Source organism: Lissotriton vulgaris, chromosome 3_1, assembly GCF_964263255.1.
Source record: "Lissotriton vulgaris chromosome 3_1, aLisVul1.2, whole genome shotgun sequence".
Taxonomy (NCBI): Eukaryota; Metazoa; Chordata; class Amphibia; order Caudata; family Salamandridae; genus Lissotriton; species Lissotriton vulgaris.
Window position 1 is genome coordinate 1470153292 of NC_141689.1, and position 72089 is coordinate 1470225380.

A 72089-nucleotide genomic window follows, 5' to 3' on the forward strand; every position below is an offset into this window, starting at 1 on the left:
CACATGGCACATGTGTACATGCACAGATGTGCATGTACACAGGAATCAGTATTTTACCATGGATTTGTATTCCATGGTAAAATACCGATTCTGTAAGCCATGTGCCAATAGAAAATTGGCTACCCACATAGCATTTTCGGTAATTTTACCGAATCGGTAAATATTACCGAATCGGTAAATATTACCGATTCGGTAATTATTACCGAATCGGTACTTATTACCGATTTGGTAATAATAACGATTCGGTAAAATTACCGAATATGTGCACCTACATCTCCCTAGCCCTTTACCGATCGGAAACGGCCGAAAATCGGTATTTTCAGCCAATTCCGATCGGTAAAGGGCTACCTACTTCTGGCCCTAAATCCTTTAAAGAATTGTCGAACCTATCCGCGGAGCGAGTTAGTCAGCTTTTTATGGCTACTAAATCAGGTTCACCACTTGATCCGTGCCCTCCCACTACTATACAGATGGTTCAAGATATTATTGCTGAACATCTTGCAAATATCTTCAATAGTATGTTTGCACCAGGCATATTTCCGAAAGATTGGAAATAGGCATAATTCTTGCCTCTTTTTATAAAAAAAATATCGTGATCACCTTGACACTAACAATTATCGCCCCATAGCAAGACTGACCTTTTGAGCCAAACTGGTGGAAAAGGCAATGTACTCAAAATTTGCCTCTTTTATTGAACAGAATAATCACCTGGATGTAACCCAATTTGGGGTCTGTAGCGGGCATGGCACTAAGACTGGCCGTATTGTCGCTACAGAGGAAATTGTTCCAGCTTGGATAGAGGCGACAGAGCGGCCTTGATCTTATCGGACCTATCTGCAGCTTTCAACATGGTCAACCACATTTGTTTGGTCGACCAACTGTGCAAGCTGGGGGGTCAAAGATTATTCATTAGCCCTGCACAAGTCCTTTTTGACTTATAATGTTCAATCTTTAAGCTTAGATGACCATGCTTCATAACTTTACATCTTACCTTGTGGGTTAATCTCTAAGCCCATCTCGGCTTACCATTTATGTCACCCCTTTATGGCACTCATCAGATCTTTTGGGTTATTATTAGTGTCTTACGCTGATGAAACCCAGATAGTGGTGTCTCTTTCCAACAGAGATCATGGCATTAATGAACCCTTTTGATACTGCATGTCTGCAGATAGTGACTCGATGGGCAATTAAATTCAGCCAAAACCGAGGTGATGCTGTTGGGGCATACTACATTTTTCTGGATCCCTTCGTGCTGGCTGCATGACATTGGAACTGTCCCAGTTCCAAAGACCAAACTAAAAATCTTGGGATTTGTGCTGGATGTTAGATTAACCTACAGAAATAAGTTCAATGCAGTCACTTCCTTCACCTTTTTTGTTTTAAATACTTTGAAGAAAATTAGTCATCTAATTCTATTAGACCAACTTAAAATAGTAGTCATTGCACTGTTTTCTCCCGCATTGACTACTGCATTGAAGTGTATCTCAATCTGCAAGTAAAACTTATGCAGAAGCTACAAACTGTGCAAAACTCTGCAGGCAAAATGTTTTTAGAACTACCTAAATTCCATTCTGCAACCCCAGCTTTGAAAGAGCTTCATTGGCTCCCCATAAAAAAGTGAGCCACTTTAAAGGCATTATGCATTGCTTAAAAAGCTTTACCTGGAACTGGCACTGACTATGTGAAAAATAAGTTCAAATGGTACATTCCCAATAGATTCTTTCATTCAAGCTTGGAAATTAAGTTACTTGTGCCCCAACATAAGCTGGTTTCATGGGGTGCATTTGCTTGGCCAAAAACACTGCACTTCATTGGAACGATCTGTCTTTCTATATAAAAGTGGCCCTTCTCTTTTTATCTTCAGGAAATAATGTAAAACTTGGCTTTATAATAAGTATATGTGTACCATTCTTGGTTTCAGGCTAGCGCCAAGACGCCTCAGGGCATATGAGTACTCTATAAGACTCAAAATCAAATCAAATCAAATGAGACATGATCCGCCAGAACCTCAATGTGACACAACAATTCCTGGAAGCTTGTTCCCAGGTCCTTGACATCACTCCAACCTGACACTGGCATGATTACACAGAGCAACAGGTAGTGTTGGATCAACTATCTGAAGACACAAGCTAGGAGGATGGATGCTTGCTTATGGACTTGACAGTGAGATAGGTTTTGGATTTAGGGCCCCTGGAGGCTCTTGGCCCCTTACCCCAATAAAGGTTGTTTTGGGTTGTGGAGGGGTGAACTGTTATCTTGAAAGTGTAACAGTTTTCCCCCAGCCCCGGTTATGCTGAAGGATCATTAACTTATAATACCCTTTCCACATGGGTTTCCCGATTGATATACTATTCTATTTGGGGTTCATGGGTTGTTTTATTCTTCTCTCAGGATAGCTTACTTTGGTATGCCTTTACTACCTCCTTTGAGTAACCTTTATACGATTCTAGTACATAGACACTGTGCTGTTAATATTCCCGCCTCTCCTGGCTCCTTCAATAAGACAATTTCTTTCATAGCTGCAGTCCCCTAATTTATCTTCAGAATATCAAAATGACCAGTTTTAATGTCAGAGGAATAACCCAGATAAAAGATTAGCTATTTTGTCATTGTTGGAGTGAGGCGTGGTATTTTGGCATTCACAAAGAGTCACGCTTTCATTCCTGCGGCTTGTATAGATTGAAGTTACGATAGTGCCCCCAACAATATTTGTCCTCATGGCCATCAAAAAGAAAAGTTTTTGCTCTACTCATCTCGTGGAGCTTCCAGGATGAGGTGTTAAGCATTATTGCAGATATTAGGGGTAGAATATTGGCATATCATATGAAAAGGTTAAGCAATGCCACTGTTTGTGCCCCAAATGACAACTGAGAAGAATTGCTAATCCAGGCACTCACAGATATAATGAAAACTCTAGATTCAGCAATCCTGGTGAGAGGAGATCTGTATATTGTGATACATAATGTACTAGATAGATATGGGCCATCATTTTGGCCAAACAGGGGCCTTCTCCTGTAAGGGGATAGCATGGTTAAAATAAATTGGTCCAGAAGACCTTTTAGAGGAGTATAAATTGCATTTAACTCCTTCTCAGGCACACCAAACATGAATCTATCAGGTCAATTGACCTTTGAGTGCTGGGTGTGAGATAGATCCCTGGATCATGGAAGTTGAGATATAGCATTGTACAGAAAGAAGCCAATATCTTTGCAGTGAATGTGATCATTGCTCTGTATATGTAGGACAACAACATAGGTGAAGTGTCTGTGGGTACTCTCAGGGTGCTCTAAAAGTGGTGGTCAGAAGAGAACTCTATATCAGCTAAAGAAAACTAACATAGGAGGGAGAAATAAGTGGAACTGGAGAGAAAAGCAAAAGAGCTGGAAACCATTCACAAGGACACTGGGGCCCCACAAGTTTTGCACCATCTAGGTGCTTCACACTCCCAACTCAAACACGTAGATCTCTAAAGGGCTAAATATGCATTCTTTCAACTACAACACAAGTTTTAACTCTGTGGCAACAAGTGGGGGGAAACGTTAGTGTGAAAACTGCAATCTAAGATGACAAAATACTTAGTGCACTCCATCATAGATGCAAAAGGTGAGGAGGTTACAGGGAATGGCCCATTTGTGGAGGCTTTTGGGGATTGTTAAAACACCCTTTATTCATCACAAAAACATAATGATGATGGAATTACCCCATAAATAAAAGAAACACACATGCCTGAATTGTGTTCTCTACAAGCTGTGACCCTTCAGAAATCTATAAGAATAGATGAAGTAATATCTGGCACAGCGAGACTAAAGCCGCTCTAAGCCCATGACTGGCTGGCTTTACACCTTTGTACTTGTAAGCGTTTTTTCAACTCTTAGATCCGATCTTACTGGGCTCTTTAACGCCTTTGCTAAAATTGGAACAATAACTCAATGTATGTTAGAAGCTTCCCTATCAGTCATCCCAAAACCGGGCTAAAAACAAGCAGCTTTGTAGCTCATACAGACCTATCTTGCTGATAGATAAATATAGATTGCAAGCTCTTCACTATTATTCCGGCTTCCAGACTAAATCATTATATGCCAATCTCATGGACCCAGATCAAGCTGGGTTCATACCACACAGAAATTAAAGAGATAATTCTGAATACATCCTCCCCCTTATAAGTAAGGTCCATAGAACCAAGAATAAGGTCCTGCTCCTCACCATTGATGCTGAAAAGGCATTTGACAGGGTCCACTGGCTCTATATGATTAGCACTTAGAAACATTTTGGCTTTGGGGATATGTTTTCCCATTGGAAACTATAAGGACATAGCTGCTCAAGAGCAGTGGAATTGGTAAATGATGCTTGCTGTAAATCGGTTTCCACACAAAGAGGGATGTGCCAGGGGTGTTTGTTGATGACTCTCCTTTTTGCCCTTAACATGAAGCCTCTGGCATAACACATTAGGTACAGTCCACTTATTTCTGGGGTGCATTTGGCTGGGAGACCCACACCATTAGCCTCAATGCTGATGATATGGTGGTGGCGCTGTCAAACCCTCTCCACTCAACGTCACCCTGACAGAAATGCTCCAACACTTTGAAAATATATCTGGGTTAAAAATTAACCTGCAGAAATCAAACATTTGAAACCTCACCATCTCCCCATCTCACCAACAATATGTGCAATCCCAATTTCTAATAATCTAGGCGGAAACCCCCACAGCATAGCTGGGCCTACAAACTGCAGTGAAGGCTCCAGAAATGATATCTATTAACTATCACTTGATACTTCAACAGGTAAAATGAGATCCATCTTTATGGCAGCAATACTTTCTGCCCTCGCTAGGATGAATTGCTGCTTTGAAAATGATAACCCTGCCAAGAATGTTGCTTCTATTTCAGATACTTCCACTTTAGCCCTCCTAAAACTGTAAAGGCTCAACAAATGAAATGTAATGGATTTGCTTGGGGTGGAAAGAAAGCACCAGTGCATTAATGCATGATCTATACACCTGTGACGGAGGGCTATTTGGGGTTCTCAACAATATCCAATAGCATCAGGGAGATCAATTATAGTCATAACTGTATGGAACAAGCCAGACACTGAAAAGCATTGGTGTTTTATGAGGACCTGCTCGCCTACCCACTTGAGGTTTATCACCGATCAGATTGACTTTGCGGCTTCTCCCGCTATGTTCTCCGGCTACATCACTCTGCCTCATCCCACTGGAGATTTTTAATGTCCATTTATGCAAATAAGTCTAAAAAAGGCCATCCTACAATGACGCTCTCTTCTCAGACAAGTCCTGCAGCCTTGCCCTATTTAACTTTACCTTCTCAGACACTTTTTCATAGAAATTCTTCAAAGTCCGAAGGATCTGAAAGGCACACTATCTTGGTCAGCCATTTTTTTTTACTTTGACCGGGTTTTACGTGGGTGGGTGGGTGGTGTGGGCTGGGTGATCTGATCTTTTAGGCACTAGTTTTCACTACAATATTTACTGATTAGAGTTTTGTAATTTTGATGTCAAATACTTTATTAAAATAAACTCTATTTTTCTAAATTGGTTTGGGATTTCTCTTGTGTTGTGTTTTCTGCATAAATCATTTACACATTGCCTCTAAGTTAAGCCTGGCTTCTTTTTGTGCCAAGCTACCCAGGGCTAAGCCCAGGGTAATTTGGTGACTATTTGTGTCACACCATGCAAGGGTTTGTGGCTGTTGCGTGACCAATGCCACACCCCAGTCAACCAACAACCCAATTTCTCACATTGATGTTCAGCGGTGTAGATCAGAAATAGTGCTTGTGCAGTACAATACAGTGATTTGTGAGACACAAAAATCCTACATCAGAGTGACTTTTAAAAAATATTTCTTAGTTGCGCTATTGGCTGTTTTCTCCCTTTTCTAAATTTAAGTGCCCTACCTTCCTTTTTGCATCACGTAGATTGATATGTTCAACTTCTACATCCTCAGCAAGGCTGAGTTACTGAAACTTTGCAAACAGAGGGGGCTGAAAGAAGTTAAGAGGGTTACCAAACTGGATCTCTGAATAGCTCTCAAGACCTTTGATGAGAGGAAAAGATGGGAGTCCACCTCAGCAGAGGAGGACATGGATTACAATGATGAGGAGGCAGCATAAACAGAGGAGGAGGAGAGACGACCCAGCAAATGACCATGATGCCCAGAATGGAGCAGGGAGCATTGTGTCTGCCAGGCCCTGACCCCAGAGGAGCAGGACAACAGGAGGGAGTAGAAGAATCTCAAACTGGAGCTGTTCAAGTAAAGGATGGAGGAGAAAAGGCTGGCACATGAGCTCAGTCCCAGAGAACTGCACATAAAGGTCAAGCAAGATGAATTCACCAATATTGGTTGCAGTGTACCAGCAGTGCAAATTGGAGATGTGAGGGTTCGCATACCCAAGGACCTGGTTCCCAGGTATTGTCAGGATCCTTGTCCTCTCTACTTAGTCTGTTGTGCATCAGTTTCCTGTGTTTCCAACATTTCCTCATTATGACCATGTATGTACATTATGTTATTTGGCTTTACCAGTGTTTGTTATGCCTCTTTGCCTTTTGCGCTATGGCAATGTATTGAACTTACCAATGCTTATTATGTGCGCGTCTCATTGGGCGCTTTCCGCTTTTGCCAGTGCTTGTTTGCCTTGGGCTTCGTGAGTTCCCATTCTGAGTTTGCTGCCGAGGTCTTTTTTCCCTTTGCAGCTTCCGTACTTCTTTGGGCTTGGGACTATATAAGCGGCCACGCCCAAAGCACCGTGCGGATTATTCCTTCCTGGTTCCCGAGATCGGAGGTCTCCCGCTTCCTGGCCGGTCTTCGCTCTCAACGACGGAGGACTTCGCTGAGGCTTCCAGCTCTGTTTGCAGCTCAATGGTAGTAAACTACCACGAAAATCCGCTTGCTGAAAACGCAGGTAGGATTGATCCTTTTTCTGTTTGCCGGCTGGAGTTTACTTCAAGACGCTAGTAGGGTGAAACGCGAAGGGCGTTTCCCTAGCAACGATCAGGACAATTGTTTACCGAACAGAATTCTGGACTCCTGTTTGTAGTTTGGGACTTGCCTATGTGACTTTAGTTTGTTTTTGGAAGCGCTATCAACAGTATTTCTTAGCTGAAGGCCTAGAGTTAAGTTATTCAGCTTCTACCTTTGTTTGGTTTCCACTTAGGTTGATTGTTGATTGAATTGCAAACGTTCTGTATAGCTTACTACTGTGCTGTAAAGTCGAACTGTGATTTGTTCGAACTGTGATTGCTTTCATAGAATGTTTAATGTCTAGCTAAGCTGTGAATCAAACAGTGATAAAAGGCGCGTCAAAGATCAATGTTTATAGTCAATGTTTATAGTGTTGAAACTTGAAAGAATCCATATGCGTAATCTATTAATCATGTCATTATTTACTATCTGAGTATATATGATTATAAATACCAAATGGTGAAAAGTCAACCTTGTTTGCTTGTAGCTGAGAGTCATTTTTACTAGTCTCAAATCAAACTGAGTCTACATTATTAGCAATCAGAGAATCTAAGTTCTCAGTGTCTGAGTGGTTTTGTGAGTGTTGCTCCTGAGAAACGCAAGGGGGCCTGAGAAACCCTAATCCTGACAGGTATGTGGTGAGAATTGATATAGATAAATGGTTCTCAGCATATGATGAAGCTCTGGGGTCCCAGAGGAATACTGTGGGAGGTAGCTTGTGGAGTTATATGTCCACGGTGGGGAGGTACACACTTCTCACACTTCTTAAGGATTGAGGACCAAACCAGGTATGCCACCATGAAGGCCTTTTTGCTTTCCAAATTTGAAACAACCCCTGAGAAAAACAGACAGAGGTTAAGGGACAGTCACTGACTCCCAAACTAGTCATGGGTAGACTTCTTATACTATTCCAGCAAGGAACTTAAGGGCTGGGTAGATGGCAAAAAAGTGGATGATTTTGTTGGGCTGTACAACCTGATCCTGAGAGAGCACATGCTCAATGCCTGTCTTACAGAGCTGAGTCATCACCTGGTAATCAACAAGATGACTGACCCCAGGAAGATTGCCCGGGAGGAAGGCCTCTGGGCCAGCAACAGAGACTCCAAGAAGGGATCTGGGTGTACTCCCAAGAGGGTGGTCAGGGTTTTCACCAGAAGAATAAGGGAAGAAATAAAAATAAGGAGTTCTCTCAAGCCCCCCAAAACAGTGGGAAAGGGAAAGAATCCCAATCCTAATCTGGCCACAATAAAAAAAGGCTTCTTGCTGAAAAAATAGACAAGGCTAGTCTGTTTCCAAGTGCTGTGAGTGTAATGAGTAAGGACACATCAAGGGTGACCCAAAGTATTCCAAGTGGGCACAGGCCCCCAGTGGAGGGCAAACCCTGCAGTTGGCTACCATAGTGCTTGGGAAGGAAATGGCCCCCTGTTATGTGGGGGAGACAAGGAGGTGGTACCCAATGCCCACATATCTGCCAATATTTCCAAGTACATGCAGTAGGTCACCATCTGCGGGTACAGGATGGAGGCTCTGAGGGCTACGGAAACTAGGATGGCTCCTGTAAGGTGTAATCTGGTATCCACAGCTTGTCAATGCAGGGCAGGAAGAGCCTGTGACCTGTGGCTCTTATTCCCTCTAAACCTACCGAAATATCATAAAGACTTTGGTTCTGCCCGCACACAAGCCGGAATGAATGCAGGGCTGGTGGTGTGATGCATTGGAAGAGGCTTATTTGAAGACAAAAGTGCATGTAGTGTGCCTGAGATCAGAGCGGCATTGCTTCAGTCTCGAAATTATAGGCGTGCTGCTCTGTAAAGTACAATTAGCACTTCTTTTGGAAACAATATTTCGATAGTCTAGAGTTACATTTGAGCTGAAGAAATGTCCGTGCTATTCCTTGAGAATCTTAGGAATGAAAGTTCATATTCATGGAAAGTCACAGTGTTGTCTCGGGCCAACAATAAATGAGGTGGCTTTGAGGAGCAACTCAAACGTTGCAAATATCTTGTGAGGTGAAAATCATATATTGTTTGGCACCATGTCGATTGGTAACATGTTAAAGGTGTATGCATTGTCATGAGTAGTCAAAAGTCAAAGCATTAGCAAACATTGTAGTACTCTGTTGATGAAAGGCTTCTGCAAATTAACCCCTTCGCTGCGGCGGCTATTCCGCCGCAGCGCTAAGGGGGTGGGGGGCCGCGCGGCGCGCCCATGCTGGTGACGGAACCGCTCCGTCACCAGCCGCGTTCGTTCTGTGCTCATGAAGGAGCGGTCCGTCACGGCCCCGCCCGCTCAATGGAACGCTCAGCGCAGGCGCGGAATCCTCGCCTGCGTACCGAGCGGGCCGTGACGGAACCGCTCCGTCATCAGCACAGCGCGACCGTGGTTGATGACGGAGTGGTTCCGTCACCAGCAGGGGAGGGGTTAAGGATCTGGTATAATATACATCAGCATGCACTGCGAAGTGTCAGAATGCATTGTCATGACTATGCATCAGTAATGTTCGCAAAGTGTTTTATTATATTACATATTATCAAGATGTTCATATGAAGGCTGCTTGCCTCCAATATTCAATGGTGTTTAAGCCATATGTGATTGTTTCACATTTGTTCATCCAAAAAAGTTCCCTTCGGGAGAGAAGGCTAGTTTTGTCTCATCCATGTGGTCCAAGTGAGATCTGCTGCCCTTTCAAATCATTGCTGTTGTGTTGGTGTCTCTGGTAATGCTTGACAAGAGGCTCAAAATTGCTAATATTCAAGCTAAACTTAAATGCCACACTTGAAGTGGCTCACTGTTCCCAGGAGTCTCCATAATGTATAAAGGGTGGTTCTAGGTGTCCGGGGTAGTGTCACCCTAACAAGGGCTTCATTAAGGTTCCTACCCCAATGAAAGGATCCTTCCTTAGTTTGATGTGCTGTTCAACAAGCCCCCAGTATCTTTTTAGGATCTTCTTGACTTTATTATTGTCTGAGTAGAAAGTGGAGATACACAACAATTCTATTGAGAGTGTTGTCCTTGATTCTGGGTTCCCGAAGGCCTTCCCTATGGTTATACTAAGCAATTTTCCTAGCTTGTCCCACCAGGCGTCCAGAGTAATCCCTCTCAATGAGTTTGTTTATGAGTGTGTCTGACTCTTTAAAGCAATCAAGTCTTCTGTTGCAGTTTCTGTGGATACACAAGAATTGCCTGAAGGGTAAGTTGTCCCATAAACTCTTCAGTGGCGACTGCTGTAATGTAGTAGAGAATTATTTTCTGTGGGTTTTCTATATAGTGGCACAAACATCTAGAAAGCCTAGAAATGGAATGCTGTTATTGCTTGTTTCTTGGTGGTGCAATGAAAGTGATTAGTGAACAAATGATTTGCAAGTGCTATATACAATGATAATAAGTACATATGAATGATAGGGACTAGCGCTTAGATACCTCTGGGTGATATAGCGCTCTACAAACTTATAATAACATAACATACCAATGTCATGTTAACCACAACACTCGGATTCTGAGCGGCGAAATCCACAATCAAATTAAAACACTGTCCACAGTAGAAGGTGTCGCAGTTTCGATCCACAATGCAAATTTAATTAGAACAGGGTCATCAACAGGACTGAACATTGTAAGAGGCACCAAGAATGAAAGAATCGCGTGCATATGTTTCCTAAAGTAGGCTGGGTAGATGATACAATTTTAAAAATGAGGCTCTGTGACCTGCCAGAGGGATTGTGACCTCAATACTGGATGTGTCTAGAATCTGAGAGAGCCTAGGCAGTACAGTCATTCGTTGCCACAGAAAGATCTTGGGATGGGTAAATGCATGGATGCAACATATCCTAAGAAGTCTGTGGATCGCCTACTTGAACAGGTGGGCCGGAGGTTACCGCGTAAAACCCTGGGATTGATTACAAATAAATGAATAAGACCTCTTACTGGTAAGCAATCAGTGCCACGGTGAAGAGAAAAATGTGCTCAGATCACTATAGGTAAAGTAATTCAAAGTTATCAACTAATATATACAAGATTGCTGGGGGGCATGGTTCAGATGTTATCCATGTGGATAATATATAACTAAGTCAGAATGTGGCAGCATAGTCCTTCAATTGGCTTCAGTGTCTGAAAAACAGCAGCACTGCCATAAGCACTTATGCATTTAAAAAGGTTAGCTAGATCAAAGTAGACGAAGTATGCTACCCACTTCTTACATGTTGTACACAGCAATCTTGGTCTGGGAAGCACTTGAAAAATGAGTAGCAGTGTGAATATTAATTATCACGTATCTAGAACTATATACCAGAACAATGAATAAGTACCGAATAAACAGGTTGTAGAGAATTTAAAAGCATTAGGAAAACATAGGCAGCACTCACCCACGACCAGGCATAAACTGTCTGGGTTTTCGGTATTGCTACAGAAAAAAGAAAAGAGCAATGAAACGCCTTGAAAAAGTTGTTTCGGTGGTTCTCTAAACCTACCGGTATATCATATTCACTGTAGCGCAGAGTGCACATACGCCAGAATGAATCCAGGGCTGGTGGCACGATGCTGAAGAAGCGGCTTATTTGAAGACAGAGGTGCACACAGTGTACACAAGTTCAGATCTGAGTTATTTCTATCTCTGAATCAAAGGTGTACTGCCCTGTAAAGTACAAGGAACACTTCTTTTGGAAACAGTATTTTGATAATCTAGAGTGGCATTTGAGCTGAAGTAATATATAACCCTCACAAAAAAGACCAAAAATACTTGGAATAAAAGTGCTGAGGAATAAAACGAGGAAATAGTGGGGCATATTACCAAGGGCCATTATCGCCGCTTTAGCGGGACTTATGCCCGCTAATGCGGCAATAATTTTATCGCCCTATTACCAAGCTGTCGCTAACACCAGTTAGCGACAGCTTGTAGGCGATAGCGGGCATTTTGGGGCCCGCTTTGCATGTCAGCGATAATTATCGCTAATGACATGCAAAGTGGGCGTGCCAAAATGTCAGCGACTGAAAACAGTAGCTGCAATCGCTATCGCCTATGATCAACACAGTTGTAGTTTTGGAAATATTTGTGCTAAGCGCGAATATCTCCAAAAGCTAACGCCTGCCCTGACCAGTTTTTAGCCATGTTATCCAATGAGAGCTGGATAACATGGCTAAGAGCATGGTCACAGTAATGCCTGAATATCGCTGTATTGACTGCGATATTCACGCATTTAGCCTGTTTTTTATCGCTCCTGAGATAAACCTTGCTAATAGCAAGGTATCTCAGTGATAAAAACAGGTGAAGGGTGGCGATATAAATATTCCCGCTAAGCCAACACAGCGATAAGTATCGCTAGTTATTGGTAATAAGCCCCAGTATTCCTTGAGGAACATAGAAAGGAAAATTCATGTTTATGGAATGTCACAGTGTTTTCACAGGCCAACGATAAACAATGTGGGAATGCCTCGTATGGTGCGGATCATATATTCTTTGTCACCGTGTCAATTGGTAACATCTCAGATTGTACTACTCTGTTGGTGAAAGGTTTCTGCAGATTAGGTAGTTGGCATAATATACATCAACATGCACTGACAAGTGTCAGAATACATTGCAATGAACATGCATTAGTAGTGTTGGGAAGAGTTTCCACATATTAAATATTATCAAGATGTTCATGTGAAGGCAGCTTGCCTCCAGTCTTGAAGGGTCCAAGTGAGATATGTTCAATTACTTGCCATTTCAAGTGATCGCTGTTGTGTTGATGTTTCTGGCTGTTGACGACAAGGGGCACTACTGCTGTTCCACATTTCATTTTGCTTCTACGTTGCAGGATACTACATTTCACTTTTTGTGTTGTCTGTCGTATGTAGATTTGTTGACACTGTCACCTTATGGCATACCTGACATCCCGGGCACTGCAGTTACTGAAGTTAGTTAAGGTAATGTCAACATCATTATGGGTGAAATTGCTAATATTCAGGCTGAAATTACACTCACACATTAGCCACAATTTGAGTTGCCGTAATGTATTAAGGGTGGTTATTGGTGGCTATAGTAGTGTTGCCCTACAAAGGGCATCCTTGAGGTTCCTGCACCATTTAAAGGAAAACAGAGATCCTTCCTTACTTGTGAGATGCTCTTCCACTTGCCCCCAGTGTCTTTTGAGGATATTCTTCATGTCAATATTGACTGGGCTGAAAGCAGTGACACAGAAACTTCGCTCGATAGTGTATTCCTTGATTCTTGGTTCCAGGTCTTCCCAATAGTTATACCAAACCCTCTCCCTAGTTTTTCTCACCAGGCATCTAAGGTAACCTCTCTCAATGGGTTTATTTATGATTGCGTCTGACTCTTTGGAGTAAATAAGGCTCTTGGTGCAGTTCCTGCCAATATGCAAAAAATGCCTGAAAGACAAGTAGTCCTTTAATCTCCTAGGGTGGCTACTGCTGAAATGTAGAAGGGAATTCCTTACTATGGGTTCCTATATAGTGATCCCCAAATCTTGTCACACTCAATAGCAACTCCAAGTTCTAGACAGGGAATGCTGTTATTGCTCTCCCTGATAGTGAATTAGATGTCTGTCAATCTAGTATTGAGCCATGAGTAGAATAGATATAATGCTACTTGTGAACCTCTCCAGATTACAAAGACATCAACTATGTACCTAGACAATTTCCTTATCTTGTTGATTAATAGATTGTCAGCTGTCAGAAAGCTCTGTGTCTCATACTTAGCCATAAACAGGTGTGCCAAGTCTGGTGCAACGCCTTTGCCCGTGGCTATTCTTTTAACTTGAAAATAAATGCAGTTGTCAAACTGAAAATAGTTTTTAGTCATGGTGCTCTTCATTAGGGCCACTAGAAACCAGTTTGGTACTTGTATGGGCTGCTAATGTGAGTCCAGTAGTCCTGTTATCACTCTGAGTACTTCAGTTGGGTCAATGTTGGTATACAGTCATTGCATATCATCTGCGACCAACATTTCAGTGGATTCTTCAAATGTATTTCCTTCTATCATTTAATTTAGTTTAGTTTAAAGGAGTTTGTAAAGCGCCTGGTGACGCCTCCGGGCGTGTCCCCGCGCTGTGGAGAGAGCATATTAAAAGGAGAGAGAGAGAACCCATTCACAAAGTAAAGAGGCAAGTTTTCAACTTCTTTCTAAAAGAGGACTCATTAATCTCTAATATCCAGAGGCAGGAGGTTCCAGTGCCTTGCCGCTAAGGTGCGGAATGATCTGCCTCCCATTCTAGCTTTTTTGGGACAGGCGGTTCTGAGCAGACCTATTCCTTTGGATCTGAGGGATCTGTTGGGTTCATACAAAGATGCCAGATCCGACATATAGGCCGGTGCTCTGTGATGGATTATCCTATGGCACCAAAGCATAGCTTTAAAAACAATCCTCTTACTAATAGGTAGCCAATGGAGGGCTGCTAGAGAGGGTCGTGAAGGGGCTCTGCGGGGAAGCCTTAACACCAGGCGTGCTGCCGAATTTTGTAAAACCTGTAGTTTCTTGACGTTTTTCTCCGATGTACCCATGAGCAGTACATTTCCGTAATCAATACGGGAAGTTATCAATGCCTGCGTCATGGTACGCCTGGAGTTGAGAGGTAGCAGGTCAAGGGTGCGATTGAGCGTTTTCATTACCCCAAAACATTTGCCTACAGTTTTCTTTATGTGGCTATCAAAGGACAGCTTATTGTCAACCCAGACGCCTATATTCTTCGCCTCACGATTAGGAGGGGGCAGAGGACCCAGGCAACTGGGCCACCATTCTGCCGTCCATTTGGCCTCATTGCCTCCAATAATAAGGACCTCCGTTTTTGTACCGTTCAGTTTTAGACAATGCTCTGTCATCCAAGTGGCCAGCTTGGTCATGCAGGCATTAAAGTTATCAGCTTCCTTAGACGGGGCTTGGGTCAGAGATATAAGAAGTTGCGTATCGTCGGCGTAGGAGACAAGCTCCACGCCCAACGTTTGCACCACCTCTGCCAGGGGGGCCATGTAGAGATTAAACAGGGTGGGACTCAGGGCCGAGCCCTGAGGTACCTCCTGTTCAAGCAGCACCCTGTCTGAGAGGGAAGTCCCTCTTTGGACTTGGAAGCTCCTATTGATCAAGAAGGCTTTCAGCCATCCCAGTGCCTTGTTGGTGACTCCAGCTTTGTTTAGACACTGTAGCAAGATGGAGTGTGCTACAGTGTCAAACGCGGCACTGAGATCGAGCATGATGAGGGCCATGGTCTTGCCCCCGTCTGCTCCCTCTCGTAAGGTTTCAGTGGCCCTCAGGAGAGCTGTCTCCGTAGAGAAACCAGATCTGAAACCCGACTGGGATTTATGGAGGACATTATGGGCCTCAAGGTGTTCCATGAGTTGATTATTAGCAATTTTCTCAGCTAACTTGGCCACATAAGGTAGCAAGGATATTGGTCTGAGGTTATCCATTATGTCTTGGCTGATGTTCGGCGATAAATGCAATCTGTCCCTTATGTATGAATTGGTGAGGGGTATGCATGGTTTTAAAAAGACGTCTAAGTATTTAAATAATGGTTCCAAGATGGATCCATGTCCTGATACAATGGGAATTCCAAGTTGGCTATTCAGTCTTTTGAGAATCTTCAGTAGGGTTTATATAACATATATTCTTTTTAATTTTATTGTGGATATCATCCCTTGCAATTCAAGTGTTATAGACAACATCGCATTGTCCCTATCAGTCACATGTTCATATTACTATTGTATAAAGCACTTGCACACTATTTGTTCACTTTCCCTGCACCCTCACTAAACAGGAGCATCATGTCTTAATATCAAAACTATTGCAATTCTTACTTTAGAAGAGGATTCCTGGAAAAATGAAAATAAAGGCACACAACGCATACTTACTTTACTTATAAAAGGTTTCTTTATAACTATTGCTCTGGATGTCGAGGCCACACCTCCTCTATAGGAACCACTTGTGTTGGTAATACTTGAATGACATAGCTAGCTTTGGACAATCTATTTGCCATACAGGAAGGGCTTTAAGCCATGCAACATATAGGCCTTTACTTTTAATTCCCTTGTAGAGAGATATACCATATACACAGGATTTGTAAATTAACCCTTTCGATGCTCATGACGAGCTGAGCTCGTCATGATGCACAGTTGAGCTGTGCTGATCGTCATGAAACCAGCAAAATGGTAATTTTCAGCACAGGAGGGGGAAAACGCCTAGCAGCCAAGGTGTTAAATACTACCAGTGGTACTGCAGCACCTATTGTGCCACACACTTAAGTGTCACTTTAAAATATGTCCCAGGCCTGACATTGTAGCCTGAAAGCAGTTTTAAAACTGGCAAGTTGACTTGGCAAATAAACACCTGTGTCAAGCCTTAAATTCCCTTTTTACCTTTTTATTATATATGTCACCCATAAGGTAGACCCTTGGCAACATGTAGGCAGGGTACAGTGTAATTAAAAGATTGGACATGTCTTTTAATGATTAACATATCCTGGTAGCGAAAAACTCCTAAATTCACTTGCCACTCCTATAAGGCACACCCTTGCCATACGATAACATTGGGGATTCCTTATTACATTTAATTAGCTGTAATTTCTAATTGAGAGCTGGTAGCTATTTCATGTTTGGGATCTATTACATTTTAATGATAAACTTTTGTTAATGGTAAAGTTGGATTGTCATTACCATTTTGAAAATGCACTTTTAGGAAGTTCAATCAAAAAACAAAACAGTTGGTGGTTGTGTTTCTTTCTTTTTTTTCACACAAGAGCATTCTCTTTAACAAACATGACCTGTAAATCAACTATAAAATTTTATCATCTTAACATAACATAGCTCAATATTTTGGAACAGATAACAAAAAGAATCCCAAACCTATACAAACTTTACCCAAATCCCAAAATAAATTACACATCAATAAACAAGATGACAAAGGGCGTGGCCAAGAGAGCCAACATGGTGGACGCGGCTTAACGGAGCTCCGTCCCGCCTGCTTTAATCCTGCCAATTATCCTGCCTACCCCTGCCCCCGTGAGACCCAGAGGGGTGGCTCCTGTACCGGAGCCTGGCGGCAAGCACCCAGTGGATTTCTGAGTGATTTGGTGTGCCGGGGGCTGGAGATTGCGGCCGTGCTGTCTGCAGCCTGGGCGGCAGAGTGGAGCCGGGGACCTCGATTTTCGCGAGTCTCGGCAGCCAGAGTGGTGGTGGCGCCACATCCTACGGCATGTGGAGTGGGTCCCTGCATCGGTGGGATTTGCGCAAGAGCCAAGGAGTGCCGGTCGCCCCCCCGGAGTGCCAGTACATAGTGCCTGTACATAGTGAGCCCCGAGAAAAAGGGAGGGGGGCCCTACCTTGGTCCAGACAGCATTGCAGCTCCAGCGAGGCAAGGTTTGGGCCAGTGAGATGGAGCCGGGAGCTCAAGTTTGGCCCACCTCAGCGGTGACATCCAGCAGCCAGACCCGAGGTGAACACATCGGCCCCCGGGAAGAAAGAAAGAGAACGGCTTCCACCGAGAGGTGCGACATTAGGGTGTTGCCGGACCACAGGGCTGAAGGGCGCTCGTGGACCAGCCTGAGGTGTTTGGACTGGGCCACGGCGTAGGTGAGAGCGGTTCAGGGGCCCAAGTAGTATATGCCCTGGGCCTAAAGCCTGGGTGGAGAGGCGCAGGGCACATGGCTGGACGGATGGCCCTGGCTTGAGAGTGCCCGGTATCCTGCTGTGCGTGAACCGGGAATGCGACAGTGGCCTCGATGATAGGAACCTAGGCGATATCCTGCGGCCTGGCTGAGGCACTGAGCCTCCTTTCTTATTAATTCTGGTGCCTGGTGAGGAGAATCAGGGGCACACGACTGAACGGCTGGGCCTGACCCAAGGGAGCTCATTTTGCGACCGGGTGTTGCTCCGGAGAATATTTAAGACATTAGTGGTGCCTGCGTGGGACTGACTGGAGCTGCGTTGCCTGGGCTCCCCTTCAGTGGGCTTACATACTCGGTGGCCATGATGAGGAACAAGGGAAGTGGCAGGTTCACGAAGCATGGACCCATTGATAAGTTCACGGGGCCAGGTGGCGGTGCAGGAGCAGTGGGCGGCCAGCAAGACTCTGGACCAGACAACGCAGCTCTGATGGTGGCCATAACCCAGTCCAGGGATATGCTGGTCGCTAAAATTGGCGCGGTAGGTTTGGATGTCACGTTGTTGATCCAGGACCTGCGTAACGCGGTGGCCCGGATCACGGAGTTGGCAACCCGGATTTCTGGGGTGGAGGACAATGTCGCAGCCCTGAAACGAAAAGTGGCGATTATGGAGGGTATCCAGAAGGGCCTGGCGCTCCGTGCGGAGGATGCAGAAGGATGGGCCCGGCGGAACAACCTGCTCTTCGTCGGCCTCCTGGAAGGTTGTGAGAAGGGTAATATGGAGTGGCTGGAGAGCTGGCTCCCCCAGATGCGCTTTCAGATGTTTCATAATAGAACAGGCACACAAGGCCCTCACGCAGAAGCCACCGGTGGGGGCACGTTCACGGCCTGTCATAGCAAAACTGCTGAATTATCATGACCGGGACACAATCCTGCAGCAGGCGAGGGCCAAGGAACCCCTAATATATGAGAACCAACGTATCCTGATATTTCCGGACGACACGCGCTTGGTGCAACAACAGCCGCAATCCTTTATGGCTGCCAAGGCGCATCTCGAGACCTCAAGCTCCCTTACGCTTTGCTCTTCCTGGCCCGCTTGCGAGTTGTCTTTCAGTCTCGCACACACTTTTTCGAAACTCCTGAGGAGGTATTTAAGTGGACTGACAAAACGGTGAAGGTGGGCGCACGCACACCGCCTGGGTTGGAGTAGGACTCATCCTTGAGTGAGGCGCAGTCGCAGTCCTCCCGGGGCCCCCGGGAGGGGGAACCTGGAGATCCAGGTCCAGGCAGTGATATGCAAGCGGTGGTTCTATGGATAAAGGGAAAGACGCTTCTGGACGGCAAACAGTTGACCCTTGACTTTGCTAAACAGCAGGCAGTGTGACCTGGTTTCCATTACAGCTTTGCATAGTACTGTGGTATAGTATGCTGCTGATGATATTGCCTTGCGGGCTGGAGGAGACTGATGGGTTGTTATGCGTAAAGCTTGGCGTGACTGCGGTCCGGGGCAGGGTGGAGGGAGATACAAGGTTGGCGAGTGTTCTTCCCACCTAGTTTCAGGCTTGTTAGGGGTGGCTTAATGTTTATGGGTTGTTGGGTGGGGATCCATTGTTGTAGATGATCTCACCGAGAGTCACATATACAGCGACATGTACTTCAATGTTCTTAATGTATGGGTGGGGTGGGGGGTGTGGGGAGCGCGGTGTGTTGGTTCATCGGGGGTAACATTTCTAATTGGGTACGGGTCGCATGGTCCTATTGGGGTGTCACAAAATGTTAAGTAAGTATCTGCGTGGCCCAGTACTTGGAATGTGCGGGAAGTACTCAACAAGATTAAGAGGGTGGCAGTGCTACGGCAGGCAAGGAGGGCTGGAGCGGATGTGGTGATGCTACAAGAAACACACCTGTTAGGCACTAGGGCCTCATGCCTTCAGCGATATGGCTACCACCAAGTTTATCATGCAGGCTTTACTAGAGGATCTAGGGGCATGGCCATTTTAATACATCGCAGGATTCCATATGTTCACTCAGCTCAATGGGTTGATGCTCAGGGATACTACGTATTTATCAAGGGTATGATAGGGGAAGAGCCCCTGGTGTTAGGTTGTGTGTATGCCCCGCCCCCTCTGCAATGGTCGCTGGTTGTGAAGTTGTTAGGGGTGTGTGCTGACATGTCTGATGCACTGGCTGTGGTAGGAGGGGATTGGAACGATGTCATGGCTGGACACAGAGGTAGGTTTAGGCCCGGGGAGGACAGATAGGGGGCTACTCCACCAAATTGAGAGACATGGTTGGGGGTTTGGATTGGGTGGATACATGGCGGCATATGCATGGCACTAGGCGGAGTACACATATCTGTCAGCTGTCCATAAGTCCTTTTCAAGACTAGATTACATTTTTGTTCCCAGAGCAGTGGCTGGTAGGGTGGAATTGGCAGACATACTACCGCGTGGACCCCCGGACCATTCCCCCATTACAACGGATATTTGTTTAGAAAGAGGGTGGCAGCCCTTCTGGTGGCGCGTGTCCATATGGCATCTGCAGCACGCTGATTATCAGAAGCATATTCGTGAGGCCACAACAGAATATCTAGTCGGGAACGTAGGGTCCTTAGCCAGTCCCGGAACAGTGTGGGAGGCCCTGAAACCTACAATACGCATCGCTGGTGTGCGGCTGCCAAGAGGAGGCTCCGGGCAAAATTGATACAAGCCAAGGCTGAGATCGAGGCATTGGAGCGTCGGGGCAGTGTGGAGGGTGAGGGTCTGGTGGTGGGGCAATTGCTTTTAGCACAACAGTCCTATGCCTCTCTGTTATTGGATGAGGTGCAGCAGATATGGCTTGCAACACGTAGTAGGATATATCAGTGGTGGACAAGTCGGGAACGATGTTGCACCGGCTGTGTTAGGGTACCTTTCAGGCGCAGGCACTACCAGGGATACTGGACGGCACGGGTGCCCCGATTATGGATCCAAAAGAATTAGCAGAAGGCTTTGCCGCATACTATGCGGCCTTGTATGCCCCAAACGAATGCCTCCAGGAAGATGTGGTAGATAAGTTTATTGCTGATCTGCCGCCTCATGCGGTATCGGACGAGGTGCACGAGCTCCTTGAGCATCCGCTGACAGAGGAAGAACTGGGTACGGCCCTGGGCGAGCTCAACACAGGGAAAGCACCTGGACCTAACGGGTTCCCCAGTGAATTCATCAAGAAAAATCACCTACAACTGGATAAACACTATAGAGCCGACTTTGTGGAGGCCAGGGAGAAGGGCAGCCTCCCTCCAGATTGGAGACATGCTGAAGTGGTGGTGTTTCAGAAGCCAGGCTGGCCCCCGGAGTAACACGGATCCTATCGCCCCATTTCTTTGTTAAATGTGGAGGCCAAAATTTTGGCCAAGGCATTAGCGAATCGGTCTCCTGCCTCATATCGCGGCTCTGGTCCACCTGGACCAGGCCGGTTTTATGCCTCAAAGAGCAACCAGACATAATATCAGGCGAGCGCATGTAGCGGTGGCAGCGGTTTGGAATACCGGCCGGGAGCAGGCGGCACTGCTATTAGCAGATATCGACAGGGCATTTAATTCGCTGAGTTGGGTCTAGCTGTTTGCGCTCCTGCCTTGGATTAATCTAGGGCCTCACTTCCTTTCATACCTGCAACTTCTGTACACGGATTTGAAAGCCATATCCAGCAGGTTCCCCATTGGGCAGGGCACCCACGAGGGCTTCCCCCTTTCGCTGTACCTGTTTGCCCTAGCTATGGAGCCGCTGGCGGCGTGGGTGCGCATTGATGCACAACTGCAGGGGTTTGAGTGGGCACCTGGGTTGTCTGATAGGATTGCGCTCTATGCGGACGATGCCTTATTTTTCCTTACGAACCTAAACCCGTCAGGTCCGCGAATATTGGAAATTATGCACATTTTTGGGGAGGCATCGCGGCTGTATTTGAACTATCGCAAGTCCACCCTGTGGGTGTAGGGGCAGCGTGCAGAGGTCGGGGATTGGGCTTCCACACTCCAGGTAGCCGCATTAGTGGTCTTTATTTCAGAGGTCCCCACAGTCTCCTGGGAGCGGAATGTAGCACCGGTGTGGGACCGATTTCGGGCTGATATCAAGATATGGTCCCGCATGCCATTGACGTTATATGGTAGATCAGCCATTTTTAAAATGGTGGCCCTTCCCAAGTTGCTATATCAGTTGCAGAATCACCCTTTCCCCATTCCGCCGCAATGGTTCAGGCAGGTAAATTCCACACTAGGGCAGTTCCTTTGGGCGGGTGGCACAGTGCGGGTGTCTCGGCACACTTGTTTTCTGTCAGCTTACTGCGGGGGATTGGCGACTTCCGATATCCTGTCCTATTATCAGGCTTTGTACCTCCTAGTTTTAAATGAGTGGTGGCATGGGGACATGGTGAACCCGGCGTATGCCCTGGAGCGTAGCCCCATGGGGAGCTACACACTACTCACCATTCTGTATGCTGGGCATCTGCGGAAGATGCTACTACCGGTCACACAGGTGGTGTTTCAGATATGGGGACAGGCTCTGCGCCGCTTGGGGTGGTGGAATACCCTGACAGGTGAAACCCCCCTTTGGCATAATTGGCGGTTACCGGGGCTGGCAGCATTGCAGGGCTTCAGGGGATGGGACAACATTGGTATTTTCACGCTGGGAGATGTGTTGGCCGGTACGACACTTAAGTTCTTTTAGGAGGTATGTAAGGAGTACAGCATGCCTCGCTCGCAGTTTTTCAAGTACCTTCCGTTACGCCATGCCCTTTCCCCGAGCTTGGATGGCCTTGCGTCCCTCCCTGAATTCAGCCCTCTGGAAGAGAAGGTGTTTATGGGAGACCTGGAGAGAAAAAAAAAATCATCCATATACCGATCACTTGTTACACATTCCTCCCCCACATTACAGAAGCTCATGGAGACTTGGGAGGAGGATGTGGAGGAATTGGAGGAGGAGGACTGGACAGAGTCATTGGCAGCCCCTAGGGAAGCAGCTATAGCAATGCGCCTACAGCTCATACAATTTAAATACCTCCATAGAGTTTATTTCACGAGGGAGCGGTTATGGCGGGTGGGGCTGATTGCATCTCCAGACTGTCTCAGATGCGGCCAGGGGGTGGGGACATTCATACACACGGTGTGGAGCTGTGGCTCTCTAGAGCGGTTCTGGAATGGAGTGTTAGATTGCATGTCTCAGATTCTGGGGTGGGAGCTCCCCCGTACACCGTGACTTGGTTTGCTGCATGTGATGGATGAGGTTGGCGGTAATGTGTATAAGAGACATTTATTGTTGTTGGGTCTTACTTTGGCCAAGAGAGATGTGGCTAGGGTGTGTAAAGACCAGAGAGCCCCATCTGTGGTGGTATGGAAGAGGGGGTTAGATTTTTGCATGGGCATTGCGCAGCCAATATTTTGAGCCTGAGGATGGCCACGAAAGCACTATAAAATTTGGAAGCGCTGGGCTGACTTTAGGGGTCTGTGGCTTGATCCCCTGTTGGATCGGGAAGATGTACTGGAAGGGCCATGAAGGGGCATCGGTAGAGTATACTTGGGTGCAGTCATCAGGATTTATGCTGGATAGGAGACACAAGATGGACCATATGCGACCTGGGTGGGTGGGATCCGGGAGGGGGGAGTTTGGGGGGGGGTGGGGAGGATCTAGAATTTCTTTGCTTAAAGTTTGTTTATCACAGAAAAGTAAAACTGCTTGCATTTCGCTTAATGTGCTATTTTGTCCTGCAGCTGCTTTTGGTGTGCAGAGCTCTGCAGAATATGTGCAACTTTTCACTAAAATCTGTTTTAAAAGAAAAAAATAAACAAGATGACACAAATCAAAAATAGCACCAATCTTAGTTCAACCAGTCCAAAGGTATAAGCCAGAGCGACCCCTTTTAAAGCTCTTGGTGTCAATAATGGGTTCCAAAATGATGAAATATGGAAGATGATAAAAAAATAATTGCTTTTCATAGAAATTTCTAGTCGTCCTCCATGGTAGGGTAGATATAAAATCATTTTTTGGCAATTTATACCATTCTGTTAAGTCAAAAAAAGAAGCAAGTACCCCGCCACACTATATATCTCCTATTTGTCTAATTCCCTTACCTTTCCAACTATCCATCTTTGCATCCCAAAAGATAGCAGGGAATATAGCAGTAGAATTCAGAGGTGCATAGTAACTTATCCGAGTTATTGATAGCATCCTACATACTGTTTTCCAAGCCTTATATGCTGTAATCATGATTTTGAAACGCGCTCTCTTAAAGTAGCTGGGTTCCAAATATATATTTGAGCATTTCTAACCTGTGCCCCCATCAACATTTGATATATATTTTGTGCTTCTGCTGATTGTCCTTCCTCTCCAGTCATGAGAAACCGCATATTTTGGTAGAGACATATCAAATAATAAAATGTAAAATTTGGTACTGCCCATCCCCCTCGCTCAAGTGGTAACATCATGTACTTCGAAGCTCGACAAGCTTTCTTTTGACCCCAAATAAACCTGTCGCATAGAGATTGTGGCTTCAATACTTGCAGACGAGTCAACTCCAACAGGACTGCCCTAAAATAATACATAACCTTTGGGAGAATACACATTTTAAGCACATTACATCTGCCTACCATCGATAAACAGAAACGTTCAACCTTATCCAATTGTCGTTTGGCCGAAGAAACTATATCTTACCAATTTACCTCTACTAAATCTTGAAGTTACATCCTAATTTTGATCCCCAAAAACATGGATTCCTCTGTAACCCGTCTTTCTCCAGGGCATGCTCCTTCAGAGCATACAATCTGGGTTTTGGATGTGTTCAACCTATATCCAGCCACTTCGCCAAATTTCAGAGTTAAGTTCTCTATCTCCATCACTGTTTGCTCTGGATCAGACGTTGCTACCGCTATGTCATCAGCATATGCTCGTACTCGCACTTGATATTGCCCACAGATCATAGACTTTATCCTATTTGTTGTTTCCAACACTACTAACAGCTGTTCAATATATATGCTGAATAACAAAGGTGAGCAGGGACACCCCTGTCTTGTTCCCCTGCTAATATATACTGGGGCCAATTCCCTGCACATTACACATATTTTTGCCGAAGGAGATTTATACATGGTTTGTGTAGCCCTAATATAACGAGGCCCAAACCCCATTTTAAGCATGGCATCCCAAAGGAACGGGCATGACACATGGTCAAACACTTTTCAGCGACTCAAAAATTTAAACCTAAGCTCTTTTGCTGTACATTAGCATAATCAATCATTGCATTCACTCTATTTTAGTGATTAACCGCGCTCCTGCCCTGTATAAAACCATGTTGGTGCCCAGAGACCAATGAAATAATTACTTGAGCCAGCCTAGCTGCCCGAATTTTTTAATATACCTTGCCATCTGCGTTTTTCAATGATATTGGTCTGTACGATCCTGGAAATTCCGCCGGCTTATCTTTCTTTTTGAAGAACATAATATTGGCTTTGTCCCAAGATGGTGGTGGGTTCCCAGCTTGGGCCTCTAAGAATGTAGCCAGCATGTCATCCTTTATTACTTGAGAAAGCATTTGATATACCTCCAGTGGTAGTTTACCTGGCCCTGCCGCTTTGCCACTAGCTAGTGAGCCCAATGATTCCTCAAGTTCCACCATTGTGATCGGGGCTTCTAAGGCTCTGCGCTCTTCTTGTCCAAGGCCCACTATATCCACCGTTTGTAAAAAAAAAGTCTCTATATTATCCTTGTCAACTATTTCTTGTGTATACAGCTCTTTATAAAAAGTATGAAACACCTCTAATATTCCTTCTATAGTTTCTACCAAACTCCCCTTTCCATCTTCTAATGATACTATTTTCTGTGCCGATTGCCTACCTCTAAGCATTTGGACCAGACAGCGACGTACAGCTTTCCCATATTTATACCTTTCTTCTTTGTAAATGTTATATTGGCCAGCAATTTCCTGACTCTAAATCCTATTGATCTTAGACTTACAGCATGCAATCTTAGTTTGTATCTCCTTGACATCCTCTCTTTTTCTTGTCACATTTATTAGTTCCCACTCCCATGTCTTTAGCTCCTCCAAAAGGCCCCGCATATGATTCTTCTGTCGCATTTGTTTGGCCTACCTATAGCTGAGTGTTTCACCTCTCAACCCCGCTATCAGCGCATCCCAAACCATCGACTGGGTAGTCGAGCCTCTGTTACTCTCCAAAAATTGGGTTGCTCATGTTTTAATGTGGTCGTTATACTGACTGTCTCCTAAGAGCTTCCTATTAAAAGTAAATGACCTATATTTTCTTGCCTGATTCATACTAGAGAGGTCAAGTATCGGGGGCCGTGATCCGACATAATCAGAGGCCATACCTGCATCTTTGCACCTACAATAGGTAGCCTTGACCTAAAAATATAATCCAATCTAACTAATTTATTTTGGGGAAATGAATAAAACGTATAACCTGGGTCTCCATGGTTTACTTCTGTCCACACATCGACTAGTCCATCACCCTGCAAAGTTGTTGCAAGGCCCTGTAAACTTTTGGTTCATGCCCTGTTTACTTCTCATAATCCACATCCCACATCTTCCCTTCCCCATGTATGTTAAAGTCTCCATATAATATCAGCGGAGTCACCCACGAAGCCAATTCCACATTTAAATGTTCCAATGTTTCAGCCTCATCTAAATTCGATACATGTACTATACAGATCACTATCTTACTATCCCCTACATTACACTCTGTTATAGCCCACCTCCCTAAATTGTCTACCTTCTCTCTTCCCGTCCCAGAAATTCCTTGTCACGCTGAAATCACAACACTACTATTCATAATAGACTGCCTAGTTGCTGTAATCAATGTATACTCCAGCTCATTTAATATCTTACGATTAATCCAGGGCACGTGTGTCTCTTGTATACACAAAATGTCAGGGTTTATCAACCTTAAATCAGCAGCTACTTGTTGCCTTTTATTTACATTGTTCAGCCCACATATGTTAAATGTGCATCTGTGTAAGGCCCTATCAGTCCCCTTAACATCCATTTGTCAAAAATCTTTCCTTATTGTATCTAGTTGCCATGAGTATCTCTAAGTAAGTCATATTATCTCTATTATAAATGCTATGAATTGATTTGTTCCCCTTTAATGTTTGCCCAACCTTCCCCTTACATCCAGGAGACCCCCCTACCCTAGCCCACCACCTCCCCCTCGGATCCCACCCCCTCGTGACCCTCCACAACTGTAGAGGTCCTAGGGCCAATCACCTTTGTGATGCTCTGTGAATAGCCCACCTAGTGCTCACCCATCCCTCAATATTATCCTGCTACCGAGTTTACGGTCTTTGCTCCCTCTCACACACCTTATTGACCTGAGGAAATAGAAATTTTCAGGTAGCCAGTGTGTCCCCCTCGCACCCTATTCATGTACATATGTCCCATGTATGTCTATGTTATCATGTAATTCTTTTCCTGTGCCTGTTTTAATAATGCCCCTGCATTTCCGTCAAATGTTAACATGTTAGTTATTAGGCCCTCCATGGTTCTAATGTCAATTCCGCATCCAGGCCTACGTTTCCAATGCATTTACATGGTGCACTTTTAAATAACGCGAAGCACACGTTTTTGTGGCTCAATCGAGCCAGACCCTTAATTCAGGCTCCGAGCCTCTTCTGTCTCAGAAAGCTGCAGTTTAGGTATGCATCCCTGACCTCTACCTTACTTCCTGCCCAGCGAAGCGGTGCCCGGCTCGGCCTGGCCTGCCTGCCAAGACGGTATTTTGCCTACAGTTATCTGCTCAGCCTCCGCAAAAACACATTCGAGTCTAGTGAAATAGGTAAACATATTCCAGCCTGCAGAGCAAAGGGCCTGGCCTTCCTGTCTCCTTACAAGTAATTTACTGCACCCGTTGCCATAGTAGGCCCATGGCCCCGCGCATTGCACGAAGACACGTATGCACCCACTAGCATTCAGTGATGAACGGCCTCTGCCCGAGAGACCTTTTACTTCAGACAACACATCCTCCAAACACAAGATATCAGATATGCTATAGGTGCAGGTCGTTCTGACATCCCAGACACCAGACTCCTCTACTAGTGCTAAAGTCAAGCCCCCCAGCTCTCCCAGTTACACGTCCATATACGTTCAAGTTCAGCTGCGCACGCATCCATGGTAATAGGTTTCTGCTGACCCTGCAGAATTTCTCTATGCATCCACCCACCTATGACACTTCTGTGACGCTTCCAGCACACACCTCCATGTACGCCCCTGTACACGCCTTCTTTTACGCCCATGTGTTCTTATCTCTCTCTTTTCACTTGTTACGCCTACTGTATTCAATGCAACTGTTCAGTTTTACTATATATAATGTGTGATGTTAATAAATCATTAGATTTTCCTTCCTGAACCTTAGTGGTGATGGAACCCGATTCTCGGTGACTAGAGTCATCTTAATTAAAGCCCGTATGACTCAGATACCACAGACTCTGCCTCTCATTTTTTATGAGCTATCCTTATTGTCATTTAATGTATAGAAAAATAGTCCCGGTAATTTTATGCAATCATATCAAACACTACAAAGTCAACAATCTTAATCATAATGACTGGAGACATTCCTTGGCTGCAATGCCCAAAGTAAAAAAAAATTTTGCCCCTTATTTACAACCTTGAGAGTAGCTGGATTTAACAAAAATACTGGTTCTATTTTCGCTTGAAGAGGATTGATCAGTTGGCGCATCTGCCACCTTTTCTCTACTGTAAAATGACAGTAATATCGTCTGACAAAAAATTGTATACCCTTCCCAGTCCCTTTCCTTTCAGGACATGCCAGATTGTATGCCGCCTGTCATGCAAAAACATTATTTAGAGATATCAGGATTACCCGTGGCTGATGTGCAGGTTGTCCAGTTTTCCCTGTCTGTTGCCTAAAAGGCAATCTATGCACCCTTTGCACTTCCATTTTCCAATTCCACTCTTTAAGTTCTGGAAAAGCTTCTTCAAACATTTCAACCACAAATTTACGGACGTCTTGTCCCTAAACCCCCTCAAACACCCCCAGAATTCTAAGATTGTTTTGGCGCAGTCAATTTTCCATATCTACAAGTTTATTTTGTACGTCATCTTTATTGGCCTTCATAGCCTCTGTGATTCCGTTTTGCATCTCCATCTGGTCTTCAATGACCAAAATGCATGTCTCTACCTCCGTCATTCTCTCTGTGACGTCATTGCATGTTTTGGCTAACCTTCTAACCATATTTTGAAGCTTCCTACATGCTGTGTGAGTTTTCAAGTTCTCTGACCGTGTTTCCAATCTATGCTTTGATAAACATCTGTAGATTGACTCCAGCGATATTTCACCCTGTATTTTTTCAACCCATACCTCCCACTGCCTGGTCAGAGAGGTTCATTCCATCAGGCTTTATCACTCCTGAGGAGAAGTCTCACAGAGGAAGCTCCATCCCTTCCATACCTGGCCCTCCTCCTTTAATCAGCTTATGTACTGTGAGTGTTTCTATACTTGCTGTTCCCGGGGACGAGCTATCTGACTCATTGCCAATATTCATTAAGGAACTTTGTGGAGACCCGTTCTCATGTAACTGATGATCCTCCTCATCTGACACATCAGAATGTTCAGAGAGGGAATAGAACTCACTTTCCTCGCGACTGATACCTTCAGTCTTTTTGTCCCTCGTCCCACCAGTTTCTTCTGTTAATTCTGAACTTTCTCTTTCTACAGCATTGGCCATAGTGGGCTGGCCAGACCCCAAAACATACAAGGATACATCCTTTTCAGTTATGTGTGATACATAAGGAGTTTTTCTAAAGCTAATTTCTTGTTCCTCAGTTCTTATGCTTTGTCCCTCCATTGCTGGGGTAGTCTTTTGTGACTCTATCGATTTCTTTCTGACCACCGCTTGAAGATTTTGTGGGATCTTACCGACTGCCAGATTTTGTTCCTTGCTTTGTGTATTACTGTCCCATTCCTCTAATGTTATGGGATCTTTGGAGCCTTTTCCGAGAAGTGCCGCTCTAGTTCTGACCAAAGTTTCACCGTTCGCTCTTGTTTTTCCACCACAGGCAGTTTTAGGCAGCATTGTTAACTATTGATTCTTATATCAGCGATATGCAATATTCAGCTAAAGAGGGTACTCACAGTGTAACTATTTCCTACAGTCTATCAATCTGTCAGTATCGCCAACATCAGCAATTATGCTCAGACTGTGTTTCCTCCCCGTACAAATGCGATGCTGACTATCAGCTACCAGCCTGCCAAGACCTATATGGAGCGACCACTCACCAACTTGCTGACACTTCAGCCTCTTCCCCTCTCAATTCCGAACCTAGCGCCTGGGTTCACGGCCATCCACGGTCGCTACACCACTGCTTGCTGTTTGCCGCTTGCTCATGCCCAATGCTCCAGTGGGCGTACTTTCACAAACTGTCTTGCAGATATCGGCTACTCACAGGCCCCTCAACTCTAGGCAATCGGGCGGTCACAAGCCCACACTGTCGCATCTCTGCCCCTCAGAAGCCACTCAGTAGCTGTCCACCAGCAAGGGGGAACAACTCCACTTCAGCGCTCGCTGCAGCAGCCAAACTGTGTCCACCTGCGGCCACGGCAGCTCGCTCCACTCATACACGTCCGACTCAGGTCAGATGACATTACTTTTTCCAGCTGAATAGAGCCTCCGCAGCAAATTATTTTTTTGCCCTTTTCCCACTATTACTTTCGCAGAAGTTAAATCTATCAATAATTTCTCCCTAATTTCTTGCTTCTCGTCCCAGCAGTGTTCCTGTCTTCTCCACTATTAACCTGTAATTGTGAGGAATAGGTGAGCTATTCAGGCGCCGCTCACACACACGTCCAACCGGTGGATGCCATCTTGCCCCTATTGTCTACGCATTTCAAACCATATATATTATAGTTTCTCCTCAGGACCAGGGCTGGATGGTTGTTTCTTAGATGTTCAAATATAAAGTAGGAGGAGGAGCCTTGTTGAGCAGCAGATTGCCATTTGCAAGTCCAATTGAAGCCGGAGGAAAGGAAAACTGAGATCTTGTTCACTCGGTTGCCAGCAAAAAATCACAGGTCTATATTCTTCAAAAGATTTCCTAATGAAGGAATGAAACTCTCACCACGTAGGATTGATTTTCGCTGCTACTCAAGATCATATCCAGATAGAAAACACGGACACAAATGAAAGAGGCTCCTCCTCTTATATCATATTTGAACATCTGAGAAATCAGCTAGAATATAAATTGAGTCTGCACTCTTTTCCCTAGAGCATTCTGCATTCCTCCCCAATGGTTTACCCAGAGATTTTGGCTGCGTCCAGATCTGTGAAAAACACACCGGATCCACGATATTCCCAAGTTAGCTAGTACAATTAGTTGCTGTCCTGATCGGAATTACAGGGTCTGTAGAAGTAAGATCTTTAGACCTGAAATCTAAAAAAATGCAATAAAATGCCAAAAGTAGGTGGTAACACTAGTTGTGTTCTAATGCACAATCAGCACATTTGTTCTCCTGGTTGTCTCTATCCTTTTCAGTGTTGAATTGTATTTAAAATGATCAGGAAAAGTTAAAATGGGAAATATCCTCTCCACTAGTCACTCTCAATGAGAGCTTTGGAATACAAAGTAAGATAAAATCATAGGACCAATAAATAAAATATCATGTCTGTACAAAATCACATTCTGTACAATCAGCTGACAGGTATTGGAGAAAAAGGTAGCATTCTAGAGTCTGTTTCTGCGAGCAGCTGAGCATTGTTTTTTTACCATCAACAATTTACAGTAAACATGTTCAAATACTAATGGGCTTCTTACTTTTAAACTGAAAAAGATACAACCAAACATGTTTACGGAATAATATATATTTTTATTTTTGAAATGGTTAAAACATATCTAAAATTACTTTAATAACTTCTTTAAGACTTACACACATGAACAAAAATGCTCTAAAAGAAGCAACATTGTGTGTGCGGTATCTGCCTCATTGCAGACTGCATGATCTGAACTCTAGCACCTGAGCAATGCTGAATTCTGTGCTTGCACTAATAAAGAAATGACTGAAATTTGGAATTTTAGCAAGCACTGACCAATAAAGTGTGGGGACTTCAAGCAATATAGACAAGGGATTCCATGTTTCTGGCTCTCATTAGACTAGGAAGGGCTGGATTATATTATTGTGCTGTCCTTGGCAAGCAAATGATGTTATTAACTCAAACTGAGTCAAAGGTTTTATCATGTTTTACGTACTTTTGCAGAATAGGATAGCGGGCAAACTTGCTGAAGTTTGAGTCGTTCTTAGTTCTTTAAACCAGCCATTCTATTTTGGAGAGTGTGGACAGAAATGCTAAAATGGCATTTCATTCACTTTGCCACAGTTGGTGTTCAATCTGGAGCCCCAATCACTTTCTGATATCATTAATATATTGGAATTTAGTACGTGGATAAATCAACTCTGTAGCTTGTTTTTAGTAGAACAAAATGGGACATTTTAGCCATGGCTGGCTTAAGTGTTGGTAGCGCCTGGCGACAAACTCTGCTGGCGCCCCAACCCCCAATAAAATCCTTCTTTATTGATTCCCTAGGTACCAACCTTTGAAGGTGCACCTCATCTCTTGTTAGCCCTTGCTCACATTTATTTTATAGCACTATTCTTCCCAATGTAGGTTGTTAGAGGTCTTAACATACAAATAAATTATACAATGGCAATAAGACATACAAGTGTGTAAATCAGTGTGTAAGAAATGCTACTTAAGACAATGAGGACTGCACTTTGTAGGCGTCACATGCAATCCATACTGGACGGCATTCTATTTTATGAGTGATTCCTCTCAAGAAATTGAGGTGCAAAATGCCTACGATTTTATGATGCACAGTAACCCAAGTTGTGTGCTGACATATCTTAGGCTGCCTTGCACCAATGCACACACCTGAGTGATGTCAAGATAAGGTTTCATACTGGAGGAGTACCCTTTCAGCACAACATTCTAATCTTTGCTAAACTTTAATACTGTAGGGAAACGCCTCATTTCACACGCCCCCCTCCCAAGTATTTGGGTTGATGCTGCTGTTTTTAAAAACTATGTAAGTGCCCTGAGTCCTGCTAAACAGGACTCAGTGCCTGTGCTCCGACCCTATAAAAGTATATATCTAATTGGCTCACCCATAATTAGCTTAAGTTAACTTACATGAAAGTTCTTAGTGTATTTTTACTATTTGCAAACAGAGCCTGCGAGTTAAAGGATCCCTCATGGACTGAAACACGTATTTTGCCACCACAAGTGTGGCAACGCACAGCTCCAAAGTCACCATTGCAAGCTGGCCGAGCAATTCTACACTGCTAGCTTGATTTTCCCATTTAAAGTAATGGCAAAGCCCAAACCTTCCCGTTTAATATATATAAGTCACATATAATTCAGGACTAAAGAGCCCTAAGGCATGGTTCTGTGTATTTAAAAGTAGGACATGTGTTTTCACATGTCCTGACATTAAAAACTCCACATTGTCATTTTTACTGTTGAAAGGCTAGAAGCCCCATTGGCGAGTACAGGTTTACAACTTCTGAATGGCTTTTAAATAAAGTACAAATAAAAAAGGGTAATGAATCACATGTCCTGTTCTTACCAGGGTCAAGGGTTCTTGTATGGTGAAGACCCTCATTCCCATTAAGCATACCGTGCAGTATATCTTGATTGTCCACTCTGTTTTTAAGTGAGTAGTATATTCATGTGCTCTTACATCACTTGAGTGCTCAGTTCTCCAAGTGATCTACTTATCCTCCACCTGGAGGTAGACCGTCTGGTTTTTCGACAGTTGTGAAAAGTGAGTGCGAAAGTGTGTTGTAAAAGTGAGGCTAAAATTGCTTCCTGCTCTCAGTTAAACTTTTGTTTGCCAAGGATGGGGCAATATTAAAATAGTGAATTGGTGGCGCTATAGCAGAAGGGTCAATGTCCCACTGCGCCTGATTTTAGGTCTTAATAGGTCAACATGTTACCGCCCTTGGTATCCCTCACGCGTCTGTGGGCCTTTTTCAGGACAAAATTGAAGTAAGCTACCTTTGAGGTAGCTTATGGAGGGTATGCAAATTTACTCACCCTACTTCATCACTGAGCCCACTCGCTCATCTTCATATAATGGTTATCGAAGGTACTAAATAACCCCATTGTCTACAGCAACATAATCTCTTTTGGTCATGAGTGTAGGATGTGGGAATTCTGCAGCACCCCTGACTCCCTGAGTTAAGTCTTGTGCGTACGTTTGTTGATTAATCTTATTCTCATCTCTTCCAACATCAACACTGGTTGAGGTACAAGTACACATGTCAAGACACCAGCTTCTAAAATTTAAAGTTTAAAGTTCATGGGGAAATCAACTTTCTTGGGCGCACTGTGTGCTAGCACCTCTTACACACTACCCATGTAAAATAAACAGTGACCTTTAATCAGTCAGTCATAAGCTTTTATTCGATATGCAAGATATCTTATAAGCACAAGTACAATACAGCCATTTACAAAAGTACAAAACCATTACATAAGAAGTCAATATTAAATCTCATTTAAAAAAGATAAAAGGACATGAAATGCCCGGATTAATTTAGCTAAAAAGAGAATTAAACCGCTACTGACAATCTCTTGCAACGAATAAGCCAAAACTGCTTTAAAAATTTTGCTATTCCACATACAATTGGGGGGGATGTGTCCGTCATTAGGATGCGCAAAGCTACTAGGTAACTACGTGTACCCATGTTTCGGCAAAGAGGTTTAAGCCAAAAGCTCCTGGGCTTTGCATAGTCCGGGCATTCAAACAGTATATGCGTGATGGACTCTATCCTACTCGGACAACATGCACAGTTGGGGGACATATGTGCAGCTAATTTCCAGTTTGATACCACAGCCCCAAGCGGAAGCGAACCAACTCTAAATTTAAAATATAGTGCTCGATCAAAAGGGAGGGTGATGAGGTCCAAATAAGGCTCAAATGCCACCACATCTTTTACTAGTAAAAAAGCAGCTGTGGACTTACAATGATTCGGGTTTGTAACTAGATGCTCCGCAGTCCATTTCCAGTAAAGACTCTTCACGACCTCTTTTGGTGGGGCTGTACGAGTTGACCAACAGTCCCCCAGACCGATTTTCTCCAGAAGCTTTTTAGTGTCTCTCAGCCATCTTATTTTTGCCCAACCACCCAAACTCATTAATTCCGCCAGTCCATCAGCATATGATTTTAGTTCTTCACCCCTCCAGATTCGTGTCCATAAAAGGAGGGGGCGAAGTTGGGCCTGGTCTTTGATGTTTTTGCAGCCTGTGTCCAACAACACAGGTACAGTTTGGGTGCTCGGGGGGATGGCGATAATGGTTTTTAGTAGCTTACTTTCCACTGTAGCCAGGGCCTCCAGACGGCAGTGACCCCACAGTTCTGCCCCGTACAAGGCCGATGTTACTACCTTGGCCTTGTAGATATCAATTACTGGGGTAAGCGATCTCCTCGGTGAAGCCTGGAATTCCCTCAACAATGCTCCTCCTACCCTCTTATGGTTAAGAACCATCTTATCAATGTGGGGTGCCCAGGACATTCTATCCGTTATCCGAATTCCAAGGTAGTCGAATTCGGATACTTTCTCCAAGGCCACAGAGTTGAGCATAGGTGGGCGGCCCAGTTTCCTTGGGGGATTTAGGACTAGATATTTAGTTTTGTCCACATTAATTACTAGGCCCTTTGCAGCACAAAAATCCTGGAAGCGGGTTAGCAGTTTTTGGAGACCTTGCGGAGTCTTGGAAATCAAAAGTGTGTCGTCCGCAAATAGCAGGGTGGGGATTCGTACTCCTCCGAGACAAGGGGCGTCGGCTGGTTCTAGTTGGAGATATTCTACCACCCCGTTCACATATAGTGAAAATAGGGTGGGCGCCAGAACGCAACCCTGTCTCACGCCCCTGGACACCAGAATTTTCTCAGTGAGCTCTCTGCTTTTACCCCAGCGGACCTGCGCGAAGGTATGGGCATGGAGGCTAATGAGGAGGGACAGGATGTAAGGAGGCAGTCCAAGCTCATAAAGCACCCTCCATAACTCTTCCCGGGGGACTAAGTCAAAGGCAGTCTTTAGGTCTATAAAGGCCAGATATAGACTGCCCTTGCCTAGCCCCACCACCTTCCACCCGAAAAGTGCCAACCTGAACACCTGCTCTATTGTCCCCATTCCTGCCCGAAAACCTGCCTGAAAGTCCGATAGAATTTTGTTCTCCTCCACCCAATGAAGAATCCTCCCAAGTATCGCTTTGCCTGCTATCTTTTGGGTGGAGTCTATCAGGCTTATGGGGCGGTAGTTCCCCGGGGTTTCTCTACACCCTTTTTTGTAAATCGGTACCACCACCGCCCCTTTCCACGATTCTGGCACTGGCCCTCCCATCATGTTGTCATTAAGGAGAGCAGCAATGACCCTTCCCCACTCCCTTGGGTATGCCCTCATAAGATCCCCCGGTAGGCCATCTGGACCAGCTGCCTTGCGGGGGGCTACCCACCCTATTACTTTTTCGATCTCTATGGGAGTAAAGTGATCATAGGCGTGCGGTTCAATTACTAGTGGGGAGTTCGCCCTAACGTTCAGTTCCCCGTGTGCCGGGAGGTATAAAGCCCCAAAATGTTTTACCCAACTTTGTGGCGGGATGTTACAGGGTCTCATAGCTACCTCGGGCCTGTTCCGTGAGCCTATAAGATTCCAAAAAGCCCTTGAGTCCCTACATTTACTAGCTTGGAGCAGATCTTCCCAGAATTTATCTTCCCACTCCCTCTTAGCACTTTTGAGGGATCTGTTGTAGGCCTTTCTTGCTACCTGTATGTCGCTGTGGGATTTGCACTTTACTGCCTCAACAAGCCTTGCCTTGTGTACCCTACATGATTGAGTATACCAGCCATCTTCTAGTTTTTTGCTTCTCCTGTTACCCAACTTACTAGAGTGGATGGTAAACACATTAGTCAAGGCCTCTACTAAGGAGACAAAAAGTCCACTCGCTCTACCCACCCCATCTAAGGGGGACCCCAGGGTTGTCACTGCATGATTTAAGAGGGATACAATTTCTCTGACCCTTGCCTCCGATAGGACCAGTTTAGCCCATTTTATTCGTCTGCCACAAGGCGAGACTTCAGAATCATCGGGGGGCACTACTACCGGGTTGTCATGGCCCTCTATTACAGGTCGCCACCACAGATCCATGCTTAAGGAAAATGGGTTGTGGGTGCTTTCAGTCGTGGGGACCACACATGTTTTTTTTTTTTTTTTTTTTCTTTTTTTTTAAACCTTTATTTGGAGACAAGTAGGTACAAGGGAAGTGTACATTCAAAACATACAGTCACATTCGGCCATTACAGTGGTACGTCAGTGCCCAGAAAGCTTACAAAACAGAACTACATATGGAGACACGAGGAAGTACAGGGCAGGGCATCAGTCAATACAAGGAACAACAGCGAAATGTGCAGGAGATATTAAAATACAATGAGCCAGCATGGACAGGCGAGCCAATAAGACAATGCAATATGAATACAGTACAGTAGCGGAGAACACGTGAGCCAGAGGGGACACAAGTATGAGGAGCACTGGATAGAGGGGTGCCGCGCAGGGATACAATCCGAATTCCCGATAAAAATACCCGTCCGAAGGGAGACTCCCACCCCTCAATAGCTCGCAGGAACAGGAGACAGTCAGCCCCCCCCCCGATATCGGAAGAGCAGCAGGTGTCGTGTAAAATCCCAGCCCATCCCGCTGTCATCAGCCTATCCCCTCACGATCCTCAAGTTCAGAATCAGAGTCCCGCGCAGCCCTGGTCAGGAGGTACACCTGGAGCGGACTCCAAAAGTCCTTTGGTCTGCATCGAACAGGCATCAATTCAGAATAGATATTATACTGATCCTGACAGTAAATGAGGTCAGTCACCCAATCCTGAAAGCGCGGCACCCTACCACGACCCCAGCAACAAGCAACCCTACGCTTAGCCAACAACAGGGCCACGTCGACAAATCTACGGTGAGAGGCAGGTACGTCCTTAGTGAAGCCAAGTAACATCACCAAGGGGTCAAACGCCACCCCATCCTCCGCCATAATCTGCAGGGCCTCATGAACCTGAGCCCAATATTCCAAAACCCCCGCACAGCTCCAAGCCAAATGCAAAAAGTCAGCGCCTTCCGCTCGACACCTAGCACACCTGTCATCCTCCGCCAAATGAAACCGCAGTTTCCTCGCCGGGGTATAGTAGTACCTCTGAACAAACTTGTAATGGATAATTTTAAGGCGACAACTAGAAGAGACATTGGCCGTGAGCCCGCAACAATATTTCCAAGGCTCGTCTGTAATAGGAGCACCCAATTCGGCAACCCACTGCTCGCGCACCCGATTGGTCGGGACCGATCGCTGCCGGCGAATAGCCCCGTATAACTTCGACACCAGGTGTCGCCCATCTGAAACCAGCAGCACATGGAGGGGGAGGGTTACCCCAGGCTCCGAAGGGTAGTCCGGTAGCAGAGCACGCATGCCCTGCCGCAGGCGGACAAAGTAGAACAGGTCTAGAGGGGAGCAAGCAGCCGAACCGAAGAAATGAGCCTGCGTACGAAAGGCACCTTCATGAAACAAGTCGCCCCACGTAAGAATACCTAGCCGCTTGCACATTCGCTGAAACCCTGTCTCCAACAACAGCGACAGATCCGGATGATAAGACAGAGGCAAGGCCGGCGAGTAGAGAAAGGAAACGTCTAGCAAATGAGCCGTCCGCTTCCAAGCATCCACCGTGCATGTCACCGTCGTGCGGGGCGTTTCCACATCTGACACCTTGCCCAAAACCATCCCCTCCAGTGGGAGCGGGTGGGCGACCCAATGCTCAGCAGCAATCTGGGGCATGAATGGCGTGGGGCGCATCCAATGATAGGCATAGTGCGCCTGAGCGCTGAGATAATAGAGTTCAAAATCAGGGACGTCGAAACCGCCATCAGCATAAGGCAACGTAAGGGTAGCCCAAGCCACCCGTGGCTGCTTACCCCCCCAGAACAATCGCAGAAGCTCAGAACGAAGTCTACGAAAGAAATAAGCACCAGGATGATATGGGAGGTTTTGAAAGAGATAAAGAAAGCGGGGCAGAACCACCATCTTGATAAGAGACGCCCTGCCGGCCATGGAGAGGGGTAAAGACATCCACCTGGTGACATCATCCGCCAGTTTAGTAATGGCCACACCATAGTTGAGCCGAACCGCGTCTCCCCTATCTAAGGATACAACAATACCGAGATAGCGCAACTCCGAGTCACACCATTCCAGAGGGTAGTCAAGGGGAAACCTGGCCACCGCAGATGTGAGGGGGAAAAATTGAGATTTCCGCCAGTTGATATGAACCCCGGATACGCCACCAAAAGCGACCAGCTCCCGCAGGAGCGAATTAAGGTTGTTCTCAGGGTCCTTGACATAGAGTGTGACATCATCAGCGTATAAAGAAATGCCGACCTGCCGCTGAAGACAATTAAAGGCGCTCTGCTGATGAAACTGACGTATCCTACAGGCTAGCGGCTCAATAGCGATAGCAAACAAGAGGGGTGAGAGGGGGCAACCCTGTCGGGTCCCTCTCGTGAGAGGGAACGAGGGGGACAGCACCCCATTCACTACTACCCTCGCCATCGGATCAGTATATAGAAGCTTAACCCAAGAGATGAAAATCCTGGGGAAACCCATCCGACAAAGAACATCAATAAGGTAGCCCCACTCGACAGAGTCAAACGCCTTAGTGGCATCAAGAAAGACAGCGGCAACCGGGACAGCGGGATCGATGGTCGAAACAAGCGAGAACAAAGTGCGAAGATTGTGAGAGGTGGCGCGGCCGGGCACAAATCCCGACTGATCAGGCAACACGATAACGGGCATGAGTTCGGCTAATCTCACCGCCAAGACCTTCGCGAGAATTTTAACATCGCAGTTGAGCAATGAGAGGGGCCTGTAGGAGCCCACATCCAGTGGATCCTTACCCGGCTTGAGCAGCGACGTGATGGCGACCTCCCGCATGGAGCCCGGAAGGCGTCCCTCCTCCAGAGACTCCTCAAACACCTCACGGAGCACAGGGGCCATAATGTCAATATAACACTTATAAAATTCAGCAGGAAGGCCATCCAGCCCGGCGGCCTTCCCATTAGAAAGAGACATGATGGCATTCCTGACCTCCTCCTCCTCCAGGGGCCTGCCTAAGAACTCCCGATGGCCATCCGATAGCCAACAGAGCGCCAACTTGTCGAGGAAGCCACCGTATCGAGTCTCACCCGTCTGCTGTGTCGTGTAAAGGTGTGCATAATGATCAATAAAAGTGCGCTGAATCTCCGATGTATCTCGACAGCGAGTACCATCCGGAGATACCAATTCCAACACGTCCGACCCATGCCTAGGATGTCTAGTAAGGGCAGCGAGGACCTTACCGGGCCGCTCCCCTTCGCAGTATCGCCTCGCCGTCCAGTATTTCCCCCTGTGCTTAGCCTCCCGAGCAGCCTCCTCCTCGTACTCGGAGAGCTTAGTGCGGAACTGTGCCAGAAGAGCGGGGTCCGAAGTCACCTGCATCCTGCGCTCCAAGTCTCGCAAGTCAGCCTCCAACCTCTCGAGGGTCCGAACAATCAGACGGAGTACTCCACAACTTTTAGAAATAGTGACACCCCGGACCGTAACCTTGAATGCCTCCCAAATGACCTCAATGCTCTCCACAGAGCCCTTGTTTCTAGGGAAGAACGCCTCCACCTCCGCACCGAGTTCCTCCTTGAACACCGGGTCAAGCAAAGCAGTCGGAAACAAACGCCAAGGCGGGCGCGGCCTGTGTAACCCGGGGACGGACAAATCAACCTTCACCGGACAGTGATCTGAATACGTCCGAGCCAAGTGTGAGGCCCCCCTTAGGCCAGCCATCAACCCTCTAGAGAGAAATACATAATCCAGTCTCGCCCATGAACGAGCATGTGTGGTGTAATGGGTGCCCTCCCTAGCAGCAGGGTGGGTGTACCTCCAGCTGTCAACCATCCCAGCCTCCTCCACTATCCCCCGCAGCACATCCCTTGCCTGTACATTGTACTGAGGGCTACCCTCCGATCTGTCCATCTGGGCCTGAAATGCAAGATTAAAATCACCCCCCCACACAATGTGAGTAGCATCCACAGCAAGAACATGACCCCACAGAGTGACAAAAAAGATTGGCGTATCAACATTGGGAGCATAGCAATTAACAAACAGTACAGTGGTCTGCCCAAGCCGTCCCCACAGCAGCACGTAGCGCCCCTCAGGGTCCCCCATAGATCCAAGTTCCTGGAATGCAAGCGACTTCTTAACAAGGGTAACAACCCCACGAGCATAAGAAGAGTATGAAGCAAACCCCCTGGCCGCAGCCCACCTTCCGCCGAAAGTGGGGGAGGGAGCGGGGCGCAAATGCGTCTCCTGGAGAAAAGCAACTTGAATAGCACGCCTGTCCAAATACTGTATCACACTGCGACACTTCCTGGCATCATTAAGGCCCCGTACATTCCAGGACAAAATCGAGATCTGATCTACAACAGCAGTTGACATCACGTAAAGTAAGGGCCCCGCAGGACCCTATAACCAAATACAGGGCATCCAACTACCAGCAACAGCCATCGATAGGTCCGCGCCTCAGGGCACGGGCAGACCTCCACATACACTCCATACATTTCCCAGTCATCTCCAAAACAACCAAACAAGAACACAACAACTCCCCCCCAACCGACCCATCCACGCAGCAAGCACTCGGGACAGCCTACGCGCCGCGCGCCGCCAAGCCATTCCACACGGCCCACATCACGCACACGTGCTACGCTCGCAGAGTGCGCCCCGGCACGTGGCAGCCTAAAATGGCGGCCGGCGCACTCGGGCCCAAAATGGACGGGAGCACGGATCCCAGAACCCGTCCCGTAAGATAGGAAAGTGGAACAGCCCGGATAGCGGGCGCCCCGACATGCCCGTACACTCAAACAACAGTAGCAGCTACCAAGGCGAACCAAAAGTCCCAGGCAAACAGACATGGACAGCTTCAACCCCCCCCCATCCACCCACCTGACACCACCCCAACTATCAGGCCACATACACCCCTCCCCCCCATCCCTCAACACACATCCAGTCAACCAACATAGGACTAGAATCCAAACAAAAGGTAAATATGGGGCACACCCTCCGGGGAACCTTCCAGAGGTGCACGACGCCACTCCCTCACGCCACGCCAGTGTCCGCGCCAACGAGTATCAGGCGGCCCCAGGCGCAGCGCGGGGGGGTGGGTGCCCAGAGCGCGACATCCCATAACACCATCCCGCGGTGCCGTCCCAACCCCACAAAAACAGCAAAACGCACTCACTCATCATGATACAGCCATAACCCACGCATCAGCAAAAAAAAATCAAAAACGGACAATGGCTAGGCCACAAATACTGAGAAGGAAGCCAGCAGGCCCCAATACAAAAAGTTACATATCCACAATACTACAAAAACCGGGAAGAAGATAGACAAAGTCCAAAGTCACCAGAATCAGGCGACCTCCTCCTCAGCAGCCGAATGTTCACCCTCCGGATCTCGATCGTCACCACGATCCGCAGCAGCGCGCTCGCGCTGGAGGCGCTTCGCAAAGTCCTCAGCATGCTGTGGGTTGGTGAAAAAATGTTGTTTAGCCTGGTGCGTCACTCGAAGTTTAGCCGGATAAAGCAAGGCGTAGTCCACTTGAAGGTCCCGAAGCTTCCTTTTCACCCCCAAGAACTTCCGACGCTGGTCCTGTACCATCGGTGTGAAGTCGGGGTACATGGTGAAAGACACCCCTTCGAAGGAGAGAGTCCTGTTAGTGCGGGCAGCCTGAAGAGCAGCGTCTCGATCACGATAATTCAATAGGCGCGCAATGATGGGACGCGGTGCAGCCCCAGAGGCCGGACGAGGTCCCAACGTCCGATGCGCTCTCTCGACGATGAACTGGGACGAGAAAACTTCCGCCCCAGTGGCGCCCACCAGCAGCCTCTCCACATAAGTCTCCATTTTGCCCACATTCGTGGACTCCGGTACACCTACAATGCGCACGTTGTTGCGCCTACTCCTTGCCTCCAACTCCTCGTTCTTGGCGGCAATGACACGCAAAATATTGTCCATTCTCGCCAGCTGGGTGGTATGGGTGGCCGCCGTGTCATCGTGGTCCGAAATGCGCTGTTCCGCCGCCGTCAAGCGCTCCTCATGTACGTCCAATTTCTGAACGACCGCATCCATGCGTGACGATATCTTGTCCACTTTGTCCACTATAGTGGCGAACCCCTGCCTCATCTCCTGCATCATTTGGGCAAAGTCCGGTGGAGGTGGGTGCGGGACACTCTCAGCGACATTCGGGGGGGGGGACCGCGAAGTCCCAGCTTCCTGGAGCGAGCGCGCCCCACGCCTGGCCCCTCCAGGGTCAAAGGACAGTTTGGACTGTTTAGTGTCCGGCTTCCCCATGACGGTGGTACAGAAGGGGAACGAGGCAAATGGGAGTCAGGATACAGGTCGGGCAAGGGACCCGGCCAAGCAGAAAGCAGCTCGAATCGTGGGGGCACGAGCAGGCCAGCACGCCCCGCCACTCCCACCGATGAGCAAAGGCCGTCGCCGTTCCCAGCCCAAGGTGGCAAACCCCAGAAACCAAGTATTAAATCCGTGGCACTTCCGTGGGCGATGGTATCCGGACAGGCAGATGGGAAAGCCAAGAAAAGTCCGACAACAAGGGAGAGCCAAGCGTCTCGCCCGGCCAGCGATCGGGCCTGGCGGAGATGGGCGGAGCTAGGCCTACACCCCACGTGCAGAGCCCCGGACTGGCATGAACGGCTACGCCGGGCAAGATGGCATCAGACTTCCAGAGCGCGGGTCGGAGAAACTTGGGACCCTCATAACTTCGGCCAGCAACCTCCGAATGGCACAGGAGTTGGACCGTGGGTGGACAGCCGATATCCCAACCGAACCGTGGGGTCAGTTCAGGGCGCAGCGATGGTGATCAGGATACCAAGGCGGATATTAGCTCCGGGCAGCGGGAGCCTCACGACAGTGCGGCCATTCCGCAGTGCGCCCTCTAGCGCCCCTGCCCCTCACATGGTTCCATAGATACACATCTACTAGTATATAGTCTATCCTGGAGGTGTGTCCTGGTCTATTGTATGTATGGGCACCCCCCCTATCCGAGGTTGTCCTCCCGTTAGCTGCCCTTAGATTTGATTCCAGGCTCAGGGAGTATAACTGTAGCGCCACTTCTGACCACCTTCTGATGGTTGGGATTTCCAATACAGGGATCCCCAACCTAATATCCTCCTCATCTTGTTCAAGGGCAACATCCGAGCCCAGAGGCTCGAACGTACAGTTCATGTCGCCCACGACCAGTGTACGCAACCTGTAAGGGGTTTTATTTATGACGGTCTCAAGAAGAGATATTACAGATGACTTTCTTCCACCCTTAGTCCCTCTGGCATAAACATTATAGACATTCAAAACCAGTCTTCCCCGTTGATCTATTAAGGTAATGTTTTGAATGTCCGGGCAACCTGTGTGTAGTTCCTCTACTCTACAGTCTAGGGAGGCTGCTACCCAAATGAGCAAATCGCCCGAAGGTCGCCCTCTTCCGGTTTCCGAGGTTAGTGCAGGGACAGAGTAGGAAGAGAATCCCACCCTGTGTACCGGCACTAAGCTCCAGGTCTCTTGGAAGATACACAAAGAGTGTTCATCAACCCATGCAGTGAAGTCGGGTAGAGCCAACTTCCTTGCGATCCCTGCGACATTCCAGCTGAAAACCTTAAATACTAGGTCCGTCACAGCTGAGTTGTCGCTGGTCGCAAGAGTACCCTTGTCTGTGGTCTTCATCAAGGATGCTTGAAGGGAGCAATGATCTTGCGGGATATCTTTTGGGGCTACCGTCCCGCTAATATCTCCAATTGGGGGAGAGTCAATTTGGGAGGGTAATACTACCATTGGGTCTAGACTACTCACAGATTCTTTGTCTGAGGCTACATTCGTACATACCCTGGGGTCATCCTCCTCCAGTCAGTGGGACCCTGGCACCCACAGAGGGTTTATCCCTCTACCCCCAGGTGCCCCAGCCCAAGGTGTCTCCCAATTTTGGCAAAAATCAGGGGAGCTTAGGCTTTCTCCAGTTAGGCTAACAATTTGCCTGGGGTAGAAGTAGGATAGGTCTACTACTTTAACCCCTGGGGCCCCCATATTTTTTATTGGAGTGCAGATGGAGGGCACAACTCTGGGGTCTTGGAAATGTATTATTATGCAATCCCCCTCCTGGGTTTTTTTACCCTGCCCTACCCAGCCTACTCTACGGACACTTAGAATAATCCCATCCACACCCAACGGAATTGGTTTATTTGACTTTAGCCAGTGGATGCACTTATTCTTAAGGGATTGGTGGTCTTCCAACAGGTCTTCCTTTAGTGGGGGGACGTTTACCAGAACTGCAACAAAAGGTTGGCAGTCTGGCGGGAGGTTTATTGGAGGGGTCCGACGCACTGGATTTCTAGGAGCCAGTGCAGTGGTAGTTGAAGACGTAGGTTGGGGGCAGATCTGGTGACTTTCACTGTTACTAGTCCCTGAACTTTGTCACGTGAGCCTATAGATTGAATATCTTTCGCTTTGCCACTGGTTGTCTGGGGCTGTTTTTGTGGAAATGCGCTGGTGGCCCCTTAGGTTTCGGCCCTACTTTAAGAGGGGGAGAAGTTTTGGGAACTGGGGTTTGTAATCTGTTAATATCAACCTTATTTAGGCTTTTTGGGAGCTTGGGGTCTCTCTGTGGAGGTAAGGAAACTGTTGGGAGCTCGCTCTCCTTTAGGCCCGTGTCCGGGTTTTCACTCACTCTGGCTAGTTGTTTAACTGTAGATTTGAGTGAGTAAAACCCGTCGAGGGTTGATTGCTCTAATTTATCTATTCTCGACCCCAGGCTCTTAACCGGGCATCAAGACACTATTTACCCTCTCTAGGATATTTTCAATAGTTACAGGGTCAGGGAGCTTGGAGACATTAACAGTGATATCATTAGTGAGTGGCCCCTTGGGGGAGGCCACAACATCCCCTTCTGCCGTGGCTTTACTCTCCGAAGTCATGCCCCTTACATTTTTCACACCAAGACCCAGGGGCTTTGTTTTTTGGTAAAGTGCGGCCTGACTCACCAGTCTACCCTTTTACCGATGTCCTGCCTTTTTACTTTTGATCCTCTTGTCCTGCCTAGTTTCGGGAGTCTGACTACTTGAGGGCACCCCATCTGACACCCCGTCTGATAATATAATGGTGGGGGTGGGCGAATTTGGCAATAAGGGCTGACTAATGGCTTCGTTTAGGGGTTTAGGTGATACAGGTGGAGATGATATACTAAGACCACCCTCTTCCTCAATACCACTAGGAAGAAGCGCGGCCAGGTGTTCCAGCCTGTCTATATTTTGCCCTATTTCAAGCAGTTGGGGAGGGTCTGTAGAATCACCAAGAACTCCTACAGTGGGGGCGGGTTGAACCCGCTCACAGGCCGGGGTAAGCGCCTGTGCAGCAGCCCCCAATGATGAGCATCTTGAAGGGAGGTAGACCTCAGATAGGCGCCGCTCTGACATGGCGATCTCCTTTTCTATTACAGCCGCCACCCTGGTAATAAATCGGTCCATAGTTCCAATTACAGGGCTCGCGGCGATAGCTCCTCTTTCACCTTCACTCCTGAGAAGTTTTCCAGAGCGGGTAGACATATTTGAAGGGAACACCAAGGGGCCTCACACAGACCGTCTGAGCACACTGCTGAAGAAAAGGAAAGGGACGTGGCCCAGCCCAGCCTTGACAGCCCCTGACTGCCACAGACTACCCGCCCTTTGCTCGGGCTTCGCTCGGCGTCCCGCTCGCGTCCCGCTGAGCATCGAGCAGTTCGTGAAGTAGGGGGCGTTGCAGGCGGAGGCGTGTCTGTAGGTGGGCACGTCCGCTTGCACACCTGGGGAAGCAGGGACTCCTGGACTTCTGAGTCCCTGCTTAGCGCCGGCGTGTTGGTCCTTCCAGGCGCCTCCCAGTGTCCAGTGCTTGATCTTCAGCTCTCCCTCCTCCCAAGCCGCGAAGCGGCACCCGCGAAGCGGGTGCGGCGAGGGGCAGCGGCAGCACAACCCAGCACAGCTCAGTCCCGAGGTCGTAGGGACAAGCAGCAGCCTTCACAACAACTTTCAGGTGGGTCCCAGCGAGAATTGGAAACACGCGCCTTTTTTCTTGGTCAGGCGGGGGCGTGTCTGTAGGTGGGCGCGTCCGCTTGCACACCTGGGGAAGCAGGGACTCCTGGACTTCTGAGTCCCTGCTTAGCGCCGGCGTGTTGGTCCTTCCAGGCGCCTCCCAGTGTCCAGCGCTTGATCTTCAGCTCTCCCTCCCCCAAGCCGCGAAGCGGCACCCGCGAAGCGGGTGCGGCGAGGGGCAGCGGCAGCACAACCCAGCACAGCTCAGTCCCGAGGTCGTAGGGACAAGCAGCAGCCTTCACAACAACTTTCAGGTGGGTCCGTTTGTTGATTAATCTTATTCGCCAATTCTCATCTCTTCCAACATCAACACTGGTTGAGGTACAAGTACACATGTCAAGACACCAGCTTCTAAAATTTAAAGTTTAAAGTTCATGGGGAAATCAACTTTCTTGGGCGCACTGTGTGCTAGCACCTCTTACACACTACCCATGTAAAATAAACAGTGACCTTTAATTTAATGCTAAGATTTCTTTTTAAATGTAACACCCCTACATTCACAAACTGACCTTTATAAGTAGCAGAATTAATAGCAACGAATGCCTTGAGCAACCTAGCATTAATAATCCATATTACACCTGAAAGAATGCTTGCCATTGCTTCTGCCTGGTTTGTATGCTTATGTGTTACGTAGAAATCTATATCAAATGGTGTATGTAGCAAATGTGCAGAGGGGCCTAATGCAAGCAGGGGAAATGGCCCTTCCACAGTCTGGCTAGGTACAATGCTGGGTTTCACCCATGTGTGCCACAGAAAACTTCATTTGCTGCAGTATTGATGCCCCTGACAGACATATCATAGTTCAATGCTATTCCTGCTATCTCCAACAGTCCAAAGCAAATGTATATATGTTTCAGTGTTCCTTCTCCATTTTAAAAGACAAGACTATGTTAATAAATCTATCATGGCTGTTCATGCCGCGGTAAATCTCTGAGCTGCGCAAAATGTCACTGGCGACTTTTTGTGATCCTGCCTATGCCAAGGAAAGCGATATCCATTTTTTTCTTACAGTTTAGTTCAGTCAAATGATTACTGCTGACGGTAAAGGACACTGGGATTGCACAAAATGCTGCTGAAGTTAGTGTAAATAATTGTAATCATGCTGCTTCAGTTTGTTTCTGGTAAATCAATAATGTTATCATGGCTGCTTCTGGCTCTAGTCGCTTCACTGAAAACAGGATGACTTTCTTAAATATTAACTCAATCAAAGTTTAAACATTATTGACCGATAATTCAAAAATAATAAAGTATAGTAGCCATTGTTGGTTGTTGAAATGTATGAAATTGCAGAAACGTCAAAAATAAAGATTCTTATCTGTAACTACTCTAAGACAATGATTAAGATTCACATCCCTCAGCTGAGCTACCAACGTAATAACTGAAACTATACAAAACGTCACTGAGATTCAATTTTTTTCTGTTGAATATAATGAAATTTTTTAGGATTTTTGAGGCTCTAGCCAAGACTTATTTTTGGGGTCCCTGTTCAGAATAACTTTGATTTTATTACCCATACTAGCTGCCCATCCCGACGTTGTCCGGGGGCAATGAGGCATCCAGGTAGCAGGATCTCCCTTACCTCGCGTCAATTGCCCCCGGACAACCTTGGGACGGGCTGTCCAACAGAAATATCTTCGGGTCTATTGAGGTTCTTTGTTTTGCTGAGGGATGCTTCTCGATGACAGACCATCCAAGAGGCTTTTTGCCTAACTCATTCCTTTCTGTTTAAGCCTCACTCTGATCCTTGCCAGCCTGCTTCACGAACACATCCTAACTTCCCAACCAGCTTTCCCCTCCCCCTAAACATACGCACAGTTACAGACCTCCCTACTACACATTTTGTCTGTCTTATAAAACCCCACAGATACAGACCTCCCTACTACACATTTTGTCCGTTCCGAAGTTGTCCGGGGGCAATGACGCTTCCAGGTAGCAGGAACTCCCTTACCTTGCGTCATCCTCGGGGGCCGTCTCAGCCCCACGGCCCCACTGCCGCTGTCTTCTGTGCTCCTCCCGCCGAACGCCGCATTACTTTTACTCCCCAAGGCTCCGCACTTTAGTGTACCGGGTGTAGGTTCCGCAGCGTCTCAGCTCCACAGCCCCACTGTCGCCGCCGCTCTCTTCCGCGCTCCTCTCGCTGAACGCCGCGTTACTTTTCCCTCCCCACGCCTGTCCGCCGCTCCTCCTTGCGCTCCTGATGATGTCAGCAAGTTAGCGCACACAACGGCCGGCGCTACTTCCAAGGGACTACTTTTTTTTCTAAGGTATATTTTTGAAAGAACGTATTTTTTGGGGGGGTATATAGCCTATGTCACTCTGCAGACCCTGCCAATTCCAATGATGTATTGGGTGTTTGGATTGGCGCTGTGGTTCCCGAGTTTACCGCCTCAAAGGTTCCCAGTTCTAACTTTATAATAGTAGTATAGATGTCACACTTTCAGAAATGTGGTGTGCTAAAACAGCTAAAAGGGCAAAAATCATGATACATTGACTTTGTAATCCAGATCCAACAGGAGTGATGGAAATATCCACATTTCCCAGAACCCAATGACAACCATGCACTGATTATTTATTTTGGACACAAGTAAACCTGGGGCAAGAAGATTAGGACAAGAGAGAAAAACAAAGACCCTGGTTCCTGTTCTTAAAACTGTGCTCAGCCTACACTGCAGAAGCTTAGGTATCTACAGCAATACATACTTATTTTAATGGAGTACCATTTGATTTGTAATTCACTATTCCGAACATGACACGTCACATACCTTGTGACAATCTCTGTATCGCCAACCCTTTATTGGTGGTTGAAACTCTGTGAGATTCCTAGAGAGGACATATAAATGAAACCCCTATGTTAGTAATACAAAATAACCTGAACTGTAAAATATGTTTTAGTTGGTTACTACCTTTGATGATTTGTGAATCACATGTGTGATCTGTATGATTCTAATGCAACATGTTTATCGGCCCTACTATAACAAATACACATTATTATTGAGCTTCTCTTCTTGACAAAATATATTTTCACTTCCCCACCACTGGTAACACCTTAATATATAATAGCTCATGTAATATAAGCAAGTCTGTACGACTTGAGCGTTCATCTTGTTCTTCTTCTGAAATAAGAAGTGTAAAGACTTGTAATGTTGTTGGAAAGCATAAGTGCAGTATTAACATGCATAATCCTTAAATCATTGATCTCTAGTATTATTCCATAAAACGTCTCACCTTCCAGTAGTCTTTCATACCAGTCTTCTTGCACCAAGATTACAGCGGCAGAAAATTTCTCAATTCATGAATCTAAGATGGACACCACATTGTGAGCTTTGTTAGTGACCTGTTTTGCTCTAGGCCATTTAGTTTATCTTGAATTCATTTGTGTGTTTTGAATAGTTTGAGTGTCACTCCAACGAAGTTTCACACTAAGCCTTATACACTTTTAAGGGCATATTTATATCTCTTGTGGTGCAGGCGAGCACGGCAAGTCACTTTGGTGTGCTACCCTGCGTCACAGGTAAAGGGATGGAATACCCTGTATTTATCTAATACTGTGCATTCCGGTCCTTTTCCCTTCACTGGCACTGTTATGGCAGCCTGGCGCCAACGCATGAACTCTTTCACCAAAGAAGGGCACCTTCCTGCACAAAAACAATCCTGAGAGGCATTTTCCTCTTTCTCTGTGTGCTGTAGAATGCAGCACAAATAGAAAGAGGAAAAAACGAGGAGAGATGAAGATATATCTCCTTGTTACTCCTTTCCTGCAGAGGCATATGTTTTCGGCACATTCCCGGGTTTACCTGTACTTGCAAAGGTGAGAATGTGTCAAAATCCATGGAAGTTGCGTTGGAACACCCACTCAAAACCCATGGAAACGAATACCTGGCTCAGAGTAATGCAATGCAGCGATATGCACTGTATTACTTTACTCGAGACTTATGAAGCCTTATTTTTTATTTGAGTCACCCTTGCACCACGTTACATGATGCAAGAGCGACGCAAAGGGCCTCTTAAATATGCCCCTTACTGCACACCACTTACTCCCTTGATAAGAAAGAGCTTGAGCAACAAACAGTTCAGAGGAGCACGTTTGAATGCCCAACCTGTATAGAGAGGTGAGCGCTTGTGGCAGACCAAACTGAACCAAAAGAAAGCTAAAAAAAAATCAATATTTTCATTATTAATTTATAATTAATTCACTGTATTAGGCACAAACGTTTACCTGGGAGGCGTCCTTTAGCTAGCAGAGGCTGCTGCAATGATAAACTAGCTCCTTCATGACCTAAAGAGCATAAAGCCAATTTTGAATTAATTTGTGAAATCGCAGTAAGTTTGAGACGGGTGGAAATTAAAGTGGAATGTTATTTCGTAGGTGAGAGGGACTTGGACTGTAAAATCCCTACTTACGCCCAATGGATGCTTGCCTGAACTTAGGAATGACCAGGAGCTTTGCATCTGAAGAGAGCAGCGGTCTGGCAGGGCTGTAAAGAATTCATTTGTCTTGAAGATATTTGTGTCAGGCCTGCCGAATAGCTTTTTATACCAAACAGAGTGATTTAAAGATGGTTCTTATCTGCACTGGAAACCAGTGCTGTCTTTTTGATGCCTCAGATGCCAAAGTCCTGCATAGGAGTGAGAGGGTAACAAGACAAAATATCGAGTTGAAAATATCGACTTACATAAATATCGACTTCAAAATTTAGAATGGACATAATATCGAATGGACAGAATATAGTCAACATAAAAATCGAATTTAAGGTAAGTAATTTAATATCGAATTTCATAAATATAGAAAGTAAAAATATCGAAGTATATAATATAGGTATTAAATAGATCGAATTTTTAATAATATCGAATTTTTTTAAGTGTTTTGTATGTTAGTATATGTGTGAAAAGTGTATATTTATTTTATAATTTATTTTAAGTAATGTATTTTATATTCGTTAATGTTTGCGTAATTTAATTCTGTAGAGTGTTGTGGGTTTATCGGGGAATAGGGTGGGAAATAATTTAATTAAAATTAATTAAATATTTAAATATATTTATTGGTATTTATTCTGAATTAATTGTTAGTTAATTTTTCTTTGGTAATTAATTACATTTTAATCGACAATTATTTTACTTAATTGTTTAACTGATAATTGTGTTAATTTTACTGATTTATTTTCCGTAGCGGGTTGTGGGTTTATAGGGGAATAGGGTGGGAAGTAATTTAATTATAATTAATTAAATAATTAAATTTATTTATTGCTATTTATCTTGAATAAATTGGTAATTAATTTTTAATTGGTAATTCTTTAAATTGTAATTGGTAATACATTTTTATTAATTGATTAATTGATAATTATGTTAATATTATAAATGTATTTCCCATAGCGGGTTGTGGGTTTATAGGGGAATAGGGTGGGAAGTAATTTAATTGTCATTAATTAAATATTTTAATTTATTTATTGGTATTTATTTTGAATTAATTGTTAATTAATTTGTAATTGGTAATTAATTGTTAATTGATAATTAATTTGTATTAATAGGTAATGAATTTTAATAATGAATTTGTATTTGTATTTTTAATTGAATAATTATTATATTAAATTGGTAATTACCTTTAATTAGTTTTTTATTGGTATTAATATATATTTTATTTTAATAATATATGAAGTATTTACTTTCCCTACTGTTGCACTCACTCGAGTGGAAATAGTAATTTTTACCCCTAAGCTATCCAACGCTTTCCCTACTGTTGCACTCACTGGAGTGGGAATAGTAATTTTTACCCCTATGCTATCCAATGCTTTCCCTACTGTTGCACTCTCTGGAGTGGGAATAGTCATTTTTACCTCTACGCTATCCAACGCTTTCCCTACTGTTGCACTCACTGGAGTGGGAATAGTAATTTTAACCCTACTCTATCCAACGCTTTCCCTACTGTTGCACTCAAGGAGTAGGAATAGTAATTTTTACCCCACTCTATCCAACGCTTTCCCTACTGTTGCATTCTTTGGAGTGGGAATATAAATTTTCACCCCTACACTATCCAACGCTTTATCTCCCGTTGCACAGTTTGGAGTGGGAATAGTAATTTTTACCCCTACGATATCCAACGCTTTCCCTACTCTTGCACTCTTTGGAGTGGGAATAGTAATTTTTACCCCTACGCTATCCAACGCTTTCCCTACTCTTGCACTCACTGGAGTGGGAATAGTAATTTTTACCCCTACGTAATCCTACGGTAAAAATATTGTATGTTTTTTATTAATATCACGTGAATACATGTATTTATGTTTAAAAAAATAAAATGTTATGTTTTTAGCTTAAATTAATTATTTTATATTTTTAAGGTTATTTAAGTATTTTTAAGTATGCTTTAGTTAATTATTTTCAATATTTCATTTATTTTAAATTACTTTTAAGACATTTACAAAAATTCGATATTTTGACTAACTATATTATTTTTAAACATTGTTTTTGATTCAATCTTTTTGTACTTACCTGTTTGTAAATAGGAATTCGATATTTTTGTAGTCGATATTATATCCTCAATATTTTTGCATGTCTATATTTTTGTAAAAGATATTATTTCAGTGATCGGAGTGAGAGACAGGACGAGCTCAGACAGAGGACGAGATACTACACGCCTAATTTTAAGTAGGCATTTGATAAGATAGTCTGAAGCTCGAATGAACAATGAATTTCCATAATTGAGTCTACCCAAAATAGCTAAAGGGTGTGTATTTTATTTATTTATAACATTTTATATAGCGCTGGCTAGACCCGGAGTTATCAGAGCTCTTTAAATGAGGATCAGTGCGTCACATAGTTACCGGATCAGCGAGTTACAGGTTACATAGTTACAGCAATTAGATCAATGAATAACGGAGGGAGGAGGAGGGAGGGGGTGTGGAAAAACAGTGGGGGGACAAGGAAAGCAATGTCAGATGTCCGGCTGGGTAGGTGATGGCCAAGGGGGTGAACCAGAGCCAGACTCCTCAGTAGCTCCAAAGAACAGCTCCACCGGACATCAGCCAAGTTTGCTCGGGATCCGCAGTAGGTACAAAACAGTTTTGGGATCAGCCCAAGGGGCATCGTCATACCTCCATCAAAAATCATTCTGGGGAGTTCTGTCTGCCTTGTCTCTCAGCTTACCCCCAAGATACCAGTGGTGGGTAGAGAGGAGGGGGGGACAGTTCCAAAGTCCGAAGAATTCGGAAGAATTCACACAAAGAGCTGACCTGGGAAAACAGCCCATTTCTGGCGAGGAGCAGCTAGGTAAGCAGACACGACGAGCATCGGGTCGTCAGAGGTCATCTCTGAAAGGTAGGACACACTGTAATCATAGTCAGATGTGAGAGGAGTTGGGTTGTTTGAAGGTTGAAAGCAGATGGCTGGGTAAAGAAAGGATATCTACCGATTAGGCAGTCCCTAACCCGGGAGCTACAGGGGAGAGCTCCTACTTGGTGACCATCTTGACTTCTATATTCTTTAGTGAAGGTTGAGGTAACAGTGCAGTGGTAGTGTTTTGCACAAGGTTTTCAATCATGTAAAGCAAGAGGAGGACAGTGTATTGACCTCTGCAGACAGAGTCAGGTAAGTATCATTTTGAACATTCAAATTTCTCATTGCTGAAACTGTCACAGGAGGGGTTTCCGCAGACCAAGATCAGAACTCAACTGTTATGGAATTAGTACCTTTTCTGTGCAACACCACATTACTGCAGTTTAATCTACTTTACAGTTTAAAGATTTTTTAGTAATCCAGTTAGTTATCGCATACTGGTGTGCAAATGCTTCAGAAGGTGCAGGATGGGAATGACCCAATAAAATGATGAGTTGTGCGTCATTCGCATATTTCATGAATAGAATTCCCTGAATATGAAATATCTGAGCCAGCGGTGTCAGGTAAAGTTATGATTATTGCTAAAACCATTTATTTTCGTCTTACACATTTTTGTCTTTCAATAACAATATCTGATGTGGAAGTCAGTGTCTAAGCAAACTGTTCCTCCATTGATGTTAGGGCATGGAAAGGATGAACTGGTGGATGTTTGGTGGGCTAATGCATACTATTAAGATCAAGCATACGCTTCAGGTGGTATAGCATATTTCACAATTACCCTCGGTCAGCTCTGGGCTCTGCACATGATCAAGGCTTGTTGTGCCCGATATTTCAAGAGAGTGGGAAGCCCAGTCCTGCATTCTCTGGTTCTACCCCTCTGGTCCACCACGAACATCGAATATTGCTAAGCATCATGATGGCACTTTCTGAACTTGTGATGGGATAACCACAGTGGGTGATTTCTATGAGGATCAAGTGTTTACCTTGTTTGGAGGCTTATTATGGGGTAGTTGTCATAACAAATGTCAACCAGCTTTCGTTGTCAACAATGTGGGGTCTAACATATATATATGTATCATGGTGCTGCCTGTCGCTTTCTAGCCTCCCAAGGTTCACTCTTTTTAACCCGTTGCGTGCTAATGACGAGCTCAGCTCGTCATGAGGCACGGTTGAGCTGCACTCATGACGAGCTGAGCTCGTCACGGCCATTGGAACGTTCGCACGCGGGGTAATTTCCCCACTGTGCTGAATGTTCGAAAAACGGGTGTTGCCGTGACGAGCTCAGCTAGTCATGAATGCAGTTCCGCTGTGCCTCATGACGAGCTAAGCTCGTCACCAGCACGGCGGCGCCGCGTGCCGTTCCCCTCCCCCGCACAGGAGGTGAAAAACCCAGCAGGGAAGGGGTTAAATGTATACTGTGAGTGATGCTATAATTGTACATTTGTCTTACATGTATTTTGCTCTTCCTTTTTCCCTTTGGTTTTCACCGGTGTTTACACTGGGATCCTCTCTGAGATATGACGTTCCGAGAATGCCTACTGCATTTTGGCACAAACTCCTTTCTTACAATTCTTTGTAGGTAGAAATTTGCATTAAAACCCATGGGTGGCTGTATGGAAACACCCCTGCACTTCCAAAGGAATGCCCCTAGAATTAAAGTAATGCAAGGGAACACACTGCATAGTTTTGCATTTCTTTGGGGTAAAATCTAACACACATGGTGATTTGTGTTGAATTGTAAATCCCACCACAACACTTTGTGTCACGGTTGTATTAAAAAAGTATCATGTAGAGTGTTTGTAAATCTGGGCCCAGGTCACTTTCATTTGAGTATTGTTGCCAATCTAACGCATACTTTGAGTGTTTAGCAGAAATAATGATCCATTTTCTGATATACATATAGTGGTGTTTCCACAGTCAATTCTTGCATTCACCATGGCTTCAATAAAGTTTCTTCTCATTCCTCTTGGTCATTAGTCCATTTTTAAAGAGAACAACAGTCAAATATATTAGTTAGTTGCACATTTACCAGATTGGTGTTTTCTGGACAACCCTTAGCTTTTTTGCTTTTTCTGCAGGGTTTACAGTTTAATTCAGCATTTTGAGGTTCTTTTAACATAAACTTTGTTATATTTTCATTCAGGTGAAGAGATTTATTCATCCATTGTAGGAATTCTTGTTGACAACGTATTAGCGTAGATAGTTTTTATCTATCCCCATGCTTTTTAATCACACTCTCAGGAGACTGAAATCTTAGTAAACATTTTTTGATGATACTCACTGGGAGATTTAGATTTAGTCTGTTCTAGTCTGCCATCACAAAACTAACAGACATGGTTTTACAGATGAGACAGATGAGACATTGAGCCACTTGTTTATGAAGCTGAGTTTTTTGTGTTGTTAGTTTGAATGAGTGCAGAGTTTCACTTTTAACATAGCAAAGCCAGACTGACCATTAATGTCTCCTCAGAAAAACATACTTTCAGGCTAAGAAGAAAACATAATTTTAATTTAAACAGCTTATTCTTTTCATAAAGTCATACCAATGCTTGGACAATATATGCTGCAGCATTCAAATTATGTTTGGTCCTAAGTGTTGTACACCACACAGCACATCAAGAGCAGCACTTAACTGCTGTCTATGGTATTGGTTGAGAGTCAAAGCCTTTTAAAGAGTTTTTTTGACATTCAGTGAGCTTGCAGTAATACTTGGAATCTATTATTGCAGAAACAACTTGCAAAAAACCTGCCAAATTGCGATTTAGGTTCATAGATCCCAGAGATCTGCTGTTCAACAACTAGTAGATTAAAATTAAGACTCCAGATTTTATATAATATTAAGGAGCAGACAAACAGCACAGTAAATTTACTAAAGATGCAGAGTATAATTGATGCTAGTCAGTGTTTTGAGGAAGCTATGAGGGAAGTTACAATTGCATAATTTTCTAGTCAGCCTGAAGAGTGAGACAGGCTACATATTTTTTTTTTTTTTTTTATTTTTTATATTTTTATTGCAGAGTTATAAACCACAGGATAACAGTGAATAGCCAGCACACTCGTGGCCCCCCCCCGTCCAATGACAATTCACAGTGGTACACAGCCATTCAGCCCGCATCCCGGAGGCCGGGCGGCATATCACTTCGCTCGAAAGGAACACAACACAGTGTACGTCCCATTGGGACCCTGGCGATAGATCGTTTTGCGTATCTGCTTTTACCCCCCCACCCGCAACAACATTCCCGTCAGCCATCTCCGTGCAAGTAATGTGATCGCCCCTGTCGGGGCCTACTCTAGGCTATGCGGCCTACTCACCAGGCCGTTCCACCCATTCAGTCGATCCACCACTCAATACCCCCTGTCCCAGTAGGTCCTAGGTCTCAGCCCGCAACCCTCCAATGGCTTCCGGCCCTCCCCAACCCCCCCACAACTAACCCCCCCAACTCCCCCCCCCCCCCGGGCAACTGCTAAGGTGCGCTTTTCGCTCCGCTGAACTGGATGGGTCCAATACAGTGCGTGGTTCCGTATTCTTGTATACGCCCCGTGGTGTCCAGCGGATCAATTCTCGCCGTCTTCATCCTCAACCAAAGCATCACGCAAAGCCTGTACCACTAACTCCCATGCACGCGCCGCATCCAATACCTTCTCATTCCCCAACTTTACCGCTTGCTTCATCCGGAGCACGCTCTCGCAGTCAGACCACCGCAGCAACTCATTCTTCCATCTACGCAGTGAGGGACCGCCCCTAGACTTCCAGTGCCATGATATTTCCCTCTGTGCCAATATCAGAGCCAGATCTATGAATTTGCTTGTCACCTTGGTGCGCTTAGTATGCGGGAACCAAAGCAACAGGCACGCTGCCATGTCGAATTCCACCTCCCTGTCGGTCACTTCATTCAGAAGTTCCCCTACCTCTGCCCAATAGGTTCCCAGTTGTGGACACCCCCAAAACAAGTGATCCATATCCGCCCCTGGGGACGAGCACCGGGGGCAACAGGCATCCGGCACCCGAAAGTACCGTTGTAGTTTCTCTGGGGTCAAGTAGGCCCTATGAAGCACATAGAAATGGACCTGCTGAAAGCGGGCGTTCCTGGTGCCCTTCCACGTGCGTCGCAGGATGTGGCCCCATGCCGTATCCGGTATGGGCCGACCAACACTCGCCTCCCATTTAGCTTTGAGCCCATGGAGCGGTTCCAGCCCTTCCGTCAGCATCCTATTATGGAGGCATGTCACAGCTTTGAATGTGCCAGCCGCCATCACCACATACTGGCACGCCATGGTCGTCGTGGGCTCCAGGAGCCCCTCTCTCCAATGCTTTTGTATGGCTGCCACCACCGCCGCGTGCAGGAGGAAGCCCCCCTCAGGCAGGCCAAACTGGTCCCGGAGCACGTCAAACGGCGCCAGAGCCCCATCTATGTACAGATCGCCCACCACCTGCAACCCCGCCTCTTCCCAACCCAACAACGGGGACCAATCTCCTCCGTGCGGCAAAGCCGTCAACATCCCGATCGGAATCTCCGGGGCGTAAGGCCTTGATGCCCGCGCTCTCCGAAGGCTCCTTTGCCAGCACAGCCGGAGCGTCCGCTCCTCCATGGAGAGGGCCCGCAGCTCGAGCCGTTGCTGCATAACGATGTACGACAGCACGTGGCGCTGTATCCCCCGATCCCGGTCGTCCTCCGGCCCCCGGAACACCCTGGCTACGTTCTGTGTAAGGACCTGCAGCTGCGCCGCTAGGTAGTACAGTTCTAGGTCGGGCACAGCCATGCCCCCTTCCATCTTGGGGCGAAGTAACGTGCTCAAGGCTATTCTGCGACGGCCATGCCCCCAGAGAAAGCCAGTAATCATAGACCGCAGTTCCCTAAACACCCCCTGAGGAATCCATACAGGTAGCGTTCGGAAATAGTAGAGGAAGCGGGGGAGCGCCACCATTTTCAGCAGTGCTATCCTGCCCAGGACTGTCAGCGGGAGGGTCGACCAGAAAGACAGGCTGCCCCGCAGTGATCGAACACAACGGCCAATGTTACCCTCCAAAAGGTCAGCAGCCGAGTGGTAAATACGGACACCCAAGTAGGTGATGCAAGAGGGTTCCCATGCCACACCCAAGTCGCTGTCGGGGGCTGGCGATCCCGCCCTCAGCGGGAACACGCAGGTCTTCGCCCAGTTGACCTTAAGGCCCGATAGCCGGCCGAATTCGGACAGCAGAGCCATCGCTCCAACCAGGGCCCCCGAGGTATCAGCCAGGTACAGGAGCAGGTCATCCGCATAAAGCGAAATATGATGCCACTGTCCATCACCCTCTATACCCGAGTATCGGTCGCCCGACCTCGCATGGACCGCCAAGGGTTCCATCGCCAGGGCAAACAACAGAGGGGAGAGAGAGCACCCCTGTCGCGTTCCCCTGCTCACCGGGTACGCCGCTGAGACCAGACCGCCCAAACGAACTCTCGCCGTCGCTGAATTATACAAGACCCTCGTCCACCTTCGAAACCCGTCACCCATGCCAAACCTCTCCAGCACTCCATCCAAGAAGGGCCATTCCAAGCTATCGAAGGCCTTCTCGATATCCACGGACAGAACCGCCGGCGCTCCTTCCCCACCCAAGATGGCGTCCATTATTCCCACCAGGCGGCGAATATTCATCGCCGTGCTCCTCGTGGGTATAAACCCGGCCTGATCCCTGTGTACCAGGCCCGTCATGTGCGGAGCCAGTCTAGTGGCGAGGATGCGACTCAGGATCTTATAGTCCACCGTCAACATGGACAGCGGGCGATAAGACCTCACGTCCGCGGCATCCCGGCCAGGCTTGAGGAGCGGCACTATCAAGGCCTCCCGCATGGAGCCAGGCAAGGCCCCCTTTCCGAAGGCTTCCGTGTACACCACCAGCAGCCTGGGCGCCAGAACGTCCACATAGTGCTGATAGAACTCGATCGGTAATCCGTCCACCCCGGGCGTCTTGTTACGGGCCATATGTTTGATAGCCACTCGGATTTCCGTAAGCGTGATGGGGCTACCCAGGTCCCTCGCGTCCTCCTCATCAAGGACCGGAAGCGGCCTCTCCCCCAGGTACTCCACGATGTCCTGCATCCCGACTTCCAACTGACTCCGGTACAAGTCCTCATAATAACCCCTGAAGCGGTCAAGTACGGCCGCCTGGGAGTACACCAACTCACCTTGCGCATTAGTGATGCTGAGGATCGGGCAACCCCTAAGCTCCGGGTTCGCTAGTCTGGCCAAGAGGGTTCCCACCTTGTCCCTTTCCGCGTGTGCCCTGATAATGTACTGCCTATAATCATAACATCTCAAGCGTTCCGTCCCAGCAGCTACCACTTCCTTCGCCTCCAATAACTAGGCCTGTAAACCAGGCCCGGTCGGCCTGCGGCGCTCCAGGTCCCTCAAAGTGTCTTCTGCTTTCATTAGATCATTCAGCACAGTCGTTCGAGCATTCGAGAACCTGCCCAGGCACACCCCTCTCACCACCACTTTCATTGCATCCCATTCAATAGACCTACTCGCTGCCGTGCCCTCATTCACACCAAAATAACTAACAATGCCCTGCCGGACCGCATCCTCAAACACAGAATCCTCCAGCGTCTCCGGCCGAAGCCGCCATGTTGGTATCACTGAGCGCTCCCTCTGCCACTGAATGTGCACCAATAGGGGGTTATGATCGGATATAGTCCTAGCTAGGTATTCCGCATGGGTAATCAATGGGGATAGAGCGCTCCCGCAAAGCACCGAATCGATCCTGACATGCAGATCATGGAGAGCGGAATAAAAGGAGTAATCCCTGGTTCCCCTGTGCCTCTCCCTCCAGGCATCCAGCAACCCCCACCGTTCTTGCCAGTCCTTCCTGTGCGCGGCCAGCCTGCGCACAGGAGAGTCCACTAGGGGGGGATGGGACCTATCCAGAGCCACATCCGTAATCGAGTTGAAGTCCCCTCCTAGCACTATCGGACCTGCCAGGAAAGAGGCCAAGGATCCCGAGAGGCTATCAAAGTACCGGCCTTGGTCAGTGTTCGGTGCATAAACACAACAGAATACCACATCGCGTCCATATAACCTCCCCTCCACCGCTACAAACCTGCCCTCCGGATCCACCACCTGGTTCAGCACTTGAAAGGGTATCCCCGCCCTCACCCAGATCAAGACCCCCCTGGCGTACGCCGAATAGGTGGTGCCAAAGACCTGGCCCCGCCATCTTTTTTGCAGGGCAGCGCACTCTTTTTTGGTGAGATGGGTTTCCTGGAGCATAGCTATCTGAACCCCCCTGCGTACCAGGAATGCATGTACTTTGTGACGTTTTACCATAGTCCGCAACCCCCGGACATTCCACGTTAGGCACTTCAGATTAGGTAATGTCCCCATTCCAGTCCCGTGCAGTCCGAATCAAAAGACAACGGTCAATGCCCCCCCCAATGCAGTTGCCCCCCCCCAAACAACCCCAAAACTGAAACATACCCCAAACCCCACACCCCAGGACAGAGCACATGAACCCGATGGCCGCCCCCATCCAAACCTTAACCCAACTTCTCGCACACTTATCCTGTGGTCTCCACCACAGTCGACCTTAAGGGCCTAGGGGGGTGAGTCGCCGCCGACCCTAGCAAGCGGAGCCCGCGTCCCGCTCATCATCCCCACCAAGTCACTCAGCTCCCCCACCCGGCAACCCGCCTTCCAGCGACAGGATATCATCCTACCATGAAGTCCCGATCTAATCCCAAGTCTATCTCAGCCGCAGATGATATCATCCGAAGTCTGTGGGGTAACATCTGGCCCCTTCTGGCTCTCCGCCTCCGAAAGTTCCCCTCCTGTTCTGCTGCCTTCCCCACCCGAGTCCGTTTCGGTCCGTACACTGTTCCGCTGTGACCCCGTGATGGCCGCCGTCGCTGCAAGGGCATCCCTCTTCTCCGCCGCCATTTGAGCCTCCCGTTTCTCCCGCTGGCGCCTGTTGCGGGACCTGATGCGTTGCGATTGCCGCACCCGGGGCTGCTTGGGTTGGTCCCGCCGACTTTGGTGCGTTCTGTCCGTCCCCGCTCTGTACAACTCTAGCCATTGCCAGACCTCATCCGGAGTCTGGAAAAAGTGTGTGGTGCCATCCATGATAATCCGCAGCTTGGCCGGGCAGAGCAAGGAGTACTGGATGCCTTCCTCCCTGAGCTCCTTCTTTACAGCGAGGAACGAGGCCCTGTCCTTCTGGACCGCCTGTGTATAGTCCGGAAAAATCGTCACCTTGCTGTTCTCCACCTCATAAGGGCCCGACATCCTGGCCCGCTGGATGAGGAGATCTCGGTCCTTGTAGTGGAGGAGCCGTACCACCATCGGTCGGGGGGGCGGCCAAGCCCCGGAGGGCGAGCGGGCACCCGGTGAGCTCGCTCCAAAGTGAAAAATGGAGTAAGCCCCTCCGGCGCCACCACAGTACGGAACCAGTTCTCCATGTAGGCCACCGCGTCCTCCCCCTCAATCCGTTCCGGCAGGCCTACTACCCGCACGTTGTTCCGCCTATTACGGCCTTCGGCATCCTCCGCCCTCCGCTCCAGAGTGTCCAGTCGAGCCAGTATGTCTGTGATCCTGTGCTCTGCGGTCACCACCGAAGGCTTCAGGTCCAGCAACAGTTGATCATGGTCCTTGACCCGATCCGCCAGCTTCGCGTGATCCGCGCGTAGCAGCCCCAGGCCCGTGGCCACTTGGGCAATGTCATTGTGTAGCGCCTCCTTCGTGGAGGTGATCGCCTCAAGGATGGCGTCCAAGCGCCGGTTCAGCCGCTGTTCCTGGTCAGGCTCCGGGGAGGGACTTCCATTCAGTTGGGTCGACGTTGCCGAGTCCCCCTCGCGGCCCCCGGGCATCGATCCTCCGATCGCCGCCATGTTAGGGCACTGCGTCACAGATCCAGTCGTCCGTCCTGCTGGCACGGCCGTGGGTCCGCCCCGGTCTCCAGTCACCGGACAGTACTACGTCCCCACCGAGGGTCTCAGGAGCAATGGCCAGGTGGATGGGCTCCGTTCCGTCACCCCCCTGCGGCCTGCGGGGGGGAGGATGAGTCTTAGGGCGGTGGCCAGCGAGGGTCCCCAAGCTCCTGGGTGGATCGGGTCAGCGTCCCCTGATCTCAGTGCACAGCACCGCCAATTCTAGTGCTTCGAGCAGCCGAGTGCTGGATCTCTTGCCACTCGGTGACAACTTGGCTCAGGGCTGGAGCTCGGGACCGTCCGACCTCCTCGCCGCCATTTTCTTCTCACCCTCGGCAACACCTCGGCCGCCTCTCCTCTCGATCTCCTCAGGGCCCGCAGTCCCCCAGCGATTCTCCGATTATGCCCAGCTGTCCCCTTACGCTTCAGAGGGCAGGAACGTCGTTTTCGGGTCGCCTAGGGTCCCAAAAACAGGAGAATTAGCGGGATTCCGCGCGGAGCTGCGAGCTCACGCCGCCATCCCGATCGGCGTCCAAGCCACGCCCCCCAGACAGGCTACATATGCATGACTATATAAAAAAAGGAATTTTATTGGAGCTGTTGAAATTGCAGGAATTTTATCCTGGAACTAGTGCAGAAGCTGAAGTAGGTTTAATCCCCCCTAAATAAGTGTCCTCGATAGGCTGCCCTGTACATGTACTTCCTGAGTCCTTTTTTGTCATGCCACGATTTAAGGCTGATAGAGTAGAGTGCGGGATGAATATAGAAACCAGTTTATCCCTGGTCATAAGTTTTACCTTCTGTCTTAGTCTCTGAAATGGAAGGGAATAATCCTCAGTGGGTAAAGATATCAGTCTAACGCCAACAAGGGCTCCCCAAGGCATGATAGTCTTAAACAAAGTGTTGGTGACACTGTTGACTATTGGGAAAGCTCCAAGCAGGAGAAATTCAACATTTCCGTTCACATTAAGGTAACTTTCAGCCCCTTTGGTTGCTGACAATTTCAACATTCGTAGTTAGTCACTGTTTTGGAGGTTAGATTTCTCCACTGGAGCAAGGCTGCAGGCTTTAGCTGAACAGGGCTCCAGCTGGTTGGATATCTTCTCTGCGATGTCCTGCTGAAATGGATTTGCTTATATGGAAAAGCTGAGGGAGACAGCTATCTTAATCTTCAGCTCTTACACACCAATAATAATCTGAAGAAGCTGGTCGTGATTCAGAGAAGCTTTTCAATGCTTTTGCGTATCTCCTTGGAGCCCCCGAGAAGTTCCCACAAAGAGCTGTTATATAAAACCTTTTCCCATGCAGTGGGTATTTCAAGAATGATGATTTGGCATCTTTTGGCTCCCACAGTATTGCTTACTATGTGTCTTGCAGACGACCTAGGTGTTCCTCTTGACTGTCCTGATTAAACCCCCTTGTTGATGTATTACTGACATTTTTGTTTGGCGGGTTAAAAAGTAGATGTCATTCCTTGCTTAAATCCAGCATCATGATTTTGGTTATTGATTCGGTGAACACAATATAAAACCCCAACATTACTGGACTCTGATGAATTTTGGTTCCTACCCAGACTTTTTGAAATAAGGTAGAATTGTTTATTTATCCTGTTGTGTATTATACACCAATTGACACTTTGCATGAAGACTTGCTGCACCAATCATAGAGTACCCTTCTCAATGTGTTTGTATACCATTTCTTTGTCATAAATTATTTGCTATAAATTGCGATCCTTTATTCCCCTATCTTTTTTGTTTTATATGCAGCATATGATTTCTTGACAGTGGTATACTCTATGAGTGAATCCAACAGAGCCCAATGGGTGTGGTATCAATCTTTGGCCAAGTGGTAGCACACCGTTGTTCAATATACTTGGCAGGATTTTCCCAGTCTTCCAGAGGTCTTTGAAGCCAAAATGTTTTTAAGTCCCAGGTTCGTTCAGATGTTAGGAGGAATAAACTTTGATACAGCCATGGGTTTTTTTGACGCCAGGAACGGCACTTGGCGGCCAAGACTCACTCCAGCAGTAGCTGCTAGCAGGGTATAGGACAGGTCCAGTTGTAATTGTCAGCTGTGCTCTTCAGCAACATGCACTTATAGCAGCTTGTTGTGTGCCTGTAGTGTAACAGTAGGCAGGTCAACGGAGCCTTGCTGTCCACGTATCTGTTCTGGGTACAAATAGGAGTCTCTCAGGACTCTTCAATGGTCTCAATCCAACTCCTTTTTCAATCTTCCACATGCCCCGTTGTATTCTGAAAAGAGAGCCCAAGGGTGCCACATTTATGCCTGAAACAATAATGAAGGTGGGGATGACGTCTGGCCCCTCCATACCCAATAGTGAAAAGGTTCCCAGGGGTAACATACTCACTTTTGCAGCAGTTCCTGTGTGCCTTACTTCAAAGAATCCCACAGTGCTCTATCTATCTAAACCCTCTCTCTATCTATACCCAGAATCTTGATTTTCCTGTGCAGAGAGCTTCTAAGCCCAACCCAGTGGTATGGCCAAGGAAATTGGCAACGCCTCCCTTGTGGACACTTCAAACCCAGTTTTCCGGCAGCTCCGCCCGCACTGGAATTGGTGTGCACCTGACTAGGTAGACAAAAGAGCGTTCTACTCTGGTGTTATGATTTGCCTGTGACAGGTAGGCCTCTTTGAAGTTAATCAGTTTTATTGGTTACAGCCCAGATGGTCATTCTACCAGAGGACCAGAACACTTCCCCACTTCCAAAGCCTTTGTCTCAGCTCTAGGAAAAAGTTCACACCACTACAAGGGGGCTTTTCGGGCTCACCAAAATGGCCTTTCAGGGAAATTAGGCAGGGTAATGGTAACTTTGAAAAAGTATCTTTTCTAAAACATTTATTACAATTTTGACTTTACCAATAAATTGGGATTCCAACCATTATTTTTTTTGCTGTTACCCTGCTGGAGATAATATTCTTACATTTAGTATTATATGCCAATGCTTTTCCATGGAACAGCTAACCCTTCTACAGTGAAAACAACTTTTTTGGGTCTTTTCTCTTATAAGGATATATTTAGCATTAAACCTTATAACTCCCACTGTTAAATACTATGCCCCCTGCTTTGTCAGTGGTAAGGCTTACTTACAGGGTGTTCTAATAGTATGCAAAAGGATGGTTTTGGCCTCTAAAAATTGATTATTTTGACAGGTCAATTTTGCAGTTTTAAAACAGCACAGATAGGTCACAAAAGTAGACCTTCAGTGATGTTTGCCCTATCCCAGTGGTGGGTTGTACAGTAGGTGCTTCAGCATACTTGTGGCAGTTAACTTACAGGTACCGGGGGAACAGGTTGTATCACATACTAGAAACTTACAGGTAAGTTAAATATATCATTTATAATAATCACCAATTACAACATGTATTAAGGGTCAGAGCAGATGCACCGAGGCCTGCTTATCAGAGTCCCAGTGCAGAGACTAAAATAATCAGCAGTACCAGCCCAAAAAAGTGGTGGTAATTATGTATAAAGTGTCATTTTTCCACATAGGAAATTAGAGATTTGAAGAAGTTGGAATATAGAATGCTAAGTTAGCAAAAGCAGTATTGAGTACTGCAACAGAGAATCCTAATGCCTCTAATGTGCATGTCAGAAAGGACAGTTGGGGATTATGTTATTTTGTTGGTGAATGCATTTGAACTACTACCTAAGATGGAGACATTAGGGATATTTAAATAGCCAGCTGCTTTACGCTAATGATTCAAATGATGGGAAATGAGACAAACATCAATACAAGTGAATGAAGAGGGCTGGAACCCAAAGACCTGCTTGATCCTACCCAGTATTAAAAAATATGAAGATTTTTCAGAAGATAATGAATGCTAATTGGGAGACCTTTGCATAACATTCAGAACATTTAAATGGATATTTGAATGGGAAGATGGTGGTAAACTTTGAAGAGGTTTTTAGCCTTATTTTAATGGAACCACACCAGAGTCATGTCAGTATTTTGCTCACATGGAGATCACTGAATCCAAGGAACATGCCATGCTGGTTGATGGGTGGGTAGGAAATTGGATAGTTCAAAATCGGTACAGTGGTCATAAAGGAAAACCATTGCGACTAGGGTTCGGAGTATTAGGATTCAAAGACTAATGACAGTTGTTCGAAGTTAACCCTCCTGTTGGAAAGCAAAAAAGGGAAATAGATACTTTTAGAATATTCAAGTGATGGGAATGGGTCCCCAATTATTATTGAGACAAACCCAATAAAAATAATGTATTTATAATTTTTAAGCACAAGCGTATTTTCCCATAGTCTACTGCAGTGCTGATGTGTATTAAGTTTCTCTTCATTTTAGATAAAGGCTGCCTCAGGGGCCTCTGATAATAAAGGATTATATGGATGGAGAATGTGGGTATTTCAAGGCGTAAATCCTAAAATACCTTTCAACTGCAAGAATTGCCTGCAGACTGTCTTTGTAGATTGCACCATTTTGTCTGGCATGGGGGACACTGGTTGTTGGCGATTGTGGTTTCCTTATGGGTCACGGACCCATTAAAGATAATTATACTGGTCTTTGTCACTGAAGCACCGCAAATGGTGAAAGTTGTAAGTAATCTGTCACCAATGTGTAACTAAGGTTTGATGAAAAGACTGTGCTAGGCTTGGGGAAGGTATGCTTCTTGGGAGACATCTTCGAGTTCAGTCTCCAGTGCAGTGGAGTTGTTGTACGGCATTTTAGGACCCAAGTGAAATTTTTCCGATTCATGCCCTTATATAGGTACAATTCACATTGCCCTAATATAGCCATAGAAATCATACCCATATTTAGACATAGCCCATGCAGTCCAAATAAAGGCATGGCTACTTCGACCCGTACTAAAAAGTCACAACGATTTCTTGGAAAATCGGCTTAAGCAGTCAGGGACATCCCCTTGCTTGAATATTGATTTGCCCAAGAACTCATGGAGTTTTCAAAGAACTGCCATTCCCTTGGGGATCTTTACTGATGTTATTATGCCCAACTTTATTATGCCCGACTTTACGTCAAACCAGGCACCTTCAAGGTATAAGTATGCCTTCACTTGCTCTAGCAAACACACAATGGTTTGGAGCAGTTCGACTATCTAATTGCCCGATGCAGCTCGCTACAGCAAGTGCTGAAGGAAGCCGACCCTCCAGCTGACGCACTGATCGAGAGGCTGTACTTTTCTCGCTAAGAATCCAACTCCAGTGTTTCCCAGCTCCCCTTGCGGGGTGTTGGGAAATCTAGTCCGAGACAAAGATACCAGACCTCCTTCATTCTCACTAAGGTATGGAGCTGATTAGACCCTAAGAGAAATCTTGGACAGATTCTTGGCAAAGAAACTAAACCTATGCTACACCACACTTACTTCTTCCCTCGTACTAGACTTAGGTTAGGTACATTGGGGTAGGCGTATTTTAGAAGCACCAGTTGAGTACTTTCGCCATTGATATTTATGTACGCTTACTTATGGCTTAGAAACCATACAATGCTTTTACAGTATTATTTTATAATACTATTCATGCTGTAAGCATTATACTTTACAGCCTGTATTACGATTGTTGCAGTTCATTTCTTTTGCATGAGAAAGAAGACTGTTCAATAAATCCTTTTATTGAAAACGCCCATCTCTCTATTTTCTCTGCACCTCTGCTGAAACGAAGCATGCACGATTGACTGAGTAAAATATCTATCTATTGTTTCCACGACTCTGAAGAAACGTTTTTTTTTGGGGAACAAAGTTGTCATGTTTATGCGGTTGTCAGAAACGAATCCCTTCTTGTGAATTCGAGAAAGTTTCTAGTGACCTCTGAGCTAGCTGGCACTCACAATTAAGTCTAATATATTCAATAGAGACCTAGTCGACCTAAGTCCTACGTCAATTCTATAGGATATATTATTCCAATGTGCAGAGCCTATTGGGAATATTGGAACTACACTACAGAGGCTGTGCTAATTAGAGTGCAGAGGACTACCAATAAAGAGTCATACAAGGAAGAAATATTTCAGGGAAACATTCACATAGATGAAAAGTTATCAGTGGCTCAGTAAAGTAAAGATGAGGCACTAATTTCACAGTGAGAGCCATCCAATTCTCAGTAGGAAGACTCAGAGCTGTCTGCAACAACCAGGGTACTAAACCTACAGAAACTAATAGAATTTCAGGAGTTGATTGAGGCCATTAAAAAATTAAGTTAGTGAAGGATCCCTTTTACTATAGAAGGGTTGTGCCTGAATGCCTTGGAAGAAGCCCATATCACATCGCATTTTTATCTGAAGATGGTCTTCCTTCTTTTGAGCCCTTAACTCTGGAACCAGTAAGAAACTGGTAGTTCTCAAAGTGCACTTTCACTTTTTAATCAACCTGGCCCATGAAGTTTTAATATTGTGACACCTTGTAGATAAAATGACAATAGAGAGTGGCGTAGTTTGGCCGGTAATGGAGTAGGACACTTCTCACCCATGCTAATAGCCCCCTCAGGCCTCTCAGCTTATTTCTGTCTGTCTTGCTGCTCGGGCTCATATATGACCCACCTGCACTTACAGACCTGGAGTCCCTGGAGATCAGTGATCAGGCGATTGAAGCCCGAGGACACAGCCTTTGGTAGAAGCACCAACATGCTCTGCACCCGGGATCTGGGAGTGCTAACATTTTGGATTTCTGACTGCGGGGGAGTGCGAGGAATGCACTGTGGCAGGTATGCCAAACAGTGGAGACTGGTGCCTAAGGCAGTTTGCTGGCCGTGGGAGCGGGGAGCATCGCAGGCAAACAGAGGCTGTGACTCCCCTTGCTGGGTCTGCAGTTCTCTGGCCGACCATGTTGTCCTGACTCATGGCATCAGCTAGGACTACAGTTGCACCGTTTTTCTAGGCACATAGGTATAGCGCTGGCCTGCCGCTCCCTTAGAGACTTCTGCCCTACCCCTGCGGGTCCCAGATCTGCTCCTACATTTGCAGGCAGACGCGTAAGGGAAGGAGCTGTGGTGAGCCTTGCTGCCAGCTGCACCCCCAGCCCTGTGACCTAGGATGAGGCATTCACCTCCAACGGTTCAATGTAGTGACTGCACAGTCTTGTGACGACGGACTGGGATGCGTGTCACTCTATATTGCAGTGTGTGTATGCTATACTGACCCACTACATGCTGCACTGCTTTGAGTCTCTTAGATGAGCGTTGATCCGTGCATGGTGTTGCAGGCGCAGTGCAAACTGGGAGACGCAAAGTGATGGTCCAGTGACTTTTGGTGATCTGAAGACCGAGTATTCTCAGAAGATGCCTTCCCTGCTTGAGAGAGAGTGAGGTGGGGTACAGGCCTCTACAGGACCCCACAAATTCAGTGTCTTGAGGCTACCTTCTAGGGGATTTCCTGGCCCAGGTCCCTCTATCTGCTGCCCCGGAGGAGATGAGGATCCTCCTTACTGAGACATGCTACACTGCGGATACCCCCATACTGCTTGCTGCATGAATCTTCAGAGCTGCTCCCTGAGTGGCAAGTACATTATTGAGCAGCACGGATGTATACCCCTGGATGTGATTTTTTCCTAGTGCTGCTTTCTGTCCCTCCCTCCGACTGGGATCTCTAGGCTCTGCTTCCTTTGGAAAGGTAAAGATGCCTTCAAGGGACTTTGTTCAATCTAAGTTTTGTTATTTAAAATTAATATGAGAAGAACCAATTTATCGTCCTTACAATGAGTGAATCAAAACTGATCAAATTGTGTTGTCAACATGAAACATATAAACAAAGACACAGGGTGTATACGAAAAAAGTGTTTTTATCAAATAATTCATTAAGAAAAATCAGCTTCATATACAGACAAATAAGCGAATAAGATTTTAGGACTGTGGGTACACATAAAAATAAATTGCTAAGTGACTCAACAGAACCTAAAATACACCTATCCCAAAACACATTGAGTAAAACAAAGCAAGGGATGAAGTGCAAAGTCAACGTTTCGGTTTCTTAGCAGTTATTTGATGAAACCATCCTCAGGACTGTAATCAGTTCAGATCTGTATAGAAATATTGTAGTCTGTTTGCGGATTATCGTCATCCGCAAGAAGATCTTGGAAGGATCACAGTATCCTAGGGACCTGACTATCGAATGCGGAGATCGCTCATCCAAGTTGGATGTAGCGTCTGAACTTCACTCACATAGGGTTCACGTATTCATACACAGTAGAATTCATCCAGTGTATGTTAGGTGAATTATTATCAAATTTCTGAGACAAATCAGGGGTCGATGCACGTAATTTGCGCTTAAACGAGCCTGTGAGCAGTCAGAGATCCTGCAGTGTCTTAAGATGCAGCGAGGTGAAGTCAATAACGCGTGTCATCAGAGTGAAGCCCTCTTCTTGGACAGGGACGTCTTCCTGTGCTGATATCTCTAATCCCCTCTGGCTCCCTGATGCCTGCACAGCGTGGAATCCTTCAGCCCCATCCTTTATACCTATCAATCATGTGTCCCCACGATAATATGCTGAGGGGCAAACCCCCATGGCTATTAAGAGGGAACCATCCACACAGGGTCCTGAAGCTGCTGTAGTTCAATTGATCACCCAGGACTACTTGGCCCAATCTCGAAATGACATTAAGCAAGAAATTGTCCCCCTAAAAGCAGCCTTAAAAACCTGCATGAAGGATCTTTTCAGAGATATTATAGGGGTGGACACAAGCGTGGATGACCTCGAGCTCATAATGGACTTTCACGCAGGGGTCAAGAGATGTTTATGTGCTACGTTGCCATCCTGGCTGATGAACAAATCAAATTGCAAGCTCAACAGGAGGATTTTGAGAATCGCAGCCACAGAAACATTCTCCATATTGGGTTTGTTCCCTAGGGTACAGAAGGAGATGATCTTATGACCTTTATGAAAGATCTGCTCCAAACTATCAAAGGAGAAACGGGGCTTAAACACTGATCCTGGACCATGCTCATGGCATTGAGGCATGTTGGGCCGGCCTGACACCACCCTGAACATCCTAAGAACTCCACTTCTTTCAGGAGAAAGAGGCCATCCTGAGAAAGGCCAACCAGGTCTTTAAAGGCTACATGCTGCAAATCATTCAAACCTC